The sequence below is a fragment of the Cataglyphis hispanica genome, chromosome 9 (assembly GCF_021464435.1).
Source record: "Cataglyphis hispanica isolate Lineage 1 chromosome 9, ULB_Chis1_1.0, whole genome shotgun sequence".
In the NCBI taxonomy this organism is placed as follows: Eukaryota; Metazoa; Arthropoda; class Insecta; order Hymenoptera; family Formicidae; genus Cataglyphis; species Cataglyphis hispanica.
In genome coordinates, this window is record NC_065962.1 from 2,565,757 (window position 1) to 2,637,845 (window position 72,089).

The 72,089-nt window shown below is 31.5% G+C and overlaps 3 protein-coding genes, 1 long non-coding RNA gene and 3 pseudogenes across 5 annotated transcripts in view; 3 read left to right on the top strand and 4 right to left on the bottom strand.

The window, feature by feature from the left end:
• LOC126851876 (probable G-protein coupled receptor Mth-like 10) overlaps positions 1–2,840 on the bottom strand; it is a 5,165-nt gene extending 2,325 nt beyond the window's left edge. Inside the window, 2 exon segments of the mRNA XM_050596216.1 lie at positions 319–966; positions 2,728–2,840. Of these exon segments, the coding sequence (XP_050452173.1) occupies positions 319–961 (643 nt within the window). The 5' untranslated portion in view covers positions 962–966; positions 2,728–2,840.
• Positions 2,841–21,138: 18,298 nt separating this feature from the next.
• LOC126851877 (piggyBac transposable element-derived protein 4-like) lies at positions 21,139–26,315 on the top strand. Its single transcript, XM_050596217.1, has 2 exons — positions 21,139–22,483; positions 26,239–26,315. Exons 1-2 carry the CDS (start codon positions 21,139–21,141, stop codon positions 26,313–26,315), a joined length of 1,422 nt encoding a protein of 473 aa, XP_050452174.1.
• Positions 26,316–26,577: 262 nt separating this feature from the next.
• Positions 26,578–30,769, top strand: LOC126851878 (uncharacterized; annotated as a pseudogene).
• Positions 30,770–33,086: 2,317 nt separating this feature from the next.
• LOC126852054 (uncharacterized) lies at positions 33,087–36,294 on the bottom strand. 2 transcript variants are annotated; one of them, XM_050596537.1, is made up of 4 exons: positions 36,115–36,294; positions 35,774–35,883; positions 35,591–35,743; positions 33,087–34,749 (listed from the first exon to the last, which is right to left on the bottom strand). In XM_050596537.1, exons 2-4 carry the CDS (start codon positions 35,868–35,870, stop codon positions 34,691–34,693), a joined length of 309 nt encoding a protein of 102 aa, XP_050452494.1. In that variant the 5' UTR covers positions 35,871–35,883; positions 36,115–36,294; the 3' UTR covers positions 33,087–34,690. The 2 variants fall into 2 exon arrangements, with proteins under 2 accessions (XP_050452494.1, XP_050452493.1); XM_050596536.1 differs by having other exon boundaries at positions 35,591–35,883; positions 36,115–36,292.
• A 9,215-nt stretch (positions 36,295–45,509) lies between these two features.
• LOC126851879 (uncharacterized) lies at positions 45,510–47,238 on the top strand (annotated as a pseudogene).
• A 342-nt stretch (positions 47,239–47,580) lies between these two features.
• LOC126852078 (uncharacterized) lies at positions 47,581–48,971 on the bottom strand. Its single transcript, XR_007687780.1, has 4 exons — positions 48,796–48,971; positions 48,280–48,698; positions 47,982–48,089; positions 47,581–47,872 (listed from the first exon to the last, which is right to left on the bottom strand). It is a non-coding gene; the product is annotated as an uncharacterized LOC126852078 (long non-coding RNA).
• An 18,518-nt stretch (positions 48,972–67,489) lies between these two features.
• On the bottom strand, positions 67,490–68,588 carry LOC126851881 (odorant receptor 49b-like; annotated as a pseudogene).
• Between the last annotated feature and the right edge of the window lie 3,501 nt (positions 68,589–72,089).

The following is a 72,089-nucleotide window of genomic DNA, read 5'->3' on the forward strand; positions in this document are numbered from 1 at the left end:
GCAAATTTATAAAAACCTTACATGAAGTGTGAATATTATAAAGTCAATGCTAATATTAAATTTAATAACTTTTTAATTTAAGGCATAATTCTGTAAAATTTTTATAGCTCTGATAAATATGTAGATAATTTTAATCTGATACTAAAGTGTAACAAAAACTGTAACTTCATTTATTATTAACTTTTATGTTTCTAAAATTTTAAATTATAAATTAAATATTTAAGTTGTCAAAAAGTATTAAACTGTCAGTATATATTAATAATTGGAATAGATGTAGACGCTACATTGGTTGTTTTGTTATACAATTTGAATACATACCATATGTAATACAGATGAAGTCCTCTATAGCATCCCTTCTGATGAATATCTTTATCAATTCGATTGTGTTCACGACGGCTATCGAGCCGCTGTATCCACGCAATATGAAGCCGTGTATATTATGAAGCTCTGGTATTATGGAATATACTATAAATATCACCAACGAAAATAATAAAGATCCTAGAAAACCGCACATATATATAATTGTACTTGTACGAACAACTGCATTTTTATCTTGGTTTATTGGGGTATCGACATCCTTTATGAACTTGTTCGCAATGTCAAGGCAAACATTCACAGTAAATTCGTATTGAGGAATATCTGTGCCAGTATCTATGACCGCGAGACAATAAGATGTTGATTCGATAGTTATGTTGTACTCATGTAGATAATAAGAGCCATCATCGGAAAACATGTTATCATGGGGATACAAAAAATAGTGTCCAGTCTTCTGACACGGATCATGAACGATCAGAAGAAATAGTTTGTCTGCGCTTTTATTTTCATTTCGAAACGAATCACTAATGTATCCTTTAATGTTTTGTAGGAAAATAAAGTTACCCTGTCCGGCAAGACATTTTTTTTTAATCAAGCGATTACCGAAAGGACAGCATAGACGTATGCAAGTAATATTGTTGCACATCTTGTCTGAAATAATACTGTTTTTATTATTATTTCTATTGGAATTGTCTTTGGTATATATCCAGCTTTCTTCTATATATCCTGGATCAATTGTATTTTTATTATGTTTTATGGTCTTATTCATAATATCTTCCATAACATCAAAACAAACGTTCACAGCAAATATGTTGCGATCCACAACCGCAAGGCAATAAGATGTTGATTCGACAATTGTATTGTAATAAGGCAAATAGAAAGAACCATTGACGAGAAATGAATTCAGTTCGGAACTAAGCAAATAATGCCCAGTCTTCTGACATGGATCATGAACGATCAGAAGAAATAGGTTGTCTATTCGTTTATTTTTGTTTTGCAACGAATCACTAATATATCCATTTATCGTTTCCAGGAAAATAAAGTTATTCTGCTCAGCAATGCATTTTCCATTAACCAAACGATTTCCGAAAGGACAGCATAAGCGAATGCAGGTAATATTGTCACATATTTCATTCGGAATGATATTGTATCTATCGAAATTTTCAAAGAAATCGTACAGCATAGAATCATTTTCATCTTTCCAAGTTTCTTTCGAGTTTCCATGGATTTCCCGTGACATAAAATTTTTTTTTATGCTAGTTTCTGATGAATTTATGTAAGACTGCACCGGTGTTTGATTATTTTCATATTTTTTTACGGCATATGTTTGAAATTTATATTGTATCAAGTTGTCATTCTCTCGGTTATTATTCATAAAATTCATACGATACATGTATTGCATAACGTCGCTATCTATGGTAGACTTTTCGTGTAAATTATACCGTATCAAATCTTCTTCGTAGTCATAATTTCTCATAGTGTTTGCATCAAGTTGATATCGCATCATCGAATAATTTTTTCCCTATCGTCACTCATGGAAGTTGACCAAAACATCGAAGATGTAGCGACGGCTGGAAGCAGGTAACTCCAAAGCGCGAGAATTTTTCCATACATCGTTAATTATTTGGTACGTTAAATTACGGAAAAAACTCTCTTAATTTCTTTTTACGATAGTTTTACAGAGAAATAGCTAACGGCAACAATAATAAATTCACGAACTAAAAAAATAAGAAAATGATATTGTATAATTGCGAAGATTTGACGGCGTTTTAATCGTATCAAAATACACGAATGCATTTTCAAACAAAATGTCGATAAACATATTTTGATTCTTTTCATTTTTAACATTTGAAATAACAATTTGGTTATTATATTTATTTATTTTTGTTAATCTTGTAATTCTGAAACTTATGATTTATAAAAATATGTAGTGTTTCTAGAAGCTTATGATTATGGAAATATATGGTTTCTGAAATTTATTCAAGTAATGCGTGGCACGATATGAATACTTATTTTGTTTACTTTTGGTTTATCTAAAAATAGCATAATTTAGAGAATGTGCATGTAATATGCCCCAAAAAAATTTGTACTCTCTTCGTTTCGATAAAATTTAAAAACTTTGAAGATTTAATGATATTAAAATAATTAAGAGATTGAATCAAGTTTAGCGATCAATCGAGTTTATCTTAATTATTACCACATTAATTATTGTATATATTTTGAACATTATTAGAGTTAGAAAGTTCTATATTAATTTTGTGCGGATTTATTTTGTAGTTATAAATGAAAAATGCTACATTAAGTACAAATGTATGAATGCAACAAAGTCAAGTTATTGCGGTTTTTTTCATTCCAGTAAATCATTGAAAGATTTTTTTAATTGTATTTAAAATTGTTTACAATAATACTTACAAAAACATTGCAGTAGATTTTTAACTTTTTGACTAAACACGATAAAATCAATATTGTATACGGTTTTGTCGTAATTTTTGTCTTCGAGATGTATGAGAGAAGATCGTAGGAGAAACGTGATGAGACTATCGGAGATGACAATTTGAAGAAGCGCTCTACCTGCTGTTATAAAGTGATATATACAGAGTGATTCGATTAAAATGCTTTATTAACAATCTTTTACAAATAATATTAATCCAACAACATATAATAATTTTAAACATTTTGTTATTTAGATATTTATGCTTTGTTAATAAACTATTACGTTTTCAAAAATCTACGATAATTAAAAATAGATTTACATGCAGCGCTTAGCTAAAGAAAGAAAATTTTCATATTTATATCAGATGTGTGTATATATATATATATATATATATATATATATATATATATATATATATATATAGTCAAAGAACATTTTTTCAACAATCATGGAAAAACAAAAAAATTGATATTATAAATGCAGCAAAAGACTTTCTTCATTTATATCGATAAACTTTTTTCAATCTAACTCATTAAACTAACATCATTTTGATCTAAAAAGAAAAGATGAAATTATTTCAAATATATAAATTCATTCATTAATATTTTTGTTCAACTCTATAGATAATGACTCTGTAGATAATGATTCTATTATTATACTGCATGAAAAAATATTACTTAAGAACCTGTTTGTTGCATCCTGAAGTCTTACATGGTTACGTCATTAACAAGTCAAGAAACACTTGAGTAACTCACACTAAGTTCCAGTAATAAAGAAAGATCATATATTTATATACGAGCGAGTATCTTAGATTTTCAGAAGTCACACATCTATCAGACTATCATAATAAAGAAAAATTATAATTAACAAATGCAAATATTGTATTGATCAACAAATGCAAATATTAAATAATATAAATAAATAAAAATTATTATAGCAGCACTAAGTTTTCGCTTTTATTTTTATTCTTAATTACTTTAATTGTTTATTTTACCAAAAATAGATCAGATATAGAACTCAATCTCATTTTATATTCCATTCCATCTTTATTATACATAGATATAAAATTTTCTAATTGTTTCCAATTTTTCCTTTTAGAATTATTTCGATTAGAGCATTTAAATACAATGCAATAACTCAGTGTAAAATGTACATAAACATATTATTAACATTCATATTTTAAAATATATCGGAGCTATCTTAAAATAGTATAATATTGAAAATTGATGAAGTTGTTCTTTACGTCTTTCTAATATGCTAAAAAGAACATATTAATTCATTAAACTATTAAAGAGTTATTACGATTTTAATTTCTACTCATCTTTTTGTGTAATGGACTTAGTTTTTGGTCTTCTACTATAGCTTTAACTTTTTGTTAAATTTCCACGGTTTTATTATACAAGTTTTTTCGTATATACGTTTATTTAATAACAAGTTTGCCTTTTCAACAATAAGTCAACACAATGTAGTCACTAACCTTACTTTGTGCAAGTTTTTATTTTAAAATTCAAGACATTTACATTCTTAAAAGTTTTATTATACAGGATGTTCAGTAATTTTTAATACACACGAAGTATGAAGATAAATGGGTCAAACTGAAACAACAACTCCTGTACTATTTTTTCTATAATGCTTAATAAAGGAGTTAGTATTGAATAAAATCTGTCCAATCAGCGCCAATTTTTAGCCGGACGTACATTCGTGAGCCGCGCGCTTGGTATTGGTGCGCTGTAGCGGCAGAATGCTCTCGCACATTATCAGGCGCGCGGCTCATCGACGTGCGCTCGGCAAAAGATCGGTCAGACTTTCAATAATAACTCCTTTATTAAGCATTATAGAAAAAAATGATAATTTTCTTTTCAATTTGACCCAATCCATCTTCACACTTTGAATGTGTAAAAATTATTGGGTGACCTTTCGATGGGACACTTTGTGTAGGATGTTTCATCAAAAGTGGTCACTATTTTCTATTTTTAAACTAAAAGAGATAGACCATAATATCAAATTAAATGGCTCAAACTGAATTCTATTGTGAACATAGCACTGCTTTCAAAAGCTATTTGTGTAAATGAACAGAAAAGTATGCATTATTTTTTATAATAATATTTCGATAGAGAAGTTGCAGCGCTGTTTGAAACAAATACAACAATTAGTAAAGTAAAACTCTTATATATAAGTATGATAAACAGGATAAAAGGCTAATTGAGAGCACAATAATCGGTGCGCAAGTATAATTTTATTTAATATGTTTATTGAAATAAACGTTACAATTCTATGATTCGGATCTTCTTCAGCATCTGTCAAAAATTATTTTAACAATATGTTATAAACAGATCAATCATCTTATTACATGGATTACATATAAAGGTTTTGTTAAAAAAAAACGTATACGGCAGGCGTTATTATCAGAGGCGCACAGTAATTCGTGTCCATTCATTCGATTAATTCGATCTTTTACGTTCCTGGCGATTCCTTCCTTCCGCGAAGTTGCGGCAATCGTCTATTAGTGATAAAAATAAATTGTTTAATAAACAGAACATCTTGCGCCACATTTCGTAACTCTTACTCACTAACTATCTATGAGAAACCATGAGAAAGGCGCAAAAAGATCGGTGATGAAAGCATGCCGATTTCCTCAAATAAATAAAAATTGATAAATATCCCTTGTAATAGAATTTTCCGGAAGAAGAATAGAGATACCAAAAAGATAATAAATTTCTTCTAACGAAATTTCTTCTAACGCAATGGATCAATAACGATAAAACTATCTCAACAAAATATTTAATAAATAGAGTCGTAACATTTGATAAAAATAATTATAAAAAATAAATTCTTTCCTAATTATAAGGATAATAAGACCTTTTTAATCAGATCATGTGCGCAAGAGTCCGCCAAAAAGGCAATAATCAAGGGATTTTGAAACTGATATCAAACTCACCAATCGACGATCACCGCAAATAAAAAACGAAAAGTAAGAGAAACCCCGCCTAACGAAGATAATGGGATAACTGGAATAATTTCTAATTCGTTAAATTTTTGGAGGATTCTACTTCTAAAAATTAGAACACACCTTCGGAAAAGAACTAAAAGGGAGACTTATAAGATTCGAGAAACTTCAGATTTTATTCACTCACCAGTTATTATTACTGCAGCCTTATTTTGTGCTTTTGCATAATGAGTTATTAGTTAGTTACTTGTGCAACCAATGTCCTCATCTCCGGAGCAACCTACCTGCAACCACAAATCGAGTATCGAGCTATCGACATGAGACACAGAGCAAACACTGCACTAATTCGCCATTCCTCCGACTTCGAATTGCTATTCTTAAAAAGTAAGTCTAATTAAATAGTTTTCTTCCTTTTCTCTTCTCTTATTTTTTATTTAAATCAAAACAATTCTATAAGATGTTTGATTTTTTTAATCATTAACTCATTCTATAAAGCCGTAATAAGCTTAAGAAAATTTTAAAAATCTAATTTAACTTATATGTGAGCAACCAATTTTATACTTCCGACCGTTCTACACACACACGCTTATTTATTTATACATTTTAATTTTGATTCTATTTTCAAATTAAACACATTATATTATAACTACCAGTCGGAGAATAAATATTAAAAATAGAATCTTTCTCTTTATACTCTCTTTATATCTTTACTCTGACTAATGCCCTCCGCACTCATGTATTACCCGCGAATAAATGATCATTCACACTCTCACACATACACTCCCACATACACTCACATAATTAAAAATTAGCTTTTACTTCTGATATAATTATAATTATAATATTGATATAATTATAAGAACATGTATCAATATATTACTTATTTTAATGAATAAATGTATATTTTTGTTCAATTAATCAAAATATTTCTTAACCCCTCTCTCGTTCTCAGTAAAAGATCGCACTTGATTCCATCCTAAGTAATACGAATTAAATTCCTTGACTAAAAGAGGATCACCGAGTGAACGTCTGACAGTACAGTCGTTTACCTAATTTTTAGACCTTTGAGTTCGCTCGATCCGATTCTTATGTCGCAAGGCGTTTGATTTCGGGATAATTAAAATAGTTGTTGCGCCCTTCCTTATGACTCATCTTTCCGAGAGTCTGGACGTAACATACTGTTTTAAAATTTAATAGTTATTACGCCCTTTCTTGTGACTCATCCTTCCGAGAGTCTAAACGTAACATACGGTTCGAGCCGTGAATGACGTATTTTAATGGGTTAAGGATGTTCAAAATATTATGCTGGTCAAACAAGATATTGCGAGCACGAGATTCAAGACGCAACTGTTATGTTGTTTAAATCACATTTTATTTTTTACTTAATTTATTTAAAATTACATTATTTATTTAATCATTACAATCATTAATAATTTTATCATTACATTTTATTTTTGACTTAACTTAATTTTTATTCAAATCCACATTATTTATTTAATTTAATAATTTAGCTTACACTTTATTTAATTTTGACTCCATTTACACATCATTATTTATTTCTTTTTATTATTATTTATTTTCATCATTATTTATTTTTACTTATTTATAGAGGAAGCTTTGTTTTTGTAAAAATATTTTTTTTTTCAAATTTTGCCAGTGTTCAGAATGTTCTAAAACGTTGAAAAAACATAGTTTTACAAAATGTTCGTATGTGTGTATGTATGTATATATATGCACAAAAAGAACGTGATTGCCGAAAATTTTGAATTTTTCAATAAATGCCTGTACACGTTCTAACTTCCACAAATTTTGATATATCGGACTAAATATTTTTACATGAATAGAGTATCGTTAAAAAATTTGGTTGATATTGAATTTGATGAAAATTGGTAAAAGGTTCATTTTTTATAAAGTTTTAAATTTTTCTAAAAAGGTTGCTCTAACTTACTCAAATTTCAAAATATACGGATAAATATTTTTACACGAATAAAGTATCAATCATTAGAGGATGATATTAAATATGGACATATTTATAATTATCATTATTGATATTATGGAAGAAAAGATATAAAATTATGAGGAAGCAATGTGCAAGCTTCTAATTTGCATAATTTTTTATCTGTTTTAATCAATATTTATTTTATTTTACACATTAACTTGACTTTGTTAATTCCTCCATTTTACACAATTTATGTGTTTCTTATTTAATTCACATTAATTCATTTCATCATATTATATTCATAATACGCAACAAAAAATCTGTTAGAAAATTTGAATTAATTTAATAGATCTATTTTTAACAAACATTACATGACTTTCAAGTTAAACATAACAACAATTCTATTTGTTTATGTTCAATGCTCAACCAATTCTTGCGGCCAACATTACACAATGTTAATCAAGTCAATGTAACTTATCGATTTAAACAACAGTTGCGTCTTGAATCTCGTGACTCGCAGTATCTCGTTTGACCAACATAATATAGTTTTGAACATCCTTAACCTGTTAATACGTCATCCATAGGTGAAACTGTAAAAAGACTGAATTCCGAATGAGTAAACACGAGTTACTATGCGCCTGTGACAAAACACACACCATGTACGCTTTAAAAAAATAAACCATACATGTAATCCATGTAATAAGACGAATGATCCGTTTATAACATATTGTTAAAATAATTTTGACAGATGCTGAAGAAGATTCAAATCATAGGACCAAAACGTTCATTTCAATATTAAACAAAATTATACTTGCGCATCTATTACCACGTTAAGCTCTCAATTAGCCCTTTATCCTGTTTATCATATAAATACAACGATGTATAATATATTGTAAATATTGTATATATTATATTTGTTTTATCAACTTGTAACGATGCATCTCCCCATCATTCCCGGCACGTTGACCAGCCAGAAGTCTGGTGAAAACCGACGAACACCAGCCGGACAGGGACAGAGACGCTTAGCGCTCTTTTCAAGCTAACAATAATTAAAACCGGACGTTACACGGCACTTATCAAAACCTGAACAGCTCGAGCGCGCCCGAACAGCGCCGAACATCGTACGCCGAAATCTCACGTCGTTTCTCCCCGAGACAATAACGATAAACGACGCGAATACCGTTATTTGTCAAGTATAAAAAGACTGATAGCTCTCATTGTCAGCACCAGATCGATATATGACTCCGCTCGCTGAGTTCGCAGTCTCCGCCAAGTATTCTTGATACCCATTTCGATTTCTATCGATCTCGTTGTATCGAACGATAGCAGAGAGTTCGCGAGTATTCTCGAGCAATACGGTCTAACATCCGACCATCCCCGCCGCCGAACAAAGGGAATCGCGAGTTCACTACCTCGCCGCGCATTTCACTGCAGGCGGTTTCATGAGTGTTTCAACTATTGCGCCAGATATTCCAATATCCTGATTTTCACTATGTACCATTGTAGATGATCCAGCATAAACAAGTAAATCTAGTACAAATCCTGTCTGACAATCGCTGAGAATAAAGGATTTTACACCGAACCTATTTCTTTTGGACGGGATGTACTGTTTAAAAGACAGCCTTCCTTTATATAAAAGCAAGCTTTCGTCAATGCACAGACGTTCATAAGGTTGAAATGCTTGACTAAATTTTGTTCGTAATATATCAATGACGTTCCGTATTTTGTGTAAACGATCATTCGTAGGATCGACCGTATGGGTGAAGTGTAACATCTGTAATAATTTGAGGTAGCGGTCTCTGGTCATTATTTCTCCAAAAATCTCACTACGAAGAAGTTTATCTTTACTCCAGTACTCTAATAATGATAATTTTTGTTGCGTGTCATTAAAATGACACAGCAAAGAAACGGTATAGTTCAGCTAGCCCTGTTCCTTCTGAATTGTTTATATTATTATTATTCTTTTGTGACCAATATTCATTTGTTTCTCTCGCAATCAGTTCTACGAGCTCTTCGGAGACAAAAGCTGGAAGTAATCTAAGATTTTGGCTGATCTACTGATGTTTTCTTTAATTCCTGAATCTTTTGACGAAAACTTATGTATTTTAGGGACAAATCTTTTGACGTCCATATATCACAGCAACTGTCGTTTGCTTCAATCTTCTCTGATTCTGAGTCAGAAGTACTACATATAGTTCTTTTTTCTCTTTCTCTGTAGTGTAACATTATTTTGATTTTGATTATCTGAATCGTTTTCTGAATCAGTAGATCGGTCTCGGAATAGAATTTTTCGTCGTGACATTCTGACAAGGGGTGCAAAAAGATTTTATAAAACAAACTAAACAAAGCTCCAAATAAAATTTTTAAATAAATATTACGAACCTTGAAAAATTAATAGCTGTTATCCAGTTTCTTGTAATGCTTCAAGGAAGATTTCTTTTATATTATAATATAATTTGGACCAAATACTTCACTACCGAATAGAACACACGGAAGAAATTTGTTTGTACGTACAGAAGATATTATGTGCGTTTGAAATATACTTTTAGTGAGATTAACTCAATATAGATCAATGGAATTGCACCTCAGCCGGCATCAAAAGACGGACTGTTTCGCGCTTTGAAGTTTCGCGAACACTGTTAGTTTGAAGAAGAGTGGAGCGTGATGTTTGTCCCGATTGCTTCGAACCCAGTGCATGTTTTATTTTTAGAGTAAAACAAATGAAAACGAACTAAAGAATGACAAGTGCTATCGATGTGCTACGTGCATACGAACGAAAGAAATAAAAGTTCGCGGGTCCGTTGGGTGAGCGGTATCACGCTGGCGCCGGCTACAGCCGGCGCTCGTACACACAGATCATCGAATGGATGCCGGCTATATCCGGCGCTCGTACACAGAAGTCATCGAGTGGATGCCGGCTATATCCGGCGCTCGTCAGTAACAACATGACGCAAAATAATCCTTTCGCTACTCTGAAATACGTGGTCGAAGCCGTCCCTTATTTTGACGATCAGAACATTCCTTTAAATTATTTTATTGTGGGGAAGCTAAGTCCATGCTGTCTAGCGAGGCAAAACAATTTATAAAAATAATAAGAACTAGAATAATAGAAGAGGCTCGCCGAACCATACAAGATCACGATTTTGATAGTGTTTCTCAATTAACAAAATATTTAAAACAAATTTATGGACCGGTTGAAAATGTTTATCAGTTACAAGGGGAACTGGGTTGCATATATAACAAAAAATGATGAAGACGTAGTTAGTTATGAAAAAATCAAGCTTCTCGGAAAACAAACATTAGAAGCATATAGAAGATCAGAAAACGTGCTATCTGATCAAAATATTAAAACATCGTTAGAAAAAAATATGTGCAATGTTTTATTATAGGATTAAAACCAGAAATCGAGCAACAAATTGCAAGAAACTTAAATGTAGCGACAGTAGCCGACGCTTTAAAAATAGAAAGAGAACTCTGGGCAGTGACAGATTTACGACAGGGAACAAATAATAGTTTAAGTAGACAGAAAACTAACTGTATCAAGGAAATTTGTCAAATTTGTTATAAAGAAAGTCATGTAGGTAGTAACTGTAAGAAATATTTACAAACAATCCAGCAAATTAACAATCAAACCGACTTAGGAACAAAAATTTTAATTTGCCAAAGTTTCAAAAAACGTGGACATGGAGCAGAAAAATGCCGTTTTCGCGAGCTATAAGTTTGGTGGCCAGTGCATGCAATTCAAGGAAAAATAATAACTTGCCAATTATGTCTAAAAACCGGTCATGACGCAAAATCCTGTCGACAAAATAGTACATCTAATGGCAATAAAATCTCAATAATCTGCCAATGGTGTAAAGACACGGCCACTCTGCAAATAATTGTTGGAAGAAACAAAACAAACAATGTTTTATAGACAATAAAACTTGCGTAACTTGTCAAATCTGCAACAATTTCGGACATGCTCAAGGTTGTCGATCAAGAACAAATCAACAAACGGGATCCAAGAACTCTTTATTCTGTCGCTACTGTAAAGAACAAGGTCTTTACGAAGATTGTGAATTACGTCGTACAAGTAATCTTCGAAAAAAGGAAAATAATCAGGTAAACTACAAGGGCCCCTCGACGTCGGGTGCACAGCAGAAGTCCGAACGAGAGCCGCACCCGTCCAAACCTCAGGCAACCAAATAGGTAAAGATAGCACAACCATAAGACCCGTGACTGTAAACCTAGATAAACAAAGTCGCGAGCCTAGGTCGACATCGATAACTTGGCTACTAACGTAACTTTTATGCTAGACACGGGATCCAAACTAAATATTATAAAAGAAAATCTTGTTCCCGAAGAAGTACATATTAATTACTAATATTCTAAAGTTAAATGGCATAAATAATTACCCTGTATAACCTACACCTTAGGTGAAATAACTTTAATTATTTTTAGAATACCGGTAATATTTCATATTGTATCTATTGATTTTCCGATTTCAGAAATCCGGTATATTGGGAAACGATTTCTTTAAACAAACTTCATCAAAAATAGATTACGCGCAAAGGCATTTAAATGTTTCCGGAATGTACATTCTTATCACCTGAAGCCATCATAGTGATCCGAATCATTATTTTATGTACAAATAGAAAATCCTGAATTAAAGGTAAACTATATACCTTAATTAAAAGTGGCATACGGAATTTATTTGGGAGATATCATCGTGGAAAACATTTCGGGAAAAGCATATTTAAATGTCATAAGTACTTTAGACGAAGAAGCAGAAGTACATGTATCGACTTTATGCCTAAAACCGTTGGGTGAACTGTTGGACGATCATAAAACAAATCTCAAGGCTCTGAGCGGCCCACAAAAACAAACAGATAAGGAAAAAAAAAAGAGGAACTATATACGAAGAACGAAAAAATAAGGAACGAAACGAAACTACTTACGAAACATTTATATGATGGATTCAATGATTATAAAAATAAAAATAAAATAAATAAAAATAAAATTAAAGAAAAAAATTATCAAAAAAATTAAACAGGAAGACGAAGATAAAATACTAAATAAAAATAAAAATAAAATTAAGAATGAAAATAAAACAAAAAATAAAATTGAGGAAAAATAAGAAATTAAATGACTCAAAAATCCTTGGAGAGAAAAATTATCAAACCTCTTCTAAAAATCTAATAAATCCAACCATTCTTAGAGGGGAAAGTTACCAAACTTCTCTTAAAATTTTTATTAATTTAAAATCCCTCAAAGAGAAGAATTTCTAAACCTTTCAAGAAGGGATTAATTCTAAGATTTCGAAGGAAAGTTTCCAAACTTCGAAAGAAAATTCTAGTTCCGTCGATTGCAAGGAGGATAATTATTAAACCTCACTACATAATTCGACACAATTCTATTCTAAAAAAGAAAGAAGTCCTTTATTCTCCCTAGATATTAAATTTCCTAAGGTTGGATTATTCACGAAAGAAAATGATAATGAATTAAAAACCTCTCATGTTTCAATAAAAGATCTCCTTGAAGAGGGATAAAAATATAATTTAAATATTGAAAATTCAAATCTACGTAATGTTAAAATTAAAAATAAACCATTTTCAAAAATCTTTACATCTTTACTCAACAAGTCCCAAGAAATTTTAAAAAAATCTGTGCGAAAAAGAAAAACAAGATATAAAAAAAATCAACAAGATGCGAATTGTAATCTACATAATTATTTAACAATTCTTGAAGAAAATAAAAAAGACTTTCTGAAATAACTGAATCATTACAATTAAAGCATTCGAACAAATCAGAAAGAGAAAGCATTACGAAATTAATAACTAAAAATCAAGATCGATTTCATATTCTTGGAGAAAAATTAACAGCGACGCATGTATTACAACATCGAATAACAACTACGGATTATCAACCAATAAACACCCGTCAGTATAAATTTCTACAAATTCACAAGGAAGAAATAATAAGACAGGTAGAAAAACTCCTGGAAGGAAGGATTGTAAAACACTCACAATCGCCATATAACACTCCTATATAGATCGTGCTAAAAAAAGAAGATTCTAAAGTAAACAAATGATGGAGAATGGTATTAGATTCTAAATGATAAAACTAATGGAGATGCATATCCTTTACCGAATATCGTTGATATATTAGATCAATTAGGAGTTCGATATTTTTCAGTATGCGATTTAGTATTTGGATTTCATCAAACAAAAATGAACCCTGAAAATGGGCATAAAACAGCTTTTACTACTCCTTTCGGACATTACGAGTTCCACCAAATACCATTCGGTTTAAAAAATGCACCGGTTACATTTGTTAGTCTTAACTGAGTTACAAGGCAAGGAGTTATTTGTTTATATGGATATTGTTATAACCTCCTTAGAAGAACATGAAAGAAAATACAATGCTTTAATTAAACGTCTTCGTGAAGTTAACTTAAAATTACAACCAGACAAATTTGAATTTTTTAAAACAGAGGTAACTTATCTGGAGCATGTAATCAGTAAAGATGGATTAAAACCAGATCCGATAAAATTAGAAGCAGTACAATGATTTCCAAGACTAAAACACTAAAAAAATGTTAAACAATTTTTAGAACTTGCTGGATATTACAGACGTTTTATACCAAATTTTTCCAAATTTGCCAAACCGTTAGCAATTTATTAAAAAACGATACTTGTTTCGAGTATCGTTGGACATCCCTGCAGGAAGAATTTATTTAAATTTTAAAATAAAAATTGTGCGAAGAACCAGTATTACAATATCCAGATTATACAATATTAGATTATTCTAAACCATTCATCCTAACTACTGACGCATCTGGAATAGCCGTCAGAGGAATATTATCACAGAGAGAGATAAATAAAGACCAACTCATAGCATATGCGTCACGAACAGATAACGAATTAAAATACGATATATATGAAAAAGAAGCATTAGCCATTGTATATTGCGTTAAACATTTTCGACCATATTTGTACGGAAGAAAATTCACCTTAGTTACAGATCATTAACCTTTGTTAGTTTTTAAAAATGCACAAAATGCAAATATGCGAACACTTCGTTGGAGACTAAAATTGGAAGAATATGATTACGATGTCATATATAAAGCAGGAAAAATAAATGTAAACGCAGACGCATCATCCAGAAATCCAGTAAATATCAAAGAGATTGATTGTAAGATCATGAAAAACAAAAAATTTTTAAACTCAGGCAACCCTGAAGATGAAAAATTAATTTTTAAAATGTTACAAGAATCCGATAGCGAAGAGAAAGAAGAGGAAAGTGATGATTTTTATCTACATCTCTCAGATATCGAAGGAGCCGAAGAAATAATACCTGAAAGTATACCTGAAAATGATAATCTTCCGTTTACGCCTGAAGAATTAAACGAACCACTTAATTTACAAATTACAAAAGAAGTTTTAATACATGATTCTCCTAAACAACGTAGAATACAAACAAGGAGCCAAACTACAAAACAAAATGTTAAGCAGAATGAAATAATTAATGAATTTCACAATGATGAAGAAAATATTGAAGAAATCGAAGAAGAAAATAATCCACCAGACAAAAACTCCGATATTGACAAAGACAACGATGAAGAAGCGGAAGAACAAGATATTATTAATCAAAATTTAAAATGGAGAAAAATAAAATCAGCATTTATGGAAAACAGAATGAATTCATGGTAACGTCATAGATTCTCGAGAATTACTATTTTTACGTAAAGATAATATAGCATATTTTGTTGACACTCATGGAAGACCTTTTGATTCCGGTTCACAAAAACTTTTCGAACTAAAGGAGCTTCCAAACATAGGATCCTTTGTCTTAGGAAAGGCTAAGGCCATAAAACATAAAAATCATTATCATGTGGTTTTACCCATTAGTAAAGAACAACGAGAAGACCCACATAAAAGCTGATAAATTAAAATAACAGTATACTCAAATAAACTTAAATTTATACATATTTAAAATATCTCATCACAAAAAGAACATAAAATAAAATTATAACTTATATGCGTAAATTTAAAGCAAATATTACGTATGAATTAACATTTTGGTGTTTTCCACCAAGTTACACAGCATGACTATGCCATATCACACGATACCAAATAAAAGTTTTTAATATTTTGATTTGGTAGCTATTCATATGATATTGTATGTTGCACTGTGTTATTTACATAATATATTGAAAAACATCTTTATTTTGAAACATATATGATATGATAAGCAATAAAATTCATTTATCTTAGCAGTTTTTTTTAAGAATATAGCAAGCAGTTATTATAAAGACTGATTTTATGTTTATAAAATATTTTAAAGTGCCATATTTTTATATATAGTTACTTTCAAAAAGATAATATGACAAACGGCTACTATAAAAGTTATGATTTTATGTTTATAAGAATACTTTTAAAGTGTCATATATATATATATATATATATATATATATATATATATATATATTACAACAATAAAGGATAAAAAAATCACACTTACCATATGCTTCAACGTATAAAATATGTATCATATATTTTTTCAACTATTTCTGCTGTAATCTTTAATAAATATAATATAATAACGATATATGTATATATATATATATATATATATATATATATATATATATATATATATATATATATATATATATACAGGATGTATCAAAACAAGCATAGTATCCTTAAAGTGTCGTATTCTCTTATGAATTCTAAGACGATTTTTCTTTTACGAAAATTCGATTTGAAGCTTAGTTTTCTAATTATAAAAGGAAATAGTGAGCGAATGATAAGTCGAATACTTTTTAATTAATATTTCAATAATTATTGTAAAAATTGCAAAATGGTAAAAGATTTTTCTGTTCAGTTTACTGTCCTCTACCCGCTCACAAGCGTTGGCACAATCTTTGCAGGATACTCTGTATATATATATATATACAGGGTGTCCTGCAAAGGTTGTGCCAATGCTCATGAGCGAGTAGAGGACAGTAAACTAAACAGAAAAAGTCCTTTACTATTTTGCAATTTTCCTATAATTTTCGAAATAATAATTAAAAATATGGGCGAATGAACACGCTTTTCGCGCGGCTCTCGCACAGCTAGACTATGGAATGTACGCTCTAGGCGTACCAGCAGCAGCTTCATAATGTCGCACGGCGGCAGAAAGTGTTTGGTTTCACGCGTGTCTTTCGTCACGAGGTCAAACTTTGCCTCATTCGAATGAATTCTAAGACGATTTTTCTTTTACGAAAATTCGATTTGAAGCTTAGTTTTCTAATTATAAAAGGAAATAGTGAGCGAATGACGGGATAGGTACATATGGTAGGCAAGAGCGGTGCAACTTCCATTCGATGTAAGCGCTTACGCGAGGCGCTCCCTAAAGCTGATCGAGCGCTACCCGTCCCGTAATTCGCTCACTATTTCCATTTATAATTTACAAACTAAGCTTCGTAAAGAAAAAATTATCTTAGAAATCATTCAAGAATATGATCCTTTAAAGACGAACGATTGTTCTAAATCACCCCGCTACAACGCTCGATCAACTGTTTGCTACACGCGATGGGTTTGTGGTGCGTGAGTGTGTATGTATGTATGAGAACACGTATTGCATACATACATACACGTTTACACACACACACATGCATACACACACAACACTCACTCACTCTCTCTCTCTCTCTCTCTCTCTCTCTCTCTCTCTCTTTCTCGCTCTCTAATGTTGCTTGCTTGCTTGCTCGCTCACTCATTCATTCTCTCACTCGTTCAGTCAGTCACTTATTCTTACCTTGTAGAGATTTTTCATAAATAAAATAATTAACCAAATAATTGCTGCACGGCTGCGAATAGCACGAGTTTTTTATCGATTATTTTGTATCGATACTTTTACATTTTTATACTCACGCAGTGAATCGATACATTGATTAATGATTATAACGATTATAATCATCGTGTTTATTCACAATAGATCACTACTTAAAAAACGCTTATAAAAACGCGTTATACGTATACGTATTATTTGGCACGGAGAACGCGCGACGACACAAACAGGTTATGTCGATACTAGCGCAGCCCGCTGCCGATTATAAACACCGCTAGTTAGAATAATCGTTCGTCTTTAAAGGATCGTATTCTTGAATGATTTCTAAGATGATTTTTCCTTTACGAAAATTTCGTTTGAAGCTTAATTTTTAAATTACAAAAGGAAATAGTGAGCGAATTACGGGATGGATACGCTGTAGCGCTCGAGTCAACTGTAGCGAGCGCCTCGCGTAAGCGCCTGCGTCGAATGGTAAGTTGCGCCGCCCGTGCCTACCATATGTACCCGTTCCGTAATTCGCGCATTATTTCCTTTCATAATTTAAAAACTAAGCTTCAGATCAAATTTTTGTAAAGGAAAAATCGCCTTAGAATTCATTCAGAAATACGATCCTTTAAGGACACTATACTTGTTTTGATACACCCTGTATATATATATATATATATACAGACGCATGCTTAGAATGAACCTCATTGGTGAATCATTTTGCTTCTTAGATATAATCGGCAGCCAATGAGAAGACGTGTAGACGAGATCATATTGTTTTTTCACTTTTTATTAATAAAATAAATAATGATAATAGTACGCTCTTTATCTTCCTTGATTAATAACAACCTTATGTTTAAAAGATTGTATCAAACTACACTGTAGTTATCGAGAACTCCGATAACAAAGGATCCGAGCTCGGTGAAACGCATATTCTCTCGTTTTCGCCAACCTACGGTTGGCAGCAGTCGAGAGTAAAAACATAAAATATAGCATTGTTATTATTAAACAATGCAAAAAATTTTTGTATTTTGAGTTTTAAGATAGAAAAGCAGATTAAATAAAAAAAATTAGCAGAATAAAAACATAACGCAGATGTTTAAAGTATTTAGACAAAGAGAAGACATAAATATATAAACATTATTTTATATATGCTCTAAGTATGCGCACTATATTGTGCACATGATGCAGTTACACACAGAAAAAATTCTTAAGATTATTTACTAAAAATTAAAAAGTAGAAAAATTTGTACTAACCATGTTCAATTTTTAAATAATTTTTTTATTGAAATTAATACTATAAAACGATGTTAGTAACAACAGAACTATGAAAACTGGATAATTCAATGATAATTTATATCATAGAGCGAAACATGCCATACTATATGTAAAATCAGATATGAACTGTATAATAACTACTCAAAATATAACAGCGTCACTTCCGGGAAAAATGAGTGATAGACAACACAACCATATGACTAATTAAAATGCATTATACATTGTCAAAGTTCAACGGTTAAGCAAGAACAAAGCAAAAATGTGCATATTTAGCGGCAATATATTCAAACGCGAGATTTTTTAGAAGGCTTCGTCTAGGCTTTGCTTACATAATATAAGAAATTCATATTAACGTTTTGTACATATGATGTTATTGCACACATCACATTGTACACATTCGTATGATGTTGACCGACGACTAACTCTTTTTTTAAATAATTATGTGTGAAATAAATTGTATTATAATGTAAAGCAAAGTCCACCCAGCCTATCGGCAGAGTGAGTGCAGGAGGGGGGCCAAAGGCCCCCCTTCCACTTGTATGTGTGTGTGCGTGCATGCTTCTTGTCCATGCATGTACTTTGGTATATTTCAAACTTTAAATAATTAATTAAAAATTAATTATAAATTAACAAACAAAAATAAATACACAATCATCTACAAACAAAGTACAATCGATTTTACATCTATTTTTGTAATTTTGTAGTACATGTCGGCTACTTTCAAGGTCTACAATTAAATAATTAATTAAAAATTAATTATGAACTAACAAACAAAAATAAATGCACTACATCTACAAACAAAATACAATTGATTTCACACATAATTATTTTATAAAAGTGTTAGTCGTCGCCTAACATCATACAAATGTGTACAATATGTATATGCACAATAATGTCATGTTTACGAAACGTTAATATGAATTTCTTATATTATGTGCACAATAATGTCATGTGTACAATGTATATGTGCACAATAATGTCATGTGTACAATGTATATGTGCACAATAATGTCATGTGTAACATGTGTATGTGCACAATAATGACATGTGTATAAACGTATGTTTGTATTTTTAATTTTTATATGTGTACAATAATGCTTGTAGGCAATCGCTCTGAAAGCAATCGGGAATGTTGGCAATTGAAGCTGTCGGCAAAACGTTGTAGGCAAACGAAGCTGTAGGCAATCGGGAATGTGGACAAACGCGACCTCCCCAATATTTTGTTTGTTCAAACTTATATACACAGTTGTAAAGCATCAAATAATTATGCAACATACATACTTTTAGTATTGATAAAATTTTGAAAAAAATTAAAAACATTTTTTTGAAATTTAAAGTAACTAAAATTATTTTATGCGTCAAAAATATTAAATTTCTACTTAAATATTCTTGACAAAAATTTTATTGCATTTAACGGTTTTAGTAATGTTTTTTACTTTTTTTAAAAACATTTTATTTTTTTTAAATATTTTATTTTTTAATTAATTTTAAGAAAAATTTTTTGAAAATCATAAATATATAGAAACTTAAAGCTTTATAACGCATTTAAATATCTATTTGTATATTTACATGTATGTTGCGTGTAGGCGCGAAGTAACAACTGTATCACCATATGCAGATAGAGCAGGTTAGATCGTGTCAGGAAAGTCCTTTACTATTTTGAGATTTTTACAATAATTGAAGAGAAATTAATTTTAAAACATCTATCAATTTGCCCGGATATAAACCCATGATGGGAAAAGACATTATTAAACCCAAACACCGATGTTATTTTGGCTTAAAACTTTTGGTTTGGTAATAAACAATATTATTTGACTTTTGACTTTAGACTTTAGATTATAATTTAATCTTTGATTAATTTATATATTTAATAACATTTTTCTCTTTTTCTATAATAATATATATTCTTAACAGATTTATTTAATTATGGACAGAAAAATCAATTGAAAACTTATGTAGAAATATAAATTAGTAAAATTTCTCTATTAACCCTTTCCTTCCGAACGACGGATATATCCGTCATCCACATGAAAACTCGCGGAGCCGAACGCCGGATATATCCGACATTCATATGATCACTCTCCGGAGACGAACGTCGGATATATCCGACATGCCGGTAAAATCGCGACCTAATTTTTGGACAGTACCCCCCTCTTGTGACTAATGCGTAAAGCTTTTGACGAAACAAATAAATGACACACCATTCAAATTATATTTGTTCTACCTGCATTTTTCCATTATTATTGTGTTACATGCCATAAAGGGATAGAAAATCGAAAGTACAAACTTTAGGATAAAGAATTTCAGCGAAGTTTTGTATTGGTACGTCCACCTGCTGTCTAAAAATATCCTCATTTCTTATAAGTATTATAAGTTATTATCATTTAAATAAAGTGTTTAGGTTTTGCCCTTCACAAAATGGCATCAAGAGAATTGCAACTGGCATACAACTTGGATAGATTAAGAATTGATTTGGATAGCTGCAATGAAAGCGAATCAGAAATAGTTCCTCGCAAAAAAAGACGTCTGAATGTATTAAGTACCTCAGAGTCTGAGGAAATCGAAGAGAATTGCGTAGAAAGTGCGGCCGTATCAAATTTAGTATGGACAACAGAAAAATTCAAACCCAAAGTTCACCATTTCAATCCACGGAATTCCGAAATACAAACAGGGATAAAAATATCATGGAAAATTATAGATTATTTCCAATTATTTGTAAGCGAAGAATTAATGGAGTACATTGTTGAAAAAACGAACAGCTATTGGCAACAAAAGAAAAACAATAATGAAATATTAACTGGTACAAATCTAAGTGAACTATACTGCTTTATCGCAATATGTTTTTTGATGACCCGTAACAAAAGGCTATCATTGGCAAAACACTGGAGCAGAGATAAATTATTGAGAAGCAATATTTTTAGCGATATAATGAGCAGAGACCGGTACTTCTTACTTTTACGAATGTTATACTTTAGTGATAATCAAGTATCCAGTTCCGATCGATTAGGTAAAATCCGAAAAATCATTGATGAGTTACGAGCAGCATTTTCGAACGCCTTCTACCCTTATTCTAACTTATGTATCGATGAGAGTCTGCTACTGTACAAAGGCAGACTGTCTTTCAAACAGTTTATCCCATCAAAAAGAAATAGATTCGGCATAAAATCGTTTGTTCTGTGCGACTGTAAGACAGGTTACATCCAAGACTTTATTGTTTATACGAGAGGTGATATCACTGGGCCTGAAAATAAAGATTATGGCAAATCGGGAAGCATTGTAATGTCCCTCCTAGAGCCATATCTGGGTAAAGGCCACACTCTTTACGTGGACAACTGGTATACAAGTCCCTCATTATTTGATGTCTTGCACAAAAATTATACAAATGCGTGTGGCACTGTCAAAAAGAGAAGGAAAGGAATGCCGAAAATGGACGAAAAATTGAAAAAAGGTGAAGCGTGCTTTCGCTCGGCAGGAAATATGTTAGCCATAAAATGGCAGGACAAAAAAGAAGTTTGGATGATCTCTACAGTACATAAGGCAGAATTTGCGGATGTAAAAAAACGGTACAGTACACAAAATATCGTACAGAAACCATCTTGTGTACTTGAATACAATAAATTGATGGGTGCTGTGGACAAAACTGACATGGTCATCAGCACCATACATTCTACGAGAAAAACGACGAAATGGTATAAGAAGTATTTTTTTCATATGATCGACATGTGTCTGTGGAACTCATATTGTTTATATAAATTAAAAACGGGTAAAACACTATCAATTGCAAAATTTCAATTAAAATTAATCGACCAAATTTTGAAAAAATATCATAAACAATCAAGCAATCATTGTATAAGACCCGGAAACAATTACTCAGCACGACTAAACGGAAGACATTTTCCTTTTCCTTATGAAATTAACGGGAAAAAAGGATCGCGAAGGTGTGTTGTATGTACAAAAAACGATAAGAGACGAGAATCTCGATATCAATGCCAAGAATGTGATGTTGGGTTGTGCGTGCATCCGTGTTTCAGAATATACCATACGGAATTAAATTATTAATTACTATATATTATAAATTGTGTTTTATTTTATCACTGTATATTATATATTATTTATTCACTTTTGTCAATTGTTAATGAGACTTCTTTTACACATTAAATAAGTTTATATCTTATGCATATATTATAAGTATATTGTTTAAAAAAAAATCCCTTTTCTTCCAAAATACACTATCTACGCGCAATGTGCACAATTTCGGCGGGAGGTCCCGTTCAGGAGTGGCGCTACGGCGGACTAAACCGCCGTAGCGAAAGGGTTAATGTATATAACAATTTGTGATTCCTTATAATTAGAGTTATAATTATTTAATTAATTATAATTATTATAAAATTTGCAAATCAAAAAAAAATAAAAACGTTTTTATTACAGTTACTCATATTATAGTTCCAAAAATCTGATTCTTATTTCCGAATAGTATTAAACATAAGAAAAATTTTTGTTATTAATTTTTGTTGAATTGTTATTTAATTCAACGAGTAAAAGACATTTATTACAAGGAAACACATTTAACCATCAAATTTTAACAAGATGCTATATTTTTTTAAACTTTGGACAGCAGAAGTTTAATAAAACATATGAATAATAATATGTACTTACATATTACAAATAACATAATTTTGTGATGCTTTACAATTTATATAGTAGTTTTACATAGTATAATTTAATAAAAGAGATATATGATTTATTAAATATATTTCTTTGAAACGAAAGAAGTGCGTGTTGCAATATTGAAGTATATTTTTGCATCATCGTACTTTGATTTATTAATTTACTTGAATATTCAAAATATGTATATCCGATAAATTTCCACGTGCTAATTTAAATTAAATGAATAATCTATTTTTTTAAATAGATTATTCATTTAATTTAAATTAGCATGTTGTGCGCGAAAGTTATGTGTGAACGTGCGAGCGAACGTGCTCCGAAAAGACAAGCGCGAAATGAGACGGCCGACGGACAAACGCACCCGCGAGTATCGAGACGCGCTTGATTCTAAGACGAATAGAATCTGTACACTGTTTACAAGAGTAATTATACGTGTCATACGACTATAATTCGCGGCGGACGAACAGCGATAAATCGTCTGTCTCGGAATAACTCCGATAGTCACACAACGGCATTGAAATATACGACTATTTCTATAAACGAAACTGAATTTATATTATCACTCGGATAGCGTGTACGCGTCGATTGTTTTTAGCGGACTGCGCCGAGCTCGGTTGTCGGCTCGCTTTTATCAGGTCGTCACCTTCTCGAAGGATCCAAAAGGTTCCCGAAATTCGCTCACTTCCGTCGACAGTTTTTATGTGACTTGTTTGTCACAATTTCATCTTAGATCCTTCGAGAAGGGCGACGGTATTTATTGATGCCGCGCGTTTTCGCTCGATCGCAGAAATGCCGCCTCGCAACAACATGCTAAGTTCGAGATTGCTGCAATCTCGAACACACGTAGAAATTTATCGGATATACATATTTTGAATATTCAAATAAATTAATAAATCAAAGTACGATGCATCTTGTTAAAATTTGTTGTATTTTTTATTTCAAACAATTAAGAGTTAAGATACTTAAAAAAATCAGTACTTATGCTGCCCATATAAATGATTGCTAAAATAAGGATCAAATTTGATCAGTAAATGAGTATGCATTATAATAAAAGAGAAAAGTGTTATAAAATATAAGTTAATCAATGATTAAATAATCTATAGTAATATGTAAAGTCCAAAGCCAAATAATATTGTTTATTACTATTAAGTTAAGAGTCTTAAATTTCACTTAAAGCTAAAATAACATGAGTGTAATTGGGCCTAAAATCTCTTTTCTCGCCACGCGCTTATATTCGCGCAAATTTACAGACGTTTTAAAATTAATTTCCCTTTAATTATTGCAAAAATCGCAAAATAGTATAGAACTTTTCTACTCAGGCTAACTCGCATACGGTGATATAATTATTAATTTTATTAAGAATTCAATTAAAATTTATGGACCTGATTTTATTTCACACAATATACATATTTTATTGCATTTAAGTGGTTGTGTGCGCTTATTTGGTTCACTCGAAGAATTCAGTGCCTTTCCATTCGAAAATTATATACAAAAATTAAAAAAGTATATCCGTAGGCATTCGCAGTAACTGCAACAAGTTGTGTATAGAGTTAGCGAGGATAATAATTTTTTGCAACCAATACAATCTGCAAATAATTCCATAACGTTATTACGGGAACATTTTAATGGTCCATTAATAAATAATTGCACTTCTCCGCAGTACAAGAAGCTTAAAACGATTAATTATTGCTTAAAAATAGCTGATCAATTATTTTAAAAGTAGCTGATCGATTTGTCGAATTGGATGATCCAACTATCGTTGAAATACAAAATTTTGCTTCGTATCAAAATGAAATATTTTTAATAGGATTTAAGTATATTCCACACAAAGATTTTTATTCAAAGCCATGTTTCTCTTCATTATTTGATATTAAAGTAATTATAAAATACAATACTGTATTTCAAATGTGGAGAATTGACAAGATTAAAAGAAAATTAGTAGTTTTACTATATAATGATTAATATGTTGCATTTCCTCTACTACATTTATAACTTAATAATTTAAATAATTTCATGATGATAATTGATTACATTATTAATATAATTTTTAATTATATTTAAATTCCTCATACTAACTACAAAAGAAAAATAACTTATATTTTTCGTGAGCTTAATAGTTAATTAATATTGTAAAATATATATGTATATTTATGTGTAAGTGTAAAATAATAATTTAAAGCTAAAATGTTAATTGAAAAGTAATTAATTAAAGAAAAATTAACACTTTAAAATTATCTTTGTGAAATTTTGCTCTGATTTTTTTAGATATAAAATCATTTAGATATAAAATTTTTATTAGATATAAAATATTTATTAGATATAAAATCATTTTTACTAATATATATATATATATATATATATATATATATATATATATACCATTAGATATACATATAATATTAACATATGTGATAATGGTTTGATTTGGCAATCAATAAAAATCAGTTTAAAAATTAATCAATTAACCATAATCCCTATTTCTAAAATTTTAAGTACTCTTGTATATATAACAAATTCAACATTTTTTACATTCAATAATAAATACTATAAACAACTTTTTGACACTCCTGTGGGTTCTCGTTCATCGCGAGTTTTAGTTAATTTAGTAATGATGGAGCTGGAAACCTCTTGCATTAATAAATTAAATTTCGAAATTTTCTTTTACAAAATATATGTTGATGGCATTATTACTGCAGTTCCTAATTATTATATTAAATAAAATTGAATATGTTTTTGACATTTTTAATGTCTTTGGTAATAATATTTTAGATAAAGATTTTCTTGCTAAATTGTATGAATTTTATAACTAATTTTTTTTTTATTTAAATATATTCACTGAGATATACCATATAGATAAAAGTTTGATTCAGCAATTGGAGTCTAAAATTGGTGCTAATGTTACAGCTACTGACAGATTGTCAAGTCACTGAACGAATATTTTTAGCCCACGATAATTTTAAAATAAAAAATTATTAGTATAAGGATACAAATAACGAAAAAGTTTCGAAGGATATAAATAGAGTCAGTTATTATTTATTTTATTCTTTGATTGATATCTTGATTTATTTGTTAAATCATTTTTTTCAATTGGCATATTTCGATTTGTTTATTTCATTGTCATTATTTGAAAAGTTTTTAATGATTGAGTTTAAGAACTTAGGAATTCTTAAGTATTGATTAATATGTGTACAAATGACTTGGCTTGTCGTTCGATTCCAAGATGAAAATACTGTTGAAGCAGTACCGAAAAAATGGTTTTTGACAAGGGAATCTGCATGCTATTGGCCACCACAAAGTTACGATAATGCAGCTATTAAAGCATCAATAAAAAATCAGGATAGTCCTGACTCGAAATGGATGAAATATGGAGCAGTTATTTTAGGCACATATGGTAAATGTCTTTTTTTATTATATTAAATTTTTATGAAATTATATTATGTAAAATTTTTATAAAAATAAATCATTAAAAATTAAGTTTATATAAAAGTTCAAACTGGTCAAAACAAACCGAGATAGGCGAAAGAACCAGCACAATAATTTAGGTGCAATTTTCTAGTTTATTGAAACTCTATAATATTCGCGAACGTTTCGGTCCTTTCTTTAGACCATCCTCACACAAATACATAATAAATTAATGAATTTCGACAAAGACGCACGTAAACGTTTTCAATATGTAAACATTAAACGCAGGGCATGTCAGTTTTGTTAAAATGGGTTAATCAAAAAAAGATAAAAATTAAAGAAATTCAAATTATAAATTAAGTGGTGTGAGCATCATCCATAGGATTATAGATATGTCTCTTCATTGTTCGAGGACAGTGAAAATGTGGATACAATCCATCAGTCAATCGTGACGATTCTTCACTGTATGCAATGAATGGTATGCATATCTGAACAGTGAAGAAGATAACACAATGGAATATATATACATTTTTATATAACCCTAAAGAGACACTTCAAATTAAAAACTTACGAAGTGATTGATTGATCCCATACATCATGGAATGTCGCATAGTAGTAGTTGTAAATTTTAAATTAATGATTAATAAAAGTGAACAAAAATAATAATAAGACCACATTGCTAAGCTTAAATTAATCAAACAAACGTACTTATACGTAACACGTGCGCAGTAAATAAAGATGTGACTCTGATATAAGCGATTTAAAGAGTGAGCGAGATCAATATAACGTCTGTAATATGTCTAGGCCAATGTGTACAATCAAAGGTTAAACTTTCGGGAGCTTGTTTATTGAGTTGTCATACGCCTCTTGTAAGCCCTCGATATCGGTTTGTAAATTTAGGCTGTTATTCTGTCTTCTGATAAATAACATTTCACTTATCAGGCGTTTATTATAAATTGGTTCTATGTCTAATATTTTGACATCGTTCCATTTAAATTCATGATTATGTTGTAATCTATGGTCAGTAATAACGGAATGTGACGGTGTATTTCGTTGTATGTGGTTACGATGTTCTTTGATCCTTGTAATTGTCTACCTGTTTGGCTGACATACGATGCATCGCAATTATCACAATTTATTTTATAGATAATGTTGCTACTTGATGCTTTAGGTACCTGGTCTTTATGTACTTTGATGAAACGATGTAATTTGTTTAAGATAAAATAAGACAGTCTGACATCTAAATCCTTTGTTATACTCTTGAATCGTTCAGAGATGGATAGTACATATGGAATCGTGAAAAATTTTTCTTTTCTGATTGTTTCCTCAATCTCATCAGACGGACTATGATTGTTTTTATTATGATTATTGAATAAATATTTGAGTCTGTTATGAATAGTTGAAAATATAAAATCTAAGTAGTTATTATCGAGTAAGATATTAATAATGAAATTTAAATTTTTTTGATGAAACTGAGGATGAGAAAGGTTCTATCAATAAGGCCCATAACCGTGCCTCTTTTTTGACATACGGGACATTGTAAAAGGAAACTAAGGTATCTTCCCGAGAAAGTCGGTTTGTGATACCAGTCAAATGTCAAACGGTTATTATTTAAAATTAAAGTGACGTCCAAAAAATCGAGTTTATTGTTATTTCCATAGTAAATTGCAACTTAGAATGAAACGAGTTAAAAACATTTAAAATGTGTTCAAAAGCAGAAAGCGGTGCAGACAAAATTATGTCATCCACATATCTCAAATAGAAGGAAGGGATAAAATTAAATGAAATTGAAGCTTTCTTTTCCAGTTCTTGAAGCACGATGTCTACTATAATAGGGGATAACGGTGAACCCATCGGAGTACCGAAAGTTTGTTAGTAAATGGTGCCGTTAAAAATAAAATACGTGGAGTCAAGTACAAATCTGACTGCCAGAATAAATTCGGCGTAAGAAATGGGACAATTAGTAGATATGAAATTCCATCTCTTGAGAACGCTGTCCATTGCAAGTTCTATGGGGATATTGGTAAATAATGACATCAAGAGAGATTAAAGTATGATTGTCTTCAATCAATGTGTGGGAAAGTTTGTCAACCAGTTGGAAGCTGTTAAGAATATGACTCCGTGCTTTGGGAAAATTTTGGTGCATATTACGGTGAAGATATGACGCTAGATGATATAATGGGCTGTTTATGGATGATACGATTACTCTGAAAGGGTGATTGCGTTTGTGTATTTTAGGTAGTCCATAAGCTTTAGAAAGAATCCTATCACTAACATATAGGGATCTATACGTGTTGGTTGAAATATAATTAGATTCCTTCCATTTGGAGAGTAACGAACATAGTTCAGTAGTGAGTTATTTTGTAGGATCTTTAGTAATAATCTTATATGTATCTGCGTCTCCGAGTGTTTTTTCCATTTCGTTAATATATGTGTGTCGATCAAGAGCAACAGAAACATTTTCCTTATCAGCCCTGGTGACAATAAGGTTCGGATTTTTGTTAAAAAAATTTTTTGTGGTGAAGCATAAATGTTTAAGGGTCTGATTTGTTATGTTTTTTGGAGGTATGTATGAAGAAAGCCGATTTAAGATTGATACCACATGGTTTCTGATTAATAGTTGAGTGTTAACCGGGAGAACTCTCAAGTTATTCTCAACATTCTTAATGAACTTTGTCGTTAATTTAGAAGGTTCTAAAGCAGGTAAACTAAAATTATCACCTAGTTGGAGAATAGTTTGGACATCTTTAGGGATCAAGACAGAAGACAAGTTCACAAACCAGCGATCTTTGATATCACAAACAGAATGTGTATTATCGAAATTATACGGATCTTTATCTTAATCTCAAATTTTTCAAAATTGTTATCGATAACGTTAATGGACTTAAAGGAGAATTTAGGTACTGGAGAGACCTTACTGTTAGAAGCAGAAATTGGAACGATACAAGAGTATTCCACAGGCTTAATGGATGTCTTCTTATTAATAATGGATCTAGAAATTAAAAAATTGAGTTTGTTATTAAATCTAGTTTGCTCTCTCCTGAAAAAGGAATATAGAGGACCCGATTGTTTGATAAAAAAAGGTTCACAAACATGAGGCGGAATGCAACGGTAAATATCGTGAGATATTTTAAAAATTTGTATATGAGCTGATAAATCATTAACTTCTTAAGAGAGTTATATTCGAATTATGTTATTAATACAACAATTAAAGAGGATACCTCACTGAATACGTTACGGCGCGGAATATTGATGTACATCAACATGCCACGCCATGATCTATTTATGAGAAATATTCTCATAATATTTATAATTATTAAGAATCACTTATAACAAGTTTTTCTGCAATGTAGAATAGTTCTGTGCATTTTTAGCTTCATGCAATTAACATCGTTATTTCGTAATACAATAATCTTGTTTGGCAATTATTTTATGATGTACAACAAATTTTGGTGAACTTATTAGTTATATTGTTCGTTATTAGATACACAAGTAAAGTTTGTTTAGGTGATTTAAAAATTATTAAAAAAAGGCAATCAAAGCCCAAAATAGTTGATCTTTTATCTCATACAAAAATTTTAACAAAAAAAATTAATAAAATATAGCGGAGACAAGGCACGAATAATAAACACAACGATTACGCAGATTCTGAGAAATTCTATGAGTCTAACTGTAGTATGTCTGAAGATAGTAACACATACCCATCATTTTCACTTTCTGGCAATAGACATGTTGAACACGATAAAATGATTACTTTCCTAGTAAAAATTTGTCTAGTAAAATTTTATTTTCAAAAAGTAATTTTCTTTATATTTAACAGATAGTAATCGCTCTACAATAGAAAGTCAAAATATTACTAATGGTAAGTATTTTTGAAACTTGAATCTTTATATAAGAAAATGCATATTTGCATTAATCAGATCAATATGCTGAAGAAAACAAATTTCAAAACCGCGTACTAGTTTGTCGCGTATCCTCGTAAAACATTACAGTTAGGGGACCCGTTATAACCTTGTCAATCAAAAATTGAATACGATGATAAACAAACGGGCTTCACCGTTTCAATATTGCTATTTCGTCAAAATATAAAAAATGATACAGTAATGAATAGGTTTATATGTGCACACATTGCATAAACAATGCAAGTTTATCTCTCTGGTTTCGTATCAATCTGTGAACAACGTATCATCCATATGTATTATTAATGATGCATTGAAAATATGGAATAATGCTGTAAAGCAACGTGAAACAATTTTATTGCGTTGCACACTTTATCGCATCACTACTTGCAATTCAAAATTACAATACACGGATAACAAGTTTACGACACGGATATGAACACGGTTTAACGATTTATACATTTAAATATTTACATTTGTTTTAGATAACATATTCAATTATAATATACATGAAAAAAATTATTTATTATTTCTGAATAACATTGATATTTTTAAATTTCAATAGTATATTAATTTATTCCACTCTAAAGCCGGTAGTACATGGGTAATTTCAACGCGAAGCGTAAAAAGCCATCATCACATATATTTCTATGATAGATAGATAGCTACGGCGGGTCCACCGTAGTGTACTACTATAAGAATACATGTGTTGAAACTTTTTCTGTTCCGCGTTGAATCTATTCGTGTATACTACCGGTCTTAATAACAACCAATTAGATTAAGGGGAAGCATAAGTCGTCTGTTTTACCGACCAAAACGATTACTTTTTGTATACGGAAATCTTTTTTTGGTTGAATAGAATTATAAATCCTTTTCCATGATTTAAGTATATATCAAAACAAACATGAGACTTCCTGAGTTTGAACTTCCTGAGTATGTTAAAAACAGAAAAAAACTAAAAAATTACAGTTTTTTATCGGCTTCTTTATCAGGTCATAACAATATTTGTTTAATATAAAAATTTTGCAGTATATATATGCAAAATAAGATAAGTCTCCACTCGGAAATGCATGGAAAGAATATAAGTGAACGTTTAGAAATGTGTTTAGAAACCTAGTAAAAAAGATTAGTGTTTATAAAAATTTCGTACATATATATGTGTGCGAGATCGAGGCTCAAGAGTAAAACAGAGCACTAGATTAGTTGCGTGATATTGCGATAGACAGTGTTGCAACCTTATATAACAAGGACGGACATAATCGTATTATGTTTGTCTCTTTCATGCGAGAGTAATATACATGTATGCACTAACATTAGTTTCTCTATCTTTCTTTTTTTGATCACATGCTTATTCTGTCTCTTTCAAATCGCTCGTTCACTACGTATTACATATTGCTCAGCTTCTTCTCGCACATATTCGCTTACGTGATTACTTCTCACTCTCACTCTCTCACTCTCTCACTCTCTCACTCTCTCTCTCTCTCTCTCTCTCTCTCTCTCTCTCTCTCTCTCTCTCTGCTACTGTATTATTATATTTTTTCATATTGGCATTTTATTATATTATTCTATTCTTTTATTATATTTGTTTTTAATTCTTTTTATTTTCCATTTCCTACATAAAAATAAATTATTTTATGTATTTTATAACATGGAAAATGCTGTAAGTTATTTTCTTTTTCTATTTTGCTATTCTCTAAATATAATATATAATATATATCTATATAATATGATCTATATATATTTTACATTTACTATACAAATCTTTATGACAATTGATTATTATTTACAGCTATTTATTAATTTATGACTGGAAAAAATAAAATTGAATATATTTAATTCATTGATGTTGTCAAATATGTATATAAATGGCATACAAATACATTCTATTTAAATGTTCAAACGAGATAAATATGATTCCGTTCTTTGGACGTATAATATCTATATATCTATATATTATCAATATATATATTTTTTACATTTGCTATCAGAATTCTCAACAATTGATTATTATTTAGCTATTTATTAATTTCTAAATGGAAAAAAGAATGTTAGATATATTTTTGATATATTTTATCTATTGATATATATACATATATGTATATATACATATATATATATATATTGATATATACTTATTTATAAATGTATAAATTATATATATATATATATATATATATATATATATATATGTCAATAGATAATATGTAACATTCTTTTCTCTATTTAGAAATAATAGCGAAATAATAATCAATTATCGTGAGGATTCTTATAGCAAATGTAAAAAATATATATTGATAATATTATATAGATATATTTATACAAGTTTATGCTTGTTTATATGTTTATAAGCAAGTAAACTTTTTTTCAAAGTTACTTATCAAAGTAAAAATATTCAAAATTTTTTTTTACATTTTATGTTGAAGTAATTTATTTATTCTACTAACATGCATATTTGGTAATATAAAAAATATCTATCAATCTTCTCTCTTAAATCTAAAAGTTAATAGCTGTTTTGCATATATTTATTATTATATTTTATTAATTTCTTATTTCTTTTCTTTAATTGTGTTTTTAACTTTGCATTTTTTGATTACATGTTTATTCTATATATCTCTCTTTACTATCTCTACTTTTCCTACATTTCTATCTCACTCATTTACCTTTATCTTTGTATGTTCATAGCTTTTACACATTACAAAAATGTTCGCAAAGAAAAGCGACGCGATACCATCATTTCTTTATTCTTACGGAAAAGCGCCAAATTGTTTGATTATAGCATCGCTTTTTGCAGCGTATTTTGTCTTATGTCATTTCATATTACTTCTGTTCGTTCACTATAACATTTTTTCTTTTTATTTATATTTTTTTAGTCGCTTTCTGCTCTTTCCTATAAATAAATTAATTTTTTTATTTTCACATTTCATGAATTATATTTTTACATAACACTGCTTTACATAAAATGCTATTGTATATAAAATAAGCAATTGATCAGAATTGATTATTACAAATGTAAACAATATATACCGATTATATTATACAGATGTATACCAAAACAGAAAAAGAAAGTATTGTATTATTGATATGTATATTATTGATATATATCTTCTGTGAAATAAAAATGCATAAAAAAAATTGTGAAAAAATTCTGTGAAAAAAAAAATTAATTTATTTGTATCGAAAAAAAAGAGCAGAAAGCTACATTCATAAAAAAATAATATAAGCAAATGGAAAGGAAATGTTATAACAAGTGAACAAAAATAATATGAAATGACATAGGACGAGAACAGCACAGCAAGAAAAGATGCTATAACCAAACAATTTAGCGTTTTTGCATGTGAATAAAAAATTGATTCAGATATCGCATAGCTTTTCTTCATGCAACGTTTTTGTTATGTATATAATATACAAGTCATAAACATGCAAAATAAAAGTAATTAAGACAAATAGAAAGATTGAGAAAAATAGAAATATAGTAAAGAGAAATATATATATATATATATATATATATATATATATATATAAATTTTTTATTTTATAAATGTGTATATATGTATGTGTGCGCATGTGCGTGCGCGCTAATAATAATCTTATAATAATACTTATAATCTTATAGTCTATCTATATAATCCTATAATCTATATATTTTTATATAATCTTATAATTATATTATCAATTATATCTATTAGATTGTTCGGAAAGTAATTTCGTTTTTTGCAGGAAAAACTATACATTTTATAGAAAGAAAAAAAATCGAAATTACTTTCCGAATAATCCAATATAATTTATAACTATAAAACTAAAAACGGTAGCCGGCTGATGCGGATCCGTATCCGGCTGGTGCGAGCACGTATCCGGATGATGCGAATCCGTATCCGGCTGTTGCGGGCACATATCCGGTTGGGGCGGGCGCGTATCCGGCTATAGCGGGTACGTATCCGGTTGCTGCGGGTACAAATATAGGTGCGTATCTGGATGCTGCGGATCCGTATCCGGCAAATGCCGGGTTATTCTGCTGCCGCCTTCTCTCGCGGTAGACCGGCCGGCGCACTACATCCTTTATGCGCTGAAGAAAATGAAAATATTATTTATACATAAATAAATAAATAAATATATATATATATATATATATATATATATATATGTAAATGTATGTGTTAGAGTGTATTCTAAGTTATCGTTTCTCATATTCAGTTTTTATAATGAAGCAGTGTAACTAGTATGTTAATATATTGTTATATTATTTGCAGTTCATATGTTAATTTTATATGTTTTAATTTAAAAATGATATAATATATAGAACCACACGTGTTACTATTCCACAAATAATTTTATTTAAAACAGGAATATAAAAAATGATATTTCAACTTTCTCAAAAATCACATTGTAATTCGCATGCATACATATACATTCATGCATATATATATTCACACATATATGTATAGTATATGTATGTATATTACATGCATATGATGTTTGTATGTATAAAATATATGCAAATATACATGTACATACAGAATGTATTTCTTTCGCATATAATATACATATATATACTATACATATATGCGTGAATATGTGTGTATATGTGTGTGTGCGCGTTACAATGCAATTTTCGGAAAGTTGAAATAACATTTTTTTATATTCCTGTTTTAAATAAAACCACATTTGTGAAATGATAACAAGTGCATGTTCATATTATATCATTTTCAAATCATACAAAATAAATTACAAGTAATATAGTAGTATATTGAAGAATACACCAGTTTTTTTTCATTATAAATAAAAATTAGAATATGAGAAATGATATTTCAGTTTTAAAAAAGATCATACATTATACACATTCACAAACACATACATACACACACACACACACACACACATACGCATATATATTGCAATAAACTAACCTGTTATATATTTGGCCTTATAAACCTCGGATTTGCGATCCGGGGATAAACCGCCGCCAGCGGTGATGTCGCCATATTCCTTCTCGTTGACGCTGTTGATGCCGTTGCCGTCGCTTACGGCATCGACGTCGACACCGTTGCCATCCTCGGCACCGACATTGACACCGTTGCCACCCTCGGCATCGACATCGACGTTGCCGTGCTCCTTCCTGGCGATGTCGTCACTCTCGGCATCGATGTTGATACCGTAGATGTTCTCACCTTTCGGGCAGGCACACATCCTTCGCTTCGTACTGCAATAAAAATTATATTATAAATACGTCTATATAATGTTCTTTTCTTAGTTTTATTTTATTTTTAATTTAGAGAAAGAAAGAGTGAGTGAGTGAGAGAGAGAGAGAGAGAGAGAGAGGGAGAGAGAGGGAGAGAGGGAGAGAAAGAGAGAGAGAGGAAAGTAGGAGAGATTGAATTAAGAAAAGAGAGAGAGAGAATAAATGCTTAGAAAAATATAATGAAATACTTACATCTAGGCATGGCTACTACAGAGATGTATCGCGGAGCACTTGCACTGAACAACTGAAGGACTGAAGTCTTGCCACTACGTAAACGCGACTCACACGCACACAATCAGATAACATGTACTGCGCAGAATGCTCCGTGATATATGTATGGAGTTGTCACTGTGTGCGTGTGAGCCGCGTCTACGTGACAACACTGCAATCGCCACACTCAATATCCATCCGTTGCGATATTGTTGAAAGCGAGAGAAAGAGAAAAAAAATAAAAAACAAGCGAGAGACATCATCAAAAAATTTCGAAGTCTCTCGCGAGACTTTCTTTATCTATAGTCTCATCAGTATTTATACTAGTATCTTATAGAAATTAAAGATTTATTTTTCGTATTTTATCGATCTGAAAATAATTATAATGAAGTTATGAGATTTTGCCAATTATAATATAAAATTTAAAATGATATCAAAAACGACAAAATCAGATAATTTTTAATTAATTATGTAATGCAAATTATAATTACTTATTTAATAATAAATAATTCGATTTATGTCGTGTTTGGTGTCATTAATCGCAAAAATCTATTAAAATTATTTTTAAATATATAACATGCAAAATACTGAATATTTTATTTCCTAAAATAAGATCAAGCGACGCGGTAGCGTCGCGACGCCAAGTTCATAAAAAAAAACGCTAATTATAAAAGAAATCTGTCTGGCTTTTCAAGAGTTTTGCCTATGTACAAGGACCGCAGCGCTACCAAATAGCTTATCCGGAGCTTTTGTCTATAATACTTTCGATTAAAATATCTCAGGAATTAGAGCCGTAATCAAAAATCTAACTGCACTTTTATTATATAATGTGAATGCAAGCTTTCGATTGCGACCAGTTTGAATAAGATTGGTGCTGTCAATCCTGAGATACGATATTCGGATATAGCAAACGTGAGACTTTCTTTTTTCGGATAGGTTTCAAACTCACGTACGTATGCTCGCACGCACACACGCAAAGCAATTTTGTCCATATAGGGGCATTCACACTATTTACGTTTGATTATTCTTTTGTGTACACTCTTTTATATATGATAAATGAGAGAGAGAGAGAGCGAGCGGGAGAGAGAGCGCGGGAGAGAAAGAGAGAAAGAGAGAGGGAGAGAGATAGAGAGAGCGGGAGAGAGAGAGCAAGAGAGAAAGAGAGAGAAAGTGATAGGGAGCGAGGAAGGGCGAGAGAGAGGGTGGGAAGGAGGGAAGGGGAGAGAGAGAGAGGTTTGTATTTTACAAAATTTTATAAAGTTTTATATAAGAACGTCAAAAAATATATAATAATAATTAACCCCTTGACATACAATGTCGTCTGAGAGACGTCATTCATTTTATGTGCCATTGTAGACTTTGACATCTCCGAAACGTCAAAAACTGTCTTCGGCGAACACCGCGTTTCACACATTACAGAATTACTAAATTATTATTTTATAGTATTACTTAATTATTGTACATTATCAGTATATATCAATCATATTGAAAGTTATGTAAATTTGAAAATAAAACGTTCTGTTTCTAAGCTTATACATGAGTGTCCAGTTGAGCAAAATTAAATGGTATTCTTCGGACGCGTCGACGCGCATTTTATTTGTATGTCAAGGGGTTAATTACTGTACTAAAATTTCAATTTATTAGTATATGTTCATTTATAAATTTAAAAAATTATATACTTTACAAGAATTAATACAATATAATTTTTCACATTGGAATAATGTTCAAAAAACATATACCAATTGTGATGCTGTCTCAGTACTTGATAAGACTGATATAATAACAGGAAGTATTATCATCTTACAGTTATTGTTATTTAAAATTAGTGATACAAAAATTATTAAAGTAACAGATTTAAAAATTAAAGCTGTACCTACGGAAAAGATAAGTATTGATGCGAATATATATAAAGTCAATAGTGAAATTTTTCATCAAGGTAAAAGTATAATTGATGGACATTATGCAAGCATAGTACGTGCTAAAGGTATCGAATGGCAATTAATAAATGATTTAAAAGTACAAAAGTGCAGTTGGCCCCAAAATGCTAAAAACGCATATATATTCTTTGCAGAAAAAAATATAAATTTTTACAAAAAGCAATGAGATCACAATAAAAAACTTCACAAAGGTGAAAAAAAGTACGCCAAGTACATAAAAAATATTCCTTGCATACAACAGAAAGTTGAAAAGATACTTAGATATCTCTGAAAAATAACTAATAAAAAAATTTTTCTTTAAAAAATAAAAAAACTAAATGAAATCAATAATTAACTGGCCAAGTATTTACAAATAATTCAGTTTATAAAGATTTGTAATTTGAAATAGTAGATATCAAAAAATAAATTTTTATAAAAGTGTTTTAGACAGATTTTCTCCTTAAAATTAAAACACATTTAACTTTTATTAACAGAATGATTTCCGAAATAAGTTCAATTTTGAATAGTATATCACAAATTATATTACTTCAGAGTTTATTAGAGGTGTTATGTACTATAATATCAAATCATACTGTTAATGTTAAGTGCAATTAGAATTCTTTTGATTTACAAAGTATATCTTACAGGATGTATAATTTAAAAGAAAATTTTTCGTAAACTCTAAGTCGGGACGCGCGTATAAAACAAACTTACAAAGCAAAATATAAAAACTTGGCGTGAAAATATAAAATAAGTTTCAATTTTTATTGTATAAGATGTTTATCGTCCGAGACTTAATCGCGTTGCGATACTCGCGGGTGCGTTTGTCCGTCGGCCGTCTCATTTTGCGCTTGTCCTTTTTTTTGGGAGCACGCTCGCTCGCACGCTCACTATAACTTTCTCGCACAAAAATATTGAATCTTATCAAACCAAATCAAAAATGATAATTTCAATATGTCTTTACAAAATGTACAGATAATAATATATTCTATAAAATTTCCAAATTATTTGAAAAATTAAAAATATTACTAATACAAAATTCATGATTATGAATTCTGTTATAAAAACTACGATGTTACTACTGATCTTAGCAATTGAAAATTTCTCGAGTTATCAAAAACAATTATTTCGAAAATTATTATAACGGGCTGTTTAGCCACAAATTGATAAAACTATATTTTAATACATATTCACCTATATCATTCTGTAAGAAGACTGGCATGTTGTTAGCAGTTTGGACTAAAACAATGAACAATAGTAATTCGCAGGATAAAATCTTTGCGGTCGGCATTTTATCAAAACAATGCTATCCCACATTTCGCCATTTAAAACCATTTAATCGTAAATTGGAAAACAACATTATTTTTGTTATATTGTTATATACTACTGTATACTATAAAGACCGGCATTTTTTGCATTTTGGGCAAAAACAATAAATAGTAGTAGTTCGCAGTATAAGATCCTTTCGGTCGACTTTGTCAAAATAATACTATCCCATGAATTGCTAAAACATTTAGAAATAAATTGGAAAATAATTTAATTTTTATATATATTAGATTATCGTATGCTACAAAGACCGGCATTATCTTTTGCATTTTGCGTTAAGACAATAAATGATAGTAGTTCGCAGGATAAGGTCTTTTTAGTTTGCACTTTGTCGATATAATACTATGAAATATAAAAATACTATGAAATAAAAAATACTATGAATCGCAGAGTTTTACGCATATAAAAAGTGTTTTTATTGAAAACCGTTAATATGTTAAAACATTGTCTAACAAAATAAAATTATTCCATACATTTCGGCCCCTCTTCTTCTTTATCAATGGTAATCAATTATAATAATTATAAATAGTAATAAATTAATTAAGTGTGAAAAAATATTCATAAGAGATGTTAAATCAGAGCGCGATAACGAAGTTAAATTACATCTTATAATTTAAGTACCGCGGTTATTAAGAAAATAACCTTTATTTTTGTATATATTAATCTACCATATACTACGAGGACCGGCATATTTTTTGCATTTTGGATTAAAACAATGAACAGTAATTTGCAGTATAAGATTTTTACAATATGCATTTTGTCGAAATAATACTATCCTAAGAATCGCTATCTAAACTATTTAATCATGAATTGGAAAAGAACATTATTTTTGTATATATTGGATTCCTGTATGCTACGAAGACCGGCATTCTATTTTCCATTTTGCACTAAAACAATGAATGATTATTCCTAGGATAAGATCTTTTTGGTCGATACTTTATCGAATTAATATTATTTTATAAATCACTCTAAAATGATTTAAGCATAAATTAGAAAGTAACTTTATTTTTGTGTATATTAGACTACCATATATTATGAGGACCGGCTCTTTGCATTATGCATTAAAACAAAGAACGATAGTAATTTGCAGGATCTTTTTAATCGGCACTTTATCAATATAATACTACCCCATGAATCGCTATCTAACACTATTTAGACATATATTGAAAAAAACTTTATTTTCGTATATACAGTATGTCTGATTTAAGTGGATATGCTTAAATATTTCGTAGAAAATTAAAGAACCCAAAAAAGTTGTTTAAATAAAAGTTGGTTAGTTAGAAAAGGGGCGCAATTAGCTTTTTTGTGATTGGAGGTATAGATGATATCTCAAGATAATCTAAATTTTTTAACCCTCTATGGGCCGAATTTTTGTTTTAAATCCTGTCCTAATGTTAATTAAATTTAAATAAATTTTGTTTTAAATTAAAAAAAAATTTGTTTTAAATATTTAAATTGTTTTAAATATTCACTATGTGACTTTCAAGTCACGCGGCCTATAATGTTTGCATAATTATTTGGTAAAATATCGATAAATTGAAATGTGACCTGAAAGTTACACGGGCCCATAGAGGATTAAAAGGAAAGCTGTATTTTTTTATTCATATTATGATAGTGGTTGCAAAGACGAGAACAAAGACCTATAATTAAAGGTCATTCAAGGTCACGCAAGGTCGTAAATTATCAAAAAACTTGTTTGCATTCTTTATTATATTTTTCAATGTTTGTATATAATTAGGGATAACAAGAACATTTGAATTTAATCTTTTCTTCAACATGTTCTCCGTTATTAAGAATGCAGCTTTGCAATCTTCTCAAAAATTTTGATTCTACGCGTTTCAACATTTTATCATTAATTCTTGTATAAGTAGCTAAAATCCTCGTACATAGTTCATTACCATTTTCCACTGGTGTTTGAAAAACTATTTGTTTCAAAAAGCCCCAAAGAAAAAAATCGCAGGCAGAAAAATACTAAGAATGTGAACAAGTTTTTGTTAATTTACTTGTGTGACATTTAATTATAGGTTTGTGTACTCGTCTTCGCAATATCTATCACACTATGTATAAAAAAAATACAGCTTCCCATTTAAAAAAATTTAGATTACCTTGAGATATTCTCTATACTTCCAATCACAAAAAAGCTAATTGCGCCATATTTTGTCCCCTTTCTCATCAAACAACTTTTGTTTAAATAATTTATTTGTGTCTTTAATTTTCTACTAAATATTTATGCGTATCCACTTAAATAAGACATACTGTATAAATATTGCATATTTTACATTAAAACGATGGCAGATAACAATTGGCATAACAGAAGACCTCTTCTTTAATCAATAATTAAAGAGATATTAAAAAGAATACGAGCTATTAAAAGATACTATCTCATAAATAGCTATTTCAAGAGATTTAAATTATTTACGTCTGATGTAGAAATATATTATAAACTGTCTGCTAAAATCTTTTCTACTATATCTCTTCATGTGCATTAAAAACGGCAAGTGACTTTATCAAATTTTATCATATGCGAATTATTGGATGGTCATCACAATATACAAAATACAAAAATTAAAATGTACTCGTAATGTAGTTTTGTATAATTACAGAAATGGTACTCCTAATATACGAAAGTCGGTAAAGAAATTACGAGGTCCGGTCCACACAATATACGTTGCGTATAAAATATTATGAGAACCGTCCTCATAATGACGTTTGATCTACATAATATACAATTGTTCAATGAAAGTGTCCTCACAATATACGATTCACATGTATATATATATATATATATATACATATATATATATATATATATATATATATATACATGTGAATCGTATATTGTATATATATATAATCGTATATATATATATATATATATATATATATATATATATATATGTAATGTATATATATATATATATATATGTATGATATATATATATATATATATATATATATATATATATACACACAACCAAAAATAGTATATAAATATATATTATTTAATTCCATTAAGCAACTGTTTTCATTTATTTCTATATTATAAATTTAATTTTGTTGATCTATTAACATATTTTTTGTTTTTGCTATTAAATCCTTCACTTTTTTATTCAATATATTAGAAATCCATAATAAAAAATCTATATTAAAAAAATTTTTTCTGCTTCTATTGCTTTTTTAAAAGTTATGAACTATTACATAATTCTTGTTATATATTTTAACATAAACCTTAACCCTTTCTTAAGAAAGCATGTATATGAGTGTATACGAGCATATATAGGGTGATCTGGAACAAGTATAATGTCCTTAAAAGGACGTATTCCTGAATGAATTCTAAAACGATTTCTTCTTTACAAAAATTTCGTCTGAACCTTAATTTTTAAATTGCAAAAGGAGTGAGTAAATTACGAGACGAGTACAGAAGGTAGATAAGGGCGATGCAATTCACCATCAGATGCAAGCGTTTACGCGAAGTGCTCGCTACAGCTGATCGCGCGCTACAGTATACTCGTCCCGTAATTCGCTTACTATTTTCTTTTATAATTTACAAACTAAGTTTCAGACGAAATTTTCGTAAAGAAAAAATTGTCTTAGAAATCATTCAGGAATATGATCTGTTAAGGACGAGCGGTTGTTCTGAATCACCTCGCTACAGCGCTCGATCAGATGTTTGTTGATACACATTCGCAGTTTGCAATCGACAATCGGTAGCAATAGTATCGACATAACCTGCTTGTTATCATCGCGTGATCTCCGCGTCAAGTAACGTACTTTGCGAATTTAAGGTGATTCTTTAAGTAATTAAGTAAATAATCGGTAGTGATCTGTTGTGAATAATCGGTGATCAATAGTGATCGATTGAGTAAAACTCTTGAAGTTGGGCCTGTAGACCGATAATCTTGATCTTGACATATGTTGTCAAAGATGTTGTCAAGATTCTTCTGAGTAATTCTCCGCACAGAATTAAGTGGCAGACGGCATTAGTTGAGAAGATATAACGGTAATTATGCAGAAAAAGGATAATCCTCATGTATGACTTTAACTTTAAAATATGTTATTAAGATCATCGTCCTAAGTGACTCTGATCTTGAAAAAAGTAGCGGTCATGATCCGTTCAAAAGTTATAAAGCATTAAAGAGTGAACTTTACTTTGTCTTCGCAAACTACATGCGTGGACACAGTGGGTTCCGCCCTCCCCGCCACGGATGTGTGTTCCACTTCCAGAAAATATGGGTGATTACGATAACTACGGCCCCCTATCTGAAGAGTTTCTGAAGGCATTTTTAATGAGAAACAAAATAGTAAAAATTGAAAAAAAAATTTCGACCAATAGTTTCCGAGATATGCGATTTTAAAGTTTCACAGTTTTAATGCATTTTCTGTTATAAAATAAGGAAAAATAAAGTTTATTTACGTTGTAGTTGTGTAAAGCAGACGTGGAAAAATGTGTTTGTTTACATTTTCAGAGACAAAATTCCTTGAATTTTTCCACTTTTCACGCAAAGTAGGTTCAACGCAAACCTATGTGTCTAATTTTTTGATAATGGACCCTCCCCGTAGGATGGGTGGAACATACTGCCTCCACGCATATATTTTTTAATGCGAAATGAAATTCCACATGGGTTTACAACTTTTCACTCAAAGCGAGGTTCAACGCAAATCTATGTATCTAATTTTTTGATAATGGAGTCCCCCGTAGGGAGGGGGAGGGGGGGGCAAAACATACTGCCTCTACGCATATTTTTAATGCGAAATGAGATTCTACATGGTTTTTGCAACTTTCGATTTTATATTTACCTAAAAATTATATAAAAAACACTTATCAATATAAAAATTTGAGTTCAATCTCAATTTGTGGGGAAAGTGAAAAAACCCAAGGAATTTCGTTTTTGAAAATGTAAACAGCCTTTTTCACATCTACTTTTCACAAATGCAACGTAAAAAAACTTTATTTTTTCTTATTTTATAACAGAAAAAGCATTAAAACTATAAAATTTAAAAATCGCATGTCTTGGAAACTATTGGTCAAAAATTTTTTTTTGACTATTTTTTCCGTGTTTCTTGTCAGAAATGCCCTCAGAAATGACTCTTCAAATAGGAGGCCGTTATCGTAATCATGCCAGAAGATATAACCTAATCCAAATCTTTTTCCGATTTAATTATATATCTCTTTTCACACTGTAAGCAGGGAGCGGTGTTCTACATACAAAACTTTAATTTGCTATATCTTCTAAACTAATGCCATCCGCCATTAAATTATTCAGAAAAACCTCCTTGACAATATATGTCAAGGTCAAGATCATTGGCGTATAGGCCCAACTTCGAGTGAGCAAGTGAGCGAGTGAGAGGGAGAGCGAGCGAATGAAAGAGAGAGAGAGAGAGAGAGAGAGAGAGAAATAGAGAGAGAAAGAGAGAGAGACAGAGAGAGAGTGTGTTTATGTGTGTATGAGAATGTGTACGTGTACTACATACACACACATAAATTCTCACACATACATAAACTTTCTCTCTCTCTCTCTCTTTCTTTCTCTCTCTCTCTTTCTCTCTCTCTCTCTTTCTCTCTTTCTCTCTTTCTCTCTCATTCGCTCGCTCTCCCTCTCACTCGCTCACTTGCTCACTTGTTCTTATCTTGTAAAGATTCAATTTTTCATAAATTAAATGTTTACACAAATAATTGCTGCACGGTCGTGGATAGCACGAGAAATGTTTTTTATGATAAAACTTTAGAAAAGGGAATCCAGTTCTAATGACCTTGATTTTGACATATGTTGTCAAGGTCACTGTTCTGAGTTACATCCAAGAGGTTTTAGCCATCGCTCATTGTTTATTAAAAAGTTATTAACAAAAGAATTTCTACGAATTATTTGAAATTCCCAAGTTGCAAAACCCAAACCAAATTTTAGTTTTAGAAATATGTTTGGGTTAGGTTATATTTCCTGAACCCCCCATAGGCGTGGAGAGGTGGCGAAACCCATTGTGTCCACGCATACACTTTCCCATTCACAGACCAATTGCGGGGTGGACTTCGATATTCACTTATACGTTCACTCGCGCTTCTTTCTCTCTCTCTCTTTCTCTCTCTCTCCTTTTGTTCATTCATTATTCTTTCACTCCCATTATTATATTTTTGTATTTGTTCAACTATTTATTCTTCTATTTTATTCTTATCTCTCTATACGTAAGTAAATAAATAAATAAATAAATTTATTTTTATTTTATACAGCATAAATAAGATATACAGCCTGTGTTCCGTAATTCACTACCAGCGCTGTAAGCGTGACGTTGCAGCGCGCTGATACAGATATTCCGTTTTAAAAAATGCACTGTGGCGTACAAAATAGAGAAAACGGAATGAAGATTGAGTACTGTAACAGTTTGACAACAAAAGTTGAACGTATATCGGCTGCGTATAAAAAATAAAATATGGAAAATGCTATAATAACTATTACTAATAATATTGCACAGATTATCGTGAAAACAAGTACCTCCAGTAAATCTGACAGTGATTCAGATGGATTAGAGGAATGCGTGACAATATTAAAAGGACAAAGAACAAATTATGTACCAAGAATAAGATAAGAGATACATAAATTCGTAAGAGATACGTAGAAGATTGTGTATCTCAATACACAGATATGGATTTCAAAAGTCATTTTCGGTAAATTTTAATAATCTTTTAGTCTTTATAAATATAATAATGTTTATAATACTAATAATACATTTTTAATTAATTAATTAATTAATTAATTAATTAAGTAATTAATACATAATAATACATTTTTAGATTACGTCGAAATACATTTTATTTTACATTAGAATTAATAACGTTCTTGTTAGAAAGAAATAGAAAATTTGGTAGATTTCCAATCTCTCCTGAAAAGCAATTATTACTTGCTCTTTGAGTGATAGGTACGCATAATTCTTATAGGTAGAATTGAATTACGTTAATAATAATCATAATCTACTCAAAAGTTTTTTATTGTAAAATACTAAAATATTATATTATTAAATGTTATAGGTGCATAAGTGATCGCTTTGATGTTGGCAAAGCAACAACATGGAGAGCTGTTCGAAGAGTTGTCAATGCTCTTTATTTATTTCTTTATACGTTTATTAAGTGGCCGATAAAAGAAGAAGCAGAACAAACATGGAATATTGTAAAAGACAAATGTGGTTTTCCAAAAGTAATTAGAGCTATCGATGGAACACATATACGTATCGCAGCACACAAGATTTATCCTGAAGCATACATCAATAGAAAGGGCTATCATTCAATTCAATTACAGGTATTATTGTAATTATAATTATACTAAAAATTATGCTTTTTAGATACATACAATATCATTTTTATGATACTATATGTATACATGATTTCAGGTTATATGTGATTCTGACCTAAAATTTATACATTGTTATACTGGGCAAGTGGGATCTGTGAATGATGCCAGAGTTTTTAAATTATCAGGAGTTTACGATTTATGCACTGAAAACTACTTTTATGATAACAGTCACATATTAGATGATGCAGCATACAATTGATCCTTGCGTTATAGTTCCTTTTAAAGATAATGGACATCTAACTGAATCTCAAGTAAAATATAATACATGTCATGCACAAAGTCGAATAATGGTAGAGAGAGCATTTGGTTTACTCAAAGATAGATTCCGCAGCATATTAGATAAATTATCTATGACCAGAACAGATTTGATACCAAAATACATAATTGTGTGTTGCATTTTGCACAATATTTATATATTACAAAACGATTTCATCGAAATTCCATTTATAGTTAATGAACCGCAATTTACTTTACATAATGATATTAATAACATTGAAAGAAGAAATCAAGGCATAGAGAAATGAAATACAATTATGTACTCATTAATGCATGGAAATATATAAACTATAATAAAAATGTAAATAGTATATAGTATTTATAAAATAATAAAATGTTTTTGGATAATAAATTTTATCTTTATTTCAACTAGTTACAGCTTTTATCTTTTTTCAGTTTCAATCTTTTACATTTTTCTTTATACACAACAAAACTTATACTTTTCAAAAATTATATATTATTTGAACCTTTTTGTTTTTTAAACAAATTATTTTTTATCTCTTAAACTAAACTTTTAGTAACATTTATTTAGCTAAATAAACATATTCTTTGTTAATAATAGTTGGTAATCTTTTGTTAATAATCTTGGAATATAAATAAAAAAAGTATTTTAATTAAACAACAAAACTGAATTAATAATCACAGTTTTAACAGTCTTAAATGTATAATCATAGTTTTAACAATTTTAAATGTATAATCAGTTTTCAGTAATATCAATTGTTTTGATTGTTAACTATCTTTTGCAACAAATTTTCCATCTAATTCAGAATTTGCATTTTTTCTGAATATCTCTTTTCTACAGGTTCACATTTCAATTTTTTTTTTCATTAAAGCAATTTTTGATATATTCTTGTAAAATATGATTAATTCTTCTCTTTGAATCTAAAAAAGCATAAAAACGTATATAGTTTATTTAAACACAATTAAAAATAGTTTATTGAAACACAATTTTTTGACACACAGTTTATTGAAAAACAAAAAGCTTTTTTACTTTTTTCTTTTCTATTTTCCTTTTCATCTTCAGACACTTCAGACGTTTCAATATTTGAGTCAGCCAATGGATCCATCCATGGTTTGCTTTTACACTTTCATCTATAACCTATAGTGTAAAAAAAAGTTAGAAAAATGATTTTATTAAAACAATAATAAGTGTATATATAATGTATATTTTAAATAATAAAATATAAAAATAATTAAATGTTTTAAATAATATAAATATAAAAAATATTTTAAATAATATAAATTAAAAAAACACACTTCATAATATTCCTATGTTTTTCTTAAATTACCAGAGTTACGATTATGATCATTTATCATACGGTAGGTTCGTTTTAACGTTTGGTATTTTGTGCAACATTTTTGTGCATTTACACCTTTTGCTTGCATCATTTGTGCAACTTTATTCCAACACTGTTTTTGTGTCATTTTTTCTAATGTAAAATCACTTTCCATTTTCTTATAAATTGTAATTAATAAAAATGTTTCTGCACGATTCCAGTTGTGCGATATTATTGATTATTTCTCAGTAGTGTTCACAAATTTTCCAAAAACAATCGTTATTATTAATGCATGATTAAGTTCTTTCCAAGTTTTTGATAAAATCTGCAATATAGGAAAGTAAAAAAGAATACCTATTGTTTGTTTTGGTATTGATTCCTGTTGAGCATATCTTTTTGCTTGTAATGTAAAATTTGAGCAAATACCATATCTACAACAATTATCTTTGTTTATTTCTCTATACATTAATACAAGTATATAATATACATAATTAATAGTACAAGTATTAAAAAAAACCTTATTCTTACCACTTTTTCTGCATCTTCTTCATTTACTATTATTTCATATAAAATATTAATCTCCGCATCAATCAATGTTATTTTTTTATCTTTTGCCATCTCACAGCTATTGATAAAAGTTTAAATGATCTTCTCTAATTCTGTCAATTGCTTCGCCATATTGTATTATAATTACTATCCAACATCTATTCAGCCGCAGCAGCCATAGCAGGAAGACAAAATTTATGACGTCATTGTTCTAGTGCTGTCACAATGCGTTGTAGTGAATTTTGGAACGATTTTCACAGCGCTGCCAGTACTGGCAGTTAATTACGGAACGCAGCCTTTGTATGTGGAATGTCTCATTTTGTTATCATTCATACAGTGAGAGCGAGTAGGCAAGTGAGTAGTTCCGTGTGTCGTCATAGTATGTACCTTATAGACAGTCCCGTATACATCGCGAATATCATGAGTGCAATTATATGCGGTTTGGCCGATACCGAATGTAGATCTCCCAGACTACTCGTACTCTGTTACTCTGTTACTGTTTAAGAACTTTTGCGATCACGTGTAATAATCTTTTAAGAAAGATGTCTACAATTTAATCTCTACAATTAATACTTAACGATTCATAAACGAATGCTAGTTATCAAAGCAGATATTACTTTCATGTGATTTATTAATATACTATTATACTAAGTAAAAGAAAATCTTACAAAAGTAAAAAAAATACATCAAGTATATTATATAAAAAAAAATCCTAACTTGTATGCAAAATATTACTAACAAAAATTTTAATATTTATTCCTAAAAAATAATTTTTAAATTTTGCAGAAAAAATATAAATTTTTATAAAAAACAGTTATAACAAAATGCAAACGAAAAGGATGAAGATTAAAGCTACATACAAATACTTGGCGTGCCGATGTGAAATAAGAATTTGCAAGATTATTATTATTAATATATTATATCAATATATCAATATAATGTACATTATTATATCATTATCAATATATTAATAAGACATATAATGTAACCTGGGCACGCCAAGTATTTATATGTCGTTTTAATCTTCATCCTTTTTGTTTTTATTGTATATATTATACAAAATATTTATTTAGAGGAGGGATAATATAATAATGTAATTTCTTGATAGAAATAAAATGCATTTTAATTTTCTCCAGAGAATCTATAACATTTTTATAATTGCAAGATTGATTTTATGACAAATATTATTTCAAATTACAACTCTTTACAAATTAAACTTTCTACTAGTTTCTACGTACTTGGCTAGTTAACTATTGATTTCATATTTAGTTTTGATTTTTATTTTTTAAGTGAACATTATTTTCCAAGGAAAAATACTTTTAAAAGTTATTTTGTAGAAAAAAAAAATTAAAAATTTTGTAATTTTTTGCGTACTACTTAGCATATTTTTTATGTACTTGGCGTATTTTTTTACCTTTGTAAGATTTTTTTTAGAGAGATATTATATATAATTTTTTATTATATTTAATATTAAAGAAAACACATTTTTTACATTTTCTCCTGACGGAAGAGACCACCACTTTCTTGCGGTTTCCGTTGAGCAACATGTACGTTGCGTTTATTAAAAATTAATAAAATATTATTTATGTATATATATACATATATATATATACATATATATATATATATATATATATATATATATATATACAGGGTGTCCGATAATTCGCGGATTACCCTTTAAGGGAAGGTAGAGGGTGTTATTCTGAATAGAAAAATCCTGTATCATTTTGTGATTTTCTCAATATTTAAGAAAATATTAATTTTAAAAGATCAGCCAACGAAGTGTCGCGAAAAGCTCGCAGCACGAAAATGCCTCCCACTGTCAATTGATACTCGGTCCGCGGCGAAGCAATGGGAGGAGCGGTTTGCGAGCGTGCTTCGCTATGGCAACCGAAAGAATTACACACATAATGAAAAGATCACATACAAAAAACGGAGCGCGCATTATGTGTGTATTTCTTTCGGTTGCCATAGTGAACCATGCTCGCAAACTGCTCCTCCCATTGCTTCGCCGCGGACCAAGTATCAATTGACAGTGGGTGGCATTTTCACGCCGCGAGCTTTTCGCGACACTTCGTTGGCTGATCTTTTAAAATTAATATTTTCTTAAATATTGAGAAAATCACAAAATGGTACAGGATTTTTCTATTCAGAATAACACCCTCTACCTTCTCTTAAAGGGTAATCCGCGAATTATCGGACACCCTGTATAATGATATATATATATATATATGTATATATGTATGTATATATATATGTATATATGTATGTATATATATATATGTATATATACATATAGTATAAAATACACACACGCACGCACACACACACACATACACACACACACACACACCACATGGGGAGGCTGTAACCCCTACGTGGCGCGTCCTCAAGTGGCGGATCGAGGAACGCCCTCTAGATATAGAAGGTAGGGGGCAATTAAAATACCTCCCGTGGACCAACAGCAACCCATGGTTAGTACACCTAAGAAAAAACTATTTACGAAGCAGAGACACGAATCCCCAGTACCGGCGTCGCTAGGGAGTGGGCAAGCGGGCTCTCGTCATCATACGACCGCAGTGCTGCAGGGGTGAGCAACTTGGCTCCTGTAACATCTACAGCTACAAGTCTGGCAAATAGAAGGAAGGCACTTGACGAACTCCAAGCTAGAGTCATGGAGCTGTCAAACTACATAGCCCCGAAACATAATGTGCATGCGGAGATTAAAAAATTCGTCGCCGGGATACGTATGGCCCTTAACCCATTTGCATCACACAGAAAAATGAAAAATTCGTTCTTATCACCAAAAATTTTTTTGATTGCATTTAAATGAAAATGTTTTTAAATGTTAAAAACAAAAGCAATATTACATAAATAAAAAATTTTTACTTCATATTATCACAAGATATAATCATATTCATACAACATATATACGTTTTCTAGATCTAATCACCTCTTCATTGCTGTCGGAAACATAACCATCCATTTTGTTTTTTATTTTTCTAAGTTATTTTACCCTGAAACTATTCGCGATCACCTCTTTTCATTGACTGAGAGCCAAATACGCATGGGTATAATATACGCTCTGTTGATAAATGCGCACGTGCAATGAGCGCATATATGCGCGCATATATGCGCTTATGATGCAAATGGGTTAATAGAGTCATGAAAGAAGAGGACCAACTTTGAATCACCGCGTCAATCCCAAGAAGGGATGAGATAACTCAAACAACGCCGGGTTTATGGGAAAATATTACTCGTAAGATATAAATGAAGAGGAAGCCTGAGGAGTCGCCTCCGAGTAAAGAACCCAGGAGAGATAAGAAGATAAAGGACAGAACTCCATCACCGCAGAGCAAACCCGAGCCAGAGGGTAAGCCAGCGTCGGACTGGCAGATTGCAGCGGGTAGGAAGGCAAAGAAGAAACACCTGAAACGTAAGGAACGCAAAGAACGTCCAGGACGGGTTCAGCCGGACAATTCTTTTGAAGAAGACTGGCGACATGTACGCGGACATGTTAAGAAAGATGAAGAGCGATCCGAAGACAGCCGAAGTCGGGGCGAGTGTCGCGAAAGAAGAAGAAGTTGGATTAGCGGCAGAGGCAGTGGCAAGAACAAGTTGTAAAATGCTATAACGCTCGAAAAGCAGAGAACCATAGATGAAGTAGCTATCAAAAAATTATTGTAATTAATTGAACTTTTTATTGGTTTACCGTCTTATTTTCCTGATTAAAGATTTTTCCGTTTAAATGAAAAATGAAAGAATCAAGAAAGTAAGTTACTTACTTGAAGTAAAATGATAAAGACACTAAAAAAATAATCCATAATCATTGAATTTAGTATATTTTTTTAAATTGTATATACATAATTATTAACCAAACTTTCGTAATTATAATACTTTAATGACAATTAATTTTAGACGTTTTTAATGTTAAATTCTAAACAATTATGCATATTAATAATTCATTTATCTCTTCTTTTTAATGAATTTATTTTTTATAACTTCTTTTTTAATTTTTAAGAATTTATTGCATTTTTTTATAATGCTTTATCGCTGTTTATTATAATGTTTCAGTTATTTTTCTTTATTTTGAAAGTAAAATATAATTAAAATATTTTTAAATTATCTTTATAGCAACTTTTTATGTATTTTAATAAAAAATTTTAATAAAAAGTATCCTTAATTTTACTTTTTAAAAATTGTTTTTAATTATTATATAGGCCTGATGAATTCCAAACGGGATTTATTATTCCATCTCAAGTATGTAATTCAGCATAGTAATATAGCGCAATAAAAATCGCGAAAGGATATGATCTACAATCAGAGTCACAGAGCGTATTATTTGATGACATAGTTTGTGTGATGATATGAAATGGTGTCTTATAATATGAAATGGAGTATAAAAGGGTCCGGTCGAAATTATGACAGTTTAAATGGCCTTAGTGCTGTCATTAGTCATTTTAGCGAAATGATCTTAGATTCTTAGATTATTCGAGATGTAACAGAAAATGTAAAAGGTATGAATAATAATGATGGACATGTCCCTGATCACGATTGTTGTCGAAATTTTTACGGTTCTGCAAAAGCTATGGAACCTTATGTAGGAGAAAAACTTGTTGTCGAGAGTGAAATCTTCAAATCCCAAAATGTGGAAGTTGGAATTTTGATAGGGGACGTTGATAATTCCACCATTGCTGCTTGTCGAAGCGCCAGTAATTACCCCATTCTCAAACAATCACATAAAAATCACGCATCAGGAGATGTCAAAAAACAACTCTATGGTATTGAAAAAAAAACATAAAGAGCTGACAAAAGAGAGGATTGTATATCTTCATAAATGCTTGACATATGCCATTGCGCAAAATACAGGAAATAGCATAACTATGGCTGCAGCTATACATAGTATTTCACATCATGCTTTCAACGCTCATACTCAATGTAGCATATAGTGTGGTTACATAAAAAGAAAACTATGACCATTGTACTGTGCCTGAAGGATTTAATAATCAAAATTTGTAAGATTTTTAAATATTTGAAAGAAGTATTTTATAAATTGGCTGATAACGCTGCAAAATTTTCTTGTGGAGCCTCTAGTAATCGCAATGAGAGTTTAAATGCCACAATGGCAAGTAAAGCTCCCAAATCCCATTGCTACAGCATGAGTGCATCCACAGATTTTCGATTTTCATGCAGTGTTGCTCAAAAAAATTTTGGGGAAAGATATACCCAAGAAATAGCAAAAAAAATTTAGCTATCACCTGGAAAGCACCATTCACGTCATATCACCAAGACAAACAAAATTTATTTGCAACGGAAAGCTCACATAAATATTCATCGATATAAAAAAACTGTATGGAAAAAAAAACGTCTACGCTATCATGAGGAAATAACGAAGAACTTACGTATTAAAGTAATTGTGGCTTATTGACATAGTCAGCTGTTCCTATTAAGGAAGAAAATAATGAGCATAATAACAAGAGTGATATTCCGATTATCCTCTTTGATCTAGAGATTTCAGGCCTGAGATGAGATTGCGACGTCTTACAGATTGCAGTTAAATCTGGCAAAAAAATTTTGATATTTATATCAATCCAACATAGAAAATCTCCATAGGTGCGACTGCAGCCAATGGTCTGATCAATTGTCATGGAGATCTTATGTATCACGGATTCAAAGTCACGGATCATCAGTTTCAATGAAAGTCGCATTGGAAACATTTTTGCAGTGGGTTGAGAATTTTGAAACAAAGTGTGGTCTCGCTGCTCATAATTTATGTGGTCGTAATTTTGATGGTCCTAGATTATTTGATGCAATAAAGAAACATAATCTCAATGATAAATTTTCTAGTTTAATATACGGTTTTGTGGATACGCTACCCATAATTAGACCATATTTAGACAAATGATTAAAAAAAAAAGTAAAGACGCCTGTACATTGAGTGGATTAGTAAATTCATTAAATATTGATGCTATAGGAGCACATAACGCAATCTATGATTGCAGTCTTTTAGATAAAATATTACATGCTTTAAAAATTACAAATGAATCATTATTATAAAATGTTACGTTATATGATCAAAAAATAAACGATTGAAATATTCAAGATCAAAATAAGGAAAACTTTGCAATGCTAGCACCACTGGAAAATATCTTAGGGACAGCAACTCGTAAAAATTTGGCAAAAGCTGCAATAAGCCTAAATAAATTTGCAAAACGTATATTCTACATCTGGAATTGTTGGTATTCAAGACTTTTTCAAATAAAAAATGAAAAATAAAGTTTTTTTTATGGAAAAACGATTTTAAAAATTATCGACTTTCTTGCTAAAAAAACTAATTATAAGATTATTAGGAAATATAATATATGATAAAATACGATAGAAGAAATGTTTATAAAATGTTTATAAAAGAAATCCTTATAATGTTTATAAAATAAATATAATTTATGAGTATAATTTCTTTTATATAATAAAAAAGTTTCTGTTGTTATAAAATATCTATTTACGTTTTGTTTCAATTATTTATGATTTTTCAAATAAACATGGAATATCTACTTTAATATTGTATAATCATTGAAAAGTCCTTGTCGCAAAAACTAACAAAATTAATTACAAACTTCTTCTTCTTCTTCTTCCTCTTGAAATAGGCTTAGAGCCTGTTTTTTCCGATCATTTCGCCTCGCGAGGCACAATTATCGGTTCTGTGAGCGTCAAATGCTTTTTATCGGGGGTAAGTTGCTGGCCTTGTCCCCAAACCCTTCTTTTTTAACCCGGGCTTGGGACCGGCTGCGTTAGATAGTGAATTAATTCATCCACCATCCGTTGCAGGCAAGATACTCTCAGCAGGTTTTTGTCATTGCCTGCCGAGAGATGGCGACCGTGAAATCCTACGATATTTTTAAGCTCGGGCTGGATTTGAACTTGAGATCTTTGGCATAGAAGAAAGTAAACACACATCTCTTTGCGCCACGATCGCCACAATTACAAACTTATTTTTTGAATATATCTGCATTTACGGACGGAGCAGAGATGCCAATTCCGAGACTCTGCCACCAGTCACAGCGTGTGGAGGGGACACAAAGAAAGAACCATATACGTGTGCGCTAAGGATGGATGATGTGCAAAATAAAATCGATTTTAAGAACATCAATTTTTCAAAAAAAAATTATTTCTGAAAATCGATTTTCTATTTAAAAAAATCGACAAATCAATCGGGTAAAAAATTATTGTTGAACGGATTATAACTTTATTATTGAATTTATTATTATTATTAAATCTTTATTATTATTTTTATATTATTACATTTTATACACTTTTTTTCTTATTATATACAATTATTTAGTTTTGTCCAAAGTTTTTGTACCTGAAAAATATTATTAAGTCATTTTTATTATATATAACTATAATAAAAATATGAGCCAATGATTCACATTATTTTATTTGTGATTTTATTTATTTATAATTTGCGACAACAAAGGATCTCAGATCTCGTCTCGTTTTACTGTATAGGTTACATTCAGAAACATCACTCGTGTACACACGGGTGTTGTATCTTCGTTCAACTTTCAGAAATAACAAAGATGGAACGAGACCTGTGCCTGGTTCCTGATTGGTCATCGCAATATTTTCCGCACTCATGAAGTCTTAGCGCATAATATTTCAATATTGCCTTATAAAAATCGGAAATCGATTAATCGACCGACAAAATATAATCGATTATTTGAATCAAAATATCGGTTCTGCCGATTAATCGAAAAACATCGCCCATCTCTGGATGGGCACACTGTGCGCTTGGCGTTCAGCTAGCGTCGGGCAGTAGAAAAGCGCAGACATATTATTCCTTGTCTCTTTCTCTCCCGCGATATCGCTATAGCTGACGGTCTCGAAAATCATATATCGTAGTAATGTTAATATTAGCGTTTTAGCTTGTATAGATCTCGCGTAAAAACATAAATAATTAATTAAATAAATCTTTTAATTATAATTAATTTTATATATTTAAATTTTATAATTAATTTTATAAAATATATAAAATAATTAAAGAAATAAACAATAAAAAATATGTAAAATTCATAAATATTCACTCTTGGCCAACGTTTTTTTCTCAAAAATTATTCTAATAATATTCTAAAAATAATATTTAAATTATATATATATATATATATATATATATATATATATCATATGATATATATATATATATATATATATGTATATATATATATATATCATATGATATATATATATATATACATATATATATATATATATATATATATATATATATACAGAGCGTCCTGTAAAGATTGTGCCAACGTTCATGAGCTGGTAGAAGACAGTAAACTGAACAGAAAAGTCCTTTGCCATTTTGCAATTTTCGCAATAATTATTGAAATATTAATTAAAAAATATTGCCGAATGAGCACGCGTTTCGCGCGGCTATGGCGCGGATAGACCATGGGACGCGCTAGGCGGGCCAGCGGCGAGCTTCATAGTATCGCATGGCAACGAAAAGTGTTTGATCTCACGTATATCCCTCTCATCGCGAGGCCAAACTTTTCGTTGCCGTGCGACGCTATGAAACCCGCTACTGTCACCTAAAGCGTACGTCCCGTGGTCTAGCTGCGCGATGGCCGCAAGGAACGCGTACTCATTCACCAATACTTTTTAATTAATATTTTAATAATTTTTGCGAGAATTGCAAAATGGTAAAGGACTTTTCTGTTCAGTTTACTGTCCTCTACGCGCTCACGAGCATTGGCACACTCTTTGCAGGACACCTTATATATATATATATATATATATATACCCATGTTGGAAGTTATTACATTCAGAAGTTTAAGAAAATATAACAATGTCATAACGAAGTACATCTATCTCCGGATTTATGTGTTTTGTTCGTCACTTCATTCACCAATGAACATTTGTGACATCTAATAAGTAATACCGATCCTAACCCTTGACATATCTCAATCTTCAAAAATTGTAGCGATAATGCTTCTTTGCGTGAGATGCACCACAGTTGTTCACCCAAAAATTTCAATTTAACGATGCGTCGTCCATCTATAACCCCTTCAACATTTGCTTCAACATTTTCTTCATGTTTTGTATTGGATTTTTTTTTTCTTTTATATCCACTTTTCTGTTACGCAAGTCTTTTCTCATTGTTTTTTAATAATTTTTGTAACAATATTTTCTTCCCAGCGATACATTTTTTTTGTAATAATTGTGACTGAATTTTTGATTGACTAACTTTTTCACTACCTTAGCTACATTTGTGTAAGTACGTGTGTATGTATGATAACAGGGCTCCCAACCTCTTGGATTGTATAGTTGTCATATTTAACTGTGTAGTTTATTAATATATTTAAAATAAAAATCTTTGTAATAAAGATATAATTTTTATATTTATACAAAATACTTACTATATAATAATAAATATGACTAAAATCATCAATTCAGAGAAAATAGTTTATTTTATAATTTTTCACAGATTTCACTTTATTAAGTTAAATTCAGAGCAAATTCAAAAATTTTTTGCCGAAATTTTCTTTAAGGAAAAAATAATAGTAACAGTTATTTATAGTCACTAAATCTATGTTATTACATTCCATTAGACTTGCCGTAACTATTTATATCTATATCTTTTATCTTTGAATCTGTGGAGGATTAATATCAATAACTTTAATATTTCCATAACTTTTGACTGTATCTCCAGAACATCCTTAAACGTTATACAAAAAAAATTATAAAGAACTTTTCTGCTTGGTTTAATCCGCTCTATCTGCATATTACGAATGGGGCGATTATTATCGTCTGATAATGTGCGTGCGTGCGTGCGCGTGTGCGTGTGCGTACATATATACTACGTTTATATACTATGTAACGGTCCACCTTTTCCGTACACCACGGCTCAGGCTCGTCGGTTTCCAGGATTCGGAAGAAGGGGGAAATCCAATTTACTCTTCCGATAATTTTTAACAAAACAGTTTATTTAAAGCTTATAAAGAAATAATACAGTTAAAGCTGCAATGTACGCTACTAATAATATAAATCAAAGCATTAAGCGTGGATAGCGTGAACAAGGCGATGTACGCTAATAAGAAACTAATACAATTAAAGCAATGAGTGCGGGCAACGTCGGTAATGCGATACAAGCTAGTGCGCTGGAGCATGCATTAAGGCTTTGCCGGTTTGAGTCTTACAAAATAACTAGTCAATCGCGGTATGTACAGAATCGGGCGGCTTGGCCCAGTATGTAAAAACCGGAATCCGTATTTATAGACGAGAAAACGGAGCGGACTCAGACGTGACGGCAGTTATTGCGAGGATGTGCACTGTGCGGCGATGTAGCCTGAAAAGAACTGGCAAGGCCGGTGTTCGGCGGCTTATCCTTAAAAGGACGAGGCGCCAATGATGTATTCTGCCGTCACGAGCGAGCGCGATCCTTTTCGGGTCGCCTGCGGTAGACGAATTAAATTATCTTCAATCGCGATATGTACAAAACGGTCTGTTTTCGGTGGACTACTGGATACAACCAAACGATACAGTAATCGGTCGGTCCGGTAGGGTATAACCCCTCGGTTTAACGAATCAGTCGGTCGGCGGGATATAATCCCTCGGTTTAACGAATCGGTTGGTCAGTTTACTGAAGTAACCGGTGTACGAATCGGTCGGTCCGGTGGGGTGAACCCACCCGGTATATCGGTTCGGTCAGTAACGCACTGTCTTAATCTAACGCCGTCCCAGCAACCGGAAAGCCCGGCATAATCACGAGAAGCCTGTGGCCTCGTTTAGCATGGATATGGGGTCCGCCGTCCCAGCAACCGGAAAGCCCGGCCTAACCACGAGAAGCCCGTGGCCTGATATAACGGAGTGACGAGAACCGCCGTCCCAGCAACCGGGAAACCTAGTCTAACCACGAGTAGCCTGTGGTCTGGGGTAACGGTGTGACGGGATATGCCGTCTTAGCAACCGGGAAGCCCGGCCTAACCACGAGTAACCCGTTGCCTGGTGTCTGCAGAGCTTAGTTTCGGATCTTGGTTCGGACAGGACTCAGGATCAGGAACTGGTCACGATACGCTCGCCGGACCGCCTTATATATCCGGCGTGGCTCTCCCACTCACGCAATTCAGCACGTGACAGAGCGGTCCCTTTGGAGGGGGTTCGCTCCATAGGTGCGAGCGTTTGAAGGCGCCATAAGCGCCATGTCTTATTTGGTGGGCGGATGGTCTGCCCGCAAGGCTGGTAACGGTATCGTTACAACTACATTTATATATTGCGTACATAATATACTAATGTATACACATTCAACAAATGCACAGATTTTTATATATGTATATGTTAAAAAATTTTCAATATCATTTAAAATCAAGATCTTAATCTTGATCTCGACCATTTTGTTGTACGAATTTTTATCTAATTATAATATTTGCTGATAAATGGCATAAAATCATCAATTTTTTATGGTATTCCAAATTATAACCCTCTAAAAAGCCTTATGAAGATAAAAAAATGCGCCAAGTACATAAAAAAATTCTAACTTGTACGCAAAAAATTACAAAACTTTTAATTTTTTCTCTAAAAAATAGCTTTTAAAAGAATTTTTCCTTGGAAAATAATTTCCACTTAAAAAAAAATCAAAACTAAATATGAAATCAATAGTTAACTAGCCAAGTACATAAAAACTATTTCAGTAGAAAGTTTAGTTTGTAAAGTGTTGTAATTTGAAATAATATTTGTCATAAAATCAATCTTGCAATTATAGAAACATTATAGATTCTTTGGAGAAAATTAAAATGCATTTTATTTTTATCAAAAATTACTTTATTATATTCTTCCTTTACTAAACCATTATTACACTAAGGATTATGTAGTTTTTTATAATTTATTTATTTGTAATAAAATTCGCAATATAATAGTGCTATTTAATATATTATACAAAATATTTATTTGGAGGAAGAATATAATAATGTAATTTCTTGATAAAAATAAAATGCATTTTAATTTTCTTCAGAGAATCTATAATATTTCTATAATGGCAAGGTTGATTTTATGACAAATATTATTTCAAATTACAACATTTTACAAACTAAACTTTCTATTAAAATAATTTTTATGTACTTGGCTAGTTAACTATTGATTTCATAGTTTTGACTTCTATTTTTTAAGTAGAAATTATTTTCCAAGGAAAAATTCTTTTAAAAGTTTTTTAGAGAAAAAATTAAAAGTTTTGTAATTTTTTGCATACAAGTTAGGATTTTTTTATGTACTTGGCGTATTTTTTTTACCTTTAAAAGGTTCTTCTTTAGTTAATATAATAGTATATTAATAAATCACATGAAATTAATATGTGCTTCGATAAATAGCATTCGCTTATGAATCGTTAAGTATTAATTGTAGAGATAAAAGTGTAGACATCTCTTAAGAACTTTTGCGATTGCGTGTAATATGTCGGTCCCACACATCGCGAATATTCGCGAGTGAAGGCATTCGCGAGTAGTGTGGGACTGGGCGCTCGAATTATTTTGTAACGGGCTGCTTCATGAGCGGTTTCGCGGGCGCGGACAGCGCAATCGGGATCAGGATGCGTGAAGGGTCAAAACATAATTATGAGACGTTAGGTAAAAGATACGTCGTTTATTTGCCTCTCGATGACAATGGTCAGTGGTTACAATATTGTGTGTTGACAATATTCGAAGTATTGTGACGCCGGTCTAGATGAGTTTTTGAGCGTCTCGTTAAAGCCCTCGGCTCGTGGCGCGGGGCGCGCGCGGTAAGGCAGGCGCGTGTTTGCCGGCGCGTGTTTGTGGGCGCGCGGTGGTGCGGGCAGCGATGCCGTTACCCCGTATTGTCGCGAGTGATCTATGCGAGATTTGGTTCGATATCTCGCGGCGCGATAAATTTACAAACGAGCGCGAAGGCGCGTACAATACTTGGCCGCGTGGTCGGCATGAACTGCAGGGTAGCCAACCTGCAGTTAGTATGAGCGTCGGTATCGGTGAGGCAGCGCGTGTTTCCAGAGCAAGGTTTGTGGGACTCGTCGTTGCGCCGAGTTCGGACGGTCGGGTGTGAGGAACGTAACACTCGAGAATACTCGAGGAGAGCGACGAACTCGTCCACTCTCGGTCTCTACGGAGGCTTTGGGACAGGAGTCGTCTCTGGAGCAGATAATCGAGAAGTCTCGACGGAGGCTGCGAACACGTCAACCTCCGGTTCCCTGTCTTTCGACGGTTTCGGAGCAGTTTCTGGGATTGTCTCGTGCGTACTGCTCGAGCGGAGTTAGGCACCGGTCTGGTACAGATTTGCAATCTATTGGGCTTTTTATACCCTTCGGCACCCGCGTCGTTTAATGTCCCCCTCGGAGTAGGGGAAACGGCGCGGGAGTTTTAGCTTGGAGCGCTCGGCGCTCTTCGGGAGCGCTCAGCGCTGCTCGGCAGTCGGTTGTTTATTTACCGGCCATGTTTGTTACTATTAAAAATAAGGCGCTAAGCGCTTCTGCCTTTGCTCGGCTGGTGTTCGCCGGGCGGCAGACTTCCGACGGGCGACGTGTCAGGAATGATGGGGTGATGCATCGTTACAATTTTGTTATTCGTGCTCGTGCTCGCTCTTTTTCCATTGGTTGTCGGTAAACTGTCGCAAATCAAAGAAAAATTGTTTATGTATGTGTACGAATAACGGAGTACGAATAGCTGGGAGATCTACATTCGATATCGGACAAAATTGCACATAATCGCACTCGCGAATATTCGCGATGTGTGTGGGATCGATTATAAGGTACATATGACGACACACGGAACTATTACCTACTCGCTCTCACTGTATGAATAATAATAAAGTTAAACCATATACAAAGTCATTCCATATACAAAACAATAGCTATATAAACAATAGCTGCATACCGACGCACGACTTTGTTTATATATTTGGCGATATGTCAATGCAGCGTAGTGGAATATATATACATATACTTTCTCTTTCTCTCTCCCGCTCTCTCTCTCTCTCTCTTCCGCTCTCTTTCTCTCTCTCTTCTGCTCTCTCTTTCTCGTTCCTTCTTTCTCATTTATTATAAATTATAAAAGAGTGTACACATAAGAATCATACATATGCACACACATATGCTCTCTCAAGACGTATTTGCACACTCAAGCGAATAATCGTACATGAGCTCTGCAAATATGCCTTGAGGGACAAAATCGCTTTGCATGTATGCGTGCGAGCATACGTACGTGAATCTGAAAGTTGAAGAAAAAATAAATATCACAATTCTATTACAATATGATTATCATACCGCAGGATTGACTGCACCAATCTTATTCAAACTGATTGCAATCGAAAGCTTGCATCCTCACTATAATAAAAGTGCCATTAGAGTTTTGATTATGGCTCTAGTTCCTGAGATATTTTAATTGAAAGTTTATTTATTAAAACGATTATAAGGGGAAGGGGGAGAGGGTAGAAGAGTATAGGGGGGGTGTCGCTAACGCCGACGCTTTATAAGGTGTACGCTTCGGTGCTGGCAAGTAGATTGAGCGATGAGGTGGAGAAAAAAGAATTGGTGCCGCAAAATCAGACGGGTTTCAAGAAGGGGTTAGGGACAATGGACAACATTATCATCATTATCATCATTCAGCCTGTATACGTGTCCACTGCTGGACGTAAGACTCCCGTAGTGTTACCCAATATTCGCGGTCTTGCGCCGCTTGTATCCAGTTTCTCCGAATACGCTTTATATCGTCGGTCCATCGCGATGGGGGACGACCTCTACTGCGGTAGGCGTCTGCTCTAGGTCGCCATTCAAGCATTTTTCTGTTCCACCTTTGGTCCGACATTCTAGCGACGTGGCCTGCCCAATTCCACTTAAGTTTTGTGATTTTCTGGATCGCATCTTCAACTCCTGTCCTTCGTCGTATCTCGGCATTAGGTACTCTGTCTCTCAGTGACAACCCTAACATTGACCGCTCCATACGTCTTTGGGCAACCTGTATCTTTGAGATGATTTTCCTTGTCAGTGTCAAGGTTTCTGCTCCGTAAGTCAAGACGGGAAGGACACACATATTGAACACTTTTCTCTTTAAGCAAATAGGAATGTTTGATATGTAATCCAGTTTACCAAAGGCCGCCCACGTCAATCCTATTCTTCTGGTTATTTTGTTGGTTTGATTGATGGACAACATATTTGTACTGAATTATTTAGTGAATAGACAGTTGAGCAAAAAGAAAGGAAAATTAGTGGCGTTTTTTATAGATCTTAAAGCAGCGTTTGATTCAGTGGATAGGAGGAAATTGGTGGAAGCGATGAGTGAGAGAGGGGGGCGAGGGAAAGGCTAGTTAGAAAGAGTGAGGATATTTTGAGGGAGACTAGAAGCAGGGTGAGAAGAGGAGAGGATTTGGGAACAGGGTTTTGGACAGGAAGGGGAGTAAGACAGAGACGCTCATTGAGCCCTCACTTATTCATTTTGGTAACGGCGGATATGGAGGAGGTAATGAGTAGAGTAATGAGTAGAGGAGGATGGGGAGGGGTTAAATTAGGGGAGATGAAGATTTACACCTTGGCGACGTGGATGATGTGGTTTTGATTGCGGATGTAGAGGATGGGATGAGGAGTATGATTGAAAGGTTAGAGGGTTATCTGGAAAAGAAGGGATTGGAGTTAAATGTAGAAAAGTCGAAAATATTAAGATTTAGGAAAGGAGGAGAGAGAAAAAGGAATGTAAGATGGAAATGAAAAGGGAAGGTGATAGAGGAGGTAAAAGAATTTTCTTATTTGGGTTATGTAATGCAGAAGAATGGAGGACAGGAAGCACAGATAAGAGATAGGTTAAGGAAGGGTGCTGCGGTAATGGGTCAGGTTTAGGGAATGGGAAAAAAAAAATTTAAGAACGATTGGGGAAAAAGATTATGGCTCTTCGATAAACTGGTGTGGACGGTGGTGGGGTATGGGGTGGAAATTTGGAGATGGAGAGAGGAAGGAGTTGGAGAAGCACAGGAAAGGTATCTGAGATGGTGTAGAAGTGGAATGGAACGCGGCATGTGAAGGGAAGGAATTGCGAAGAGGGAGAAGGAGGAATGGGATTGCGAGGAGATGTTGGTAGGAGTTGAGGGAGAGGAGTAAGAAGAAGAAGGATCTATCGAAGTGGAAAGAAGAAAGATGTGGGTTCTTTAAAGACAGAGGTATGGGCATGGTGGTGGTAGAGGCGAAAAGATTGAAAGGAGTGCTAGACTATGTTTCGACTATTTTGTGAAAAAGGACATAAAGATGGATAAAAAGGAACGTTGGGAAAGGATAGAAGTGTCAAAATACAACAGGTACTACTGAAAAATCAAGGGGAATGGGATATCAGAGTACCTGAAGAGTGAAGGGGGAAAAGTAGATGGCAAAAGATGGCAAGGTACAGGTTGGGAAATGGAATGAGGGGGAACTGATACTGGAAGGATGAAGAGAGTAAAAAATGTAGATTATGTGGAAGGGAGAAGAAACATGGAGGAAGGAGTGGAACTGAGGAGTGGAAAAGGGCTGGCAAGACATGTTGGGAAAGGAAGGGAAAGGGATGGAGGGATGAGGAATGAGATGGAATGGAGGATAGAAGAGGGGTGGAAAGAGATGAGATGGAAGATCGAGCGAGATCGAGTTAGGGTAGGGCAAATAGCGCTGTGTGTGTGTGTGTGTGTAAGTAGGTTAGGAATAGATAGAGGTTAAGTTAAGATAAGTTAGAAATAAGTTAGCTGTAAGCTAGAGTTAAGATAGTTGTAAGTAATTATTGTAAGAGATTGTAACCCCAAGGGGATTCAATAAATTTATATATCATTAAAACGATTATAGATATAAAATTTTGGATAAGCTACTTGGTAGCATCGCAACCTCTATATATATGCAAAACTCTTGAAGCCATAAAGAATCTTTTTTTCTATACTAGGTATCTTTTTTATGAACTTGGCGTCGCGATGCTATCGCGTCGTTTTATCAACAATATCTCAAATACGTTGTTTTTCCCCTAGTAATTTTTAGCATGTATGAATATATGTGTCTTTATTTTATTCCCTTATAGGATTACAAAAGGGGTTTTTTTAAGAGTTGTCGAACCTTTACAAACTGTTTTTTTAAGAGCGGCCGAACCTTTTCAAACTCTATCCCTCCTTATGGCCTTCACAATCTCATACCCTCTCCCCTTCATTGCTTGATATTCTTCTCCCAGCTTCCGTATGCTACTTCGTATTATTTTTCTTCTTCTCCTCCTTCATTACCCTCTTCTTTCCTTTCTGTCTCCTCTTTTTTCCTCTTATTCCTCGCTCCTATCCATCTTTCTTCTTCCTCTTGGTCTGTTTCCCTCATTCCCTATCTATTCTTCTTTCCTTTCCATCTTCCTCTTCTTCTTTTCCTTTCTTCCATCCTTCTTCCTTTTCCTCTTCTCTTTCTTCTTTCCATCCTTCCTTCTTTCTATCCATCCTTCTTTCCTTATCTTTCCTTCTTCTTCTTTCTCTCTCTCCTTTCCTTTCCATCCTTCTCCTCTTTCTCTTCCTTCTTCCTCTTCATTTTCTTTCCTTCATTCTTTCTTTCTTCTTTCTTCTTTCTTCTTCTTTCTCTTCTCTTTTATCTCTTCTTTCCTTCTTTCTTCCTTTCCTTCATTCTTCTTCCTCTTTCTCTTCTTCCATCCGTTATTCCTTCATTCTCTTTTCTCCTTCCCTTTTTCTGTTTTACTTCTTTTTCTTTTACTTCCACTTCCAATTCCTTCATCCATGTCTACTATCATGTCTACTACTCATGTTTTTTTGTTCTTATTTCTTTCCTCTCTTCTGGATCCTTCACTATTCGGTCTCTCTCACATTTCTTTCATCGTTCTCATCACTTCTTGCTCTCTTCTCCTCTTGTCTCCTCCTTCTCGGATTACCCTTTCATCTTTAGATTCCACTCTACTTATTGTCTCCTGCTTTTTTAACCGCTTTCTTTTACCTAATCTCTCTTAACTTTCTTTCCCACCATTTTTCCTTTCATTGACTTTTCGTTTTCATATTGATTTGCCATGTGCTCTATCTTAATTCGATTAATTTCCATCCTCCAGAGTCATTCCATGGGTCTTCTCTCTCAACTCTTTGTCCTTTCCCTCGTTACCATACTCTGCCTTATCTTTCTGCCTTATTCTTCTTTCTTATCCTCCATTTTTTTCCGCTTCCCACGTGACTCTTCCTTTCGTTTTTTCAATTGTTTCTCTCTTTCTCTCTCTCTCTCTCTCTTTTTCTCTCTCTCTCTCTCCCATCTTCCTAATCTGTAAATCACTTCAATTTTTACATCCTTTCCTTTTTTCAATTCTTCACTCAACCTCTTTTTCTTTATTCATTCTTGATTACCTTGCTCCATTTTTCTATTTGCTCTCACTGTTCCCTATTACAACTCCATCCCATTTTCCTCCGAGCACACTTTTCTCCACTTTCACTCTTGCCCATTGGAAACAGACGTCTAGTAATTTTTAGTAATTTCTAGTAATTTCAAGTATGTGTATTATCGATATTAAATAAAAAAAACTAAAATGACATGCAAGCAGATTATGGAATGGTAAGTTAATACATGTGACATTTTAATAAAAACTTATTCATACAATTTTATTTTGAAAATATTACATTGTGCTACATCGAATATATTAAATATTTATAAATTGTAAATTTTTTTTTATTCATTTTTTCACACTTGGAGCATTATACGAAGTACGGACAGATATGAAAACGAGGTTTTTAAAATGATCACGTAAATTGATAGATTGACGATGAAATTTTCAGCTTGCAACGCGACTGGAGATTTTGTTTGCATAAGAATGAAAATTACGTTTTTTGTTAAGTTTCCAGGAAAATTGTACCAGGCACTTTGGTAAATAGAGAGCCCTATGTTTTCCATTTCAGATTTCAGATAATTCCCGATAAAACTATATATAGTGTTAATTATATCATAAATGTACTCAGTACCATTAAACTTTTTCCTATCATAACAGTGTTACTGACTTTCAACGCTAAAATAAATTGAAATCCTGAAAAGCATATTTGTGTTACATTTGCTGAATATAAATCTTTTGAAAATGTATAATTTACATATTTTGTCGAAAAATTATAAATGATTCCTAATACTCACCGATTATGCATAATAATAATAATAATATACTGATAATGAATAATTCCATCAGCAATACGAAACTGATCAGATCGGCAAGTTCTCTAGTTAGCATTATCAGATAACGATGTCTTTGAATTAACACATTGAAATAATCGTTGATTCGCGGTTGTAACATCAAAGTTAATGAAATGTATCCTTATTTGTCCACAAACATGCAATGTAATGTTAAGAAACAATGCGTCGTTACCTTTGGGAAATGCATTAATGCACAGTATTGTCTTATTGCACATTGATATACTAAACAATACTTTTTATTATTATTATAATTAAATTATTATTTTTATAATTAAAAGATTTATACACAAAATATAGCAAATAATATTGTTTTCATATATATAGTTTTCATATATAGGGTGTTTCTAAATGAGTGAACAATTTTGAAGAAATTATTTTTTGTCGAAAATTAAGGGAGGTCTTTTAACATATATTCCTATTTTTTTCCCTGAAGAGTTACACTTCTTTAAAGAGAGATAAAAATTAGATTTTTATTTTTTATAATTTTGTTGTTTTTGTTTTATTTTCTTCTAACATTCACTATAACTTTTGTTTGTTTTTTTTCCTAAAATCCTAAAATTCAACTTCGTATAATTCGAAACTATGTACCATTTAGCACCATGCTATTCATGATATTTTATCTTTTTTCTTGAAAATTATTAATTTTACAAAAAAAATAAAAGAAATAAAAATATTTTTAAAGGATTCAAACTATCTAGCGCATAATTTTAGATGATCACATTTCGATTCGTTAAAAAGTTTTAATAAAAAATTGAATAGGAATTAGTTAGTTTTATTCCCTTATAACGATACAGTAAGATAAAAAAAATTTTAATAGATATCCTTTCTACCAGTAGAAAATGTTCACCAAATTTCATTTTTCTAACTTGTCCAAAATTAAAAAAAAAATAAAAATTTAATTTTTACTTTCCCTTTAGAAAGAATGTAACTCCGAAGAGGAATTATAAGTATATATATTTATATATAAAACTCTCAAACACAAAAAAACACAACACACCATACACAGGCGCGCGCGCGCGCTAGTTGCATCATCTGTTGTGTGCAAGTAGAGCAGGCAAAACTGAGGAGAAAAGTTATGAACCATTTTTTCTGTAATGCTTAGTAAAAGAGTTATTATTGAGTGAAGTCTAGCATCGCTGATCTTCAGCCGGGCGCACGTCGGTGAACCGTCGTAAACTTATGGGCGCTCATGCACACTACCAAGCGCGCGGTTCATCGACTGTGCGTAAGCTAAAGATCGGCGATAACAGATCAAACTTCACCCGAGTGAGTCTCGATTGCGCACTGATCGGACACAGGCTCGATCGAATACCGGCTCGATCGGACACATATGGTTGCAATTGGACACAGGTCCGATCGGACGCAGGCCCAATTCGACACAGACGTTATAAAGTACATGCATGAACAGAAAGCACTCGCGCGCACGCGCACACCCACACACGCGCACACACACACACATCCATACACGATTATATATATGCACACACACACACACATACATATATATACATACAGGATTTTATATGTATATATACATATATACACACACACACACACACACACGCACGCACGCACGCACGCACGCACGCACGCACGCACGCACGCACGCACGCACGCACGCACGCACGCATCACTAATCTATTCAGCTGATCGTTTTTAATGTAGATGACAAACCGATAGTACGTTATCGATTCTTTATGCTATATTTTTAAATTAATCAAGATGAGTTAAAAAAGGCAATTTTAAATCATATCATATAGTATTTTATAATACAAGATTATTGCTATACAATACTTATATATAAGTACACCTCAAGTGTGAATAGATTTATTCAAATTAATATTTTTATTGAATCATGTAATCTATTCGTTACAATCATTTGCATGTGTTTTATATCTTTTTTATAATTTTTATATTTAATGTTTACTGTGATAAAATGCCGCATTTTTGTCGAGGAAAATTCTATCCCGACATGCAGATATCGCCACCAAGTTACTTATCAAACAATCTTTATCAAAGTATCTTTATCAAAGAACTTAATAATTACGGAATGATGATATCTTATCCAGTTCTCCGGCATCTTACCCATATTTTTTATTAAAAATTTTTATTGTTGTTAATATTAAATTAATAAAAGATCTAGATTTATATTATAAACAAATACAAATATAATAACAATATTTTTGATTTGTTTTATTTTCTTTTGCTTCTGCATAATTACAAAAATTATGCCTCTTTCAAAATTAAGTATAGTATCTTTCCCCGAGTTATTTTATTTGAATATTTGATTATATGTACGTAATTCTTTAATATGAAAATATTTAAAAGAAAGAAAAATATTACTAACAATAAAATAATATACATATAACCTAAATTTGTGTAAAATAGAAAATTTTTTAAAAATGAAACATAATATAAAACACATTTCTTCAAAATATAAAACACAAAAAATTCTACACAAGTAAATTTGTTGTTATTTAAAATTGTTATTTAAAATTTACAATATTTTGTAACATATTATTTATCAAATTTGTTTCACATACAATTGTTATGATGGAATAATAAAATAAGTAACGTATAATGCATAGTTTTTATATAAAAAAAAAATCATATTATTTTTTTACATGATTAAAAGGAAATATAAACATAAATTATGAAATTTAAAAAACAAATTTTTCTTATTCTTAAAATTTTTCAACAACTTACAACTGTATTGATTAAGAACTCATTTAAAATATTATTGCAGCTGATAAAAGCGTTTCGCCATATAAGTTACCGAAAAGGGAAAATATAAAATCTTGATATTCTCATCGCTATGCTAAAATGTTCTTTAGAGCGTTGCAATTTCAATGTAGAAAATATTCTTTATAGTCTTTGAACAGTCGCGATTGTATCAATAAACTTCGAGTTCGCAGAGATACTTACCGCACAACAAGTGCCTAAGGCACAACGCAATAGCGATTAAATGTCATAAACTTGAAGTGGCCATACGCCGATAAGCCATGTAATCAATTTGAAAGGGATCATTGCGTATGCGATATCGTTCTTCTACTGTTCGCTTGCCATTGTCGAGATAACGACTAACTAATGCCAATAACCGATGATCTGCTCGCTATATCGATAGAACGCAGGTATTTCAACTTATTTTTTATTCATTAGGGATATTAAGAAATATTATGTTATCAAATTTCCTCTATGCTTAAAGTCAAATAACCGACGATGTTGACACAAAATGCTGGTATTACGATTCATTTTTTATTCAACAGATATACATGCTCATCAGTCTGCTTCGATACTCTTAAAGCATTATGAATTGTGAATATAAGTCACGCAATATGTTCCTTGAATAAAAATTTATGTGATAGATTCTTAATTGTTGTCGTCCATGGAGCAACTAATTCTTTATTATGTGAATGTTAAAAAAAAACGGTGTGCGTTTTGCTCCAACGCATCTATATTACATTTTATTTCATCTGGTTATCCGTTAAATTAAATAGTATAGATTCAATCTGTCCGAAGTGAAAATGCATAGCGAATAATTCACTTTTTTCTTTATGTTGCACGTCATCGCACTTAACATACTGAGAAAATATAATGCGATATAAGTGAATAATATCGTCAAGAAGTTTTATCTCGCCACAATAATATAATAATTCAATGATTGCAATAATTGATAATTTAATGCGGTTTTAATTAACAATTTATTGATAAAACATTCGAATAAATTATGACATTTTAGTTATTTTTTTATTTTGTCAAACGTGTTATAAATTTATACTTTCTAAAAATACTTTATACTTACACATGTTATATTTTATACATCAACCATTATACGAAGTATAGACAGATATGAAAAAGAAGTCTTCAAAATGTTTACTAAAGTTGACAAATTTATCGCAATAAAATTCCCAGTTTGACACATGGCTGGAGCTTCTGTCTAATAAAAATGAAGACTAGATTTTTCGACAGTTTGATCGGAAATTCATACCAAGCATATTGATAAATAGAGTAGCCTATATCTTCCATTTGGAACTTTTGATGGACTTCAGATAACTTCCGATAAAATTATACACTGATAGTTTTATCATAAAACAGTTTGTGC

Excerpts from the sequence above, each read along its gene's own strand:
- LOC126851877 (XM_050596217.1), top strand. The coding sequence starts at position 21,139 with ATGGCATCAAGAGAATTGCAACTGGCATACAACTTGGATAGATTAAGA. Across the intron at positions 22,484-26,238 it reads TTTATATAAATTAAAAACGG|ATAAAAGTTTGATTCAGCAA; the intron begins GTAAAACACTAT and ends TATACCATATAG.
- LOC126852054 (XM_050596536.1), bottom strand. The coding sequence starts at position 35,870 with ATGTGTGCCTGCCCGAAAGGTGAGAACATCTACGGTATCAACATCGAT. Across the intron at positions 34,750-35,590 it reads TAAGGCCAAATATATAACAG|CGCATAAAGGATGTAGTGCG; the intron begins GTTAGTTTATTG and ends CATTTTCTTCAG.